Here is a 72,089-nt window from a genome sequence, read left to right as displayed (position 1 = left end):
TGCTCCGCTCTTTGCACTGTCAGCAATGCCTGACATCTGTTGTTTCATATGAGAGGCGGCTAGATGCCTCCGCCAAGCTGTTTCTGATGTACTATGACCAGGGCCAGAATGAAAAAAATTAAGCAAATCTACTGCCATTCGTACATGTTATTTCACTCTCCATGTTTGACTATCAAAGGGTTGTCTAACATTGGTGTCAGATCACTGATGTTGCCTTCTTAGAGTAATGTCTGAACCTGTAGCCTACGGTATGGTACGTACAAAAATTTTGATTGTATTTTGGTCATGGAAAAAGGGTTTTATTTGCAAGTAGAGAACAAGTGGATTCATCAATTTTAGAGATAGGGATGAACTAGTGAAGGCAGCAGTGGATAAAGTAGATAAAAAGACGAGGGCTAGTAGAAATCCTTGGGTAACAGAAGAAATATTGAATATAATTCATGAAAGGAGAAAATATAAAAATGCAGTAAATGAAGCAGGCAAAAATGAATACAAACGTCTAAAAAATGAGATCGACAGGAAGTGCAAAAAGGCTAAACAGGGAGATCTTTGGAGAAAAGAGAACCACTTGTATGAATATCAAGAGCTCAGATGGAAACCCAGTTCTAAGCAAAGAAGGGAAAGCAAAAATGTGGAAGGAGTATATAGAGGGTCTATACAAGGGCGATATACTTGAGGACAATATTATGGAAATGGAAGAGAATGTAGATGAAGATGAAATGGGAGATATGATACTGCGTGAACAGTTTGACAGAGCACTGAAAGCCCTGAGTCGAAACAAGGCCCCGGGAGTAGACAACATTCCATTAGAACTACAGACGGTCTTGGAAGAGCCAGTCCTCACAAAACGCTACTATCTGGTGAGCAAGATGTATGAGACAGGTGAAATACCCTCAGACTTCAAGAAGAATATAATAATTCCAATCCCAAAGAAAGCAGGTGTTGACAGATGTGAAAATTACCGAACTATCAGTTTAATAAGTCACGGATGCAAAATACTAACGCGAATTCTTTACAGACGAATGGAAAAACTGGTAGAAGCCAACACCGGGGAAGATCAGTTTGGATTCCGTAGAAATATTGGAACACGTGAGGCAATACTGACCTTACGTCTTATCTTAGAAGAAAGATTAAGGAAAGGCAAACCTACGTTTCTAGCATCTGTAGACTTAGAGAAAGCTTTTGACAACGCTGACTGGAATACTCTCTTTCAAATTCTGAAGGTGGTAGGGGTAAAATCCAGGGAGCGAAAGTCTATTTACTATTTCTACAGGAACCAGATGGCAGTATTAAGAGTCGAGGGGAAATAAAAACTTGGAGGTTCGCCGATGACATCGTAATTCTGTGAGAGACAGTGAGTCACTTAGAAGAGCAGTTGAACGGAATGGGTAGTGTATTGAAAGGAGGATATAAGGTGAACATCAACAAAAGCAAAACGAGGATAATGGAATGTAGTCGAATTAAGTCGGGTGATGCTGGGGGAATTAGATTAGGAAATGAGACACTTAAACTAGAAAGGAGTTTTGCTATTTGGGGAGCAAAATAACTGATGATGGTCGAAGTAGAGAGGATATAAAATGTATACTGGCAATGGCAAGGAAAACGTTTTTGACGAAGAGAAATTTGTCAACATCGAGTGTAGATTTAAGTGCCAGGAAGTCGTTTCTGAAAGTATACGTATGGAGTGTAGCCATTTATGGAAGTGAAACATGGACGATAACTAATTTGGACAAGAAGCGAATAGAAGCTTTCGAAATGTGGTGCTACAGAAGAATGCTAAAGATTAGATGGGTAAATAATATTACTAATGAGGAGATATTGAATAAGATTGGGGAGAAGAGAGGGTCGTGGCACAATTGGACCAGAAGAAGGGATCGGTCGGCAGGACATCAAGGGATCACCAATTTAGTATTGTAGGGCAGCGTGGAGGATAAAAATCGTAGATGAACTCGCTAAACAGATTCAGAAGGATGTATTCTGCAGTGGGTACTGGGAGATGAAGAAGCTTGCACAGGATAGAGTAGCATGGAGAGCTGCATCAAACCAGTCTCAGGACTGAAGACCACAACAACAACAGATGTAATGGAAGTCAAGATTGGTTAACGCCTGTTAGATGTGCACAGCGTAACTGTGGGGGCCATTCAGCGCCATCTACGGAGTGAGTCCCTTTGAAATATTATAAAAGTAATCGTTGGGGATTTATGGCTAGGCAGTGCCAGGAGTTGAGATGGCTCATGATTAGATGTAAGAATTAAGTTAATATATCTTGTTTTCTGTCTTGTGAGTGTTTTTTCTCAAAGTGAGTGTTGTCAAGGGCGAAGCTTCGGCAGAATCAGAGAGGCAAGATGTGCAGGGCCAGAAGCAGTAGATATATTGTTAGGAAAAGTAGCACAATTAGCAACGGATAATCCAGAACTGCGTGGGTTGGTGGAATCGCTATCGTTACAGCAGGGTGTAGATTTGTCAGTCGCAAGTTTAATCGTTCCATTTTCTGGTAAGGCATTGTGGGAGTCCCTGTAAATCTGGCTGAGATGGAAGGTTGTTCTGATAAGGAATTAGAGAGTCTTGCAAAACAACAGAGGAAGCTAAAACTTCATTCTACACAACATTCTAAGAGTTTAAAGAAGGGTTAATTCAGAGATATGCGAACGAAAGTTTGACGATCTGTAGCTCGGTCGGGCTTTTGTTAATGTTTCGAGAAGATACCTTCACCGAAGAGTCAAGCAGTATATTGCTCCCTCGTAGGTATATCTCGCGAAGAGACCAGGAGGATAAAATCAGAGAGATTAGAGTCCACTCAGAGGCATACCGACAATCCTCCTTTCAACGAACAATACGAGACTGGAATAGAAGGGAGAACCGATAGAGGTACTCAAGGTACCCTCCGCCTCACACCGTCGGGTGGCTTGCGGAGTATGGTTGTAGATGTAGATGGAATAGTGCCTGACACTATAAGGAGCAACTGGGGGTAGTAACTAAGAAGAATGCGGGAACTCTGGAACAATTTGGGGATAGGATAAGGAAAATGAATGAATGTACCTCTGAATTAGGACAGGATGATGCAGTCAATGAAATTATTTTTCAAGAAGCTCAGCAGTGGGCACTCGATGCATTTTTTTAAGAGGATTGCATGCGGAAATTTCAAGACTTGTACGGCGAGGGGGTCCGACAGATTTGGCACAGCAGTGCTGATAGCTGCAGAGTGTGAGGGGATCTATTTGTCGACTGGAATACACGGCAAATATGTAATGTTTGCAGCTGGTATAAAATGTTTCAGGTGTGGACGAACGGGGCATGTAAGGACGCAGTGTCGCCAGCCTCAGGGTCATCTGAATAAAGTAAAAAGAAATAATAGTTTCAGAAGCAGAAGACCAGGGAAGAGTAAGATGTTAATGGAAACAACAGTTCAATCTACAATTATTCCCAGTACGATTGGATGCTACGAAATTTTACGCAGGGCGGATTGTACTGTAATAGGAATAGTAGGAAAACTGGTTGGAGGATATTATTGGACACAGGCGCATGTGTCCGTTGCCAGTAGTGATCGGGTGAAAGGTAAGCAATGGGGTCCACCGCGACATAGATTGCATGTTTTGGGGGATAAAGATGTTACACCACAAGGATTGATGGATATAGACTTTTCTTGGATACAGATCAATTTATGTGTCTGAGCACTATGGGACTTAACATCTATGGTCATCAGTCACAGTTCAATTTAAACAATATGTAGGGATTGTGCTATATGCGAGTGAGGGCTACGCCGTGATCCTCGGATTAGTTTCTTATATCACCATTGTGCCACAATCGATCTTCGGCAACACAGGGTGGAACTTGACGGAAAAATGTTTCAATTAGGTGAAGCCATTGCCATTGTAGCGATGTCGTGAGGGGAGTCCGTCGTGAAAGACAGACCGATGAAAATCCAGACAACCACACTAAGACTTGATTTGCATGCTTCTGTACTAAGCGTACCGGGAAATCACTTGGGGTCAGTGTTGAGCCTAGCTTGCCTGGAGGAATTTCATGTGTGGTGGAACCATTAGAAGAGAATTAAGTATTAAATCAGGCAGGTTGCTTAGTTAAAAGAGGTACTTTTACGCATGCGAGAAATGAAGGGTGAAAAGAAAGTACTTGTTTCTATAGATAATTTAGCCCACAGGAGATGGCATTAACAGAGGGGTCGATAATCGCCAAAATGGATACTCTGGAGGAAGAAGAATGGGACATGAGGGGTGGCAGACATAAACAACTGCTGGATGCAATTGAGCCGCATTACGAGGAAAAGTGAACAGCTAAAGAGAAGCAATAGGGAAAAGATGGAAAAAATACTTTAAGAATGTAAGGATTTATTTTTTTCCAAAAGGGTCATTACCAGCTACACACAATACACAGCACTACATACTAACAGGAAATCAGTCACCGTCTACCACAAACAATACAGAATACCTAGGTACTTATGGATAGTTTTGGAGGAATTTATCGATCAACAGCTGAAAGATTGAACAACTGAAGAATGTAATAGTACATGTGGGGGGGTGGGGGGGGGGGGGTCAGGAATAATCATCATGGAAAAAAATATCAACAGATGGACACGAAAATATTGGTTATGTTGTGATTACAGACATCTAAATGCAAAAACCGTAACGGACGCCTGCCCCTTGCCAAACATCACAGAAATATTGGGTCGTTTAGGACAACGCAAATACTTTTCAACAAAGGATTTGAAGAGTGGTTATCACCAGATAGAGACTGCACCGTAGAATCGACACGAAACAGTGTTTTCGGCACCGATCACATAATCGTCTATGGGAGTGATATCGAACAGTAGATGCGGTGATTAAGGGAAGAATTCCTAAGGTTAAGGACAGTGGAGTTAACACTGAATACAAAAAAGGGTAATTTGCGTTGGAAGAAGTACATACCTATATCATATAAGTAAAGATGGGGTTAAGACAGATCCAAGATTAATTAGAGCTGCAAGTGAATCTCCTGTGCTAGAATCTGTAAAGGAGATGCAATCGTTGTTAGGAAGTGTGAACTATTACCGCCAGTTAGTAAAAGGATTTGCGGATACTGCAAACTGTTAACACAATTATTAAAGAAAAAAAAGGTACTAAATGTTTGTGGTCAGAAGAGAGCCAGTACGCTTTTGAGGAGCTAAAATAAGCTTAAATATCGAGTCCAATATTGGTATTTCCGGATTTTTATAGAGAATTTGTTTTATCATGTGGTGAATCAAACCATGCATATGGCTGAGTGTTGTGACAAGAGGTAAAAGGCATAGAACATTCGGTAACTTATGCATCAAGACAACTAAATTCTGTAGAAAGAAATTATTCCACAATTGAGAAAGTGATGTTAAGCCTCATTTATAGACTCACATATTTCAAATGGTATCTGTACGGTAAAAAAATTAGAGTAATAACAGATCGTGCAGCATAAAAATAGTTATTGGGTTTGAAGGATCGTTGTAGAAGGTTGACGCGAGGACTAAGTAAATGCAATTTTGATGTCACTCATAAACCTGGGAAGAAGCACAGAAACGCTGATGGCTTAAGTGGAATAGGCCAGATTACATACTGGGGGTAATACGCATAAGAAATGGCAAACTGCACAGGGAGCGAATGACGAATGTGAGAAGTATTTAAAGCAGTTACAGTTTTTTTTATGCAGGGTGGGTTGCTAGGCAGAGATACCAAGTTGGGATCGAGGATAGTGGTACCAGCGAAACTAAGGAATAGAGTGCTCTTGATCACATATAGCGGGTCATGGAGGTTGCAGGTATTGTTGAAGGAATAGCCAGAAGAACGTAAACCATCATCTGCGGAATTGCATGCAGTGCGCACAGAAAGGGGATTTGTGTCGAACAAGAGTATCATTGCAGAGGTTACCTGAAGCGTCAGCACTATTCGAATTTCTGGGGATTGATGTTTTACGTCTACTCAGTAAAACACCTGAAGGGAATAAGTGCGTACTCACAATCAAAGATAATTTTTCAAGATGGTCGCTATGCCGAATCATCAGGTGGCAACAGTGCTACAAGCAGTTGTTAATAACTGCACACTGAGGAATGGAGTGCCTAAAACAATAGCAACAGACCAAGGAACGAACTTCATATCAGAACTATTCAAGGAATTGAGTAAGTTATAGAATGTGAAGCCAATTGAAGAACTGAAGAGTGCATAGGACAATCGGGGAGATGCTTGACTCACATAAAACTAATTGGGATGTCTACTTGAAGTACGTCGTCGAGGCTACTACTCAAAACGGCATATGGATACAGAATTATCGCCATATGAGGTAGTATATGATCGTGAAATACCGTCACCGTTCGATGTACTGGAAACGAAGAAAGGGAAGGCAGGAGAGTCTGTTAAGGAATTGGCCAGAGTAATTAGAGAAATCTGGAATAGAGTACGGAGGGAAAATACATGAGCACTGGGGAAACAAGAAGAAACAGTGGGCTGTGTGACACGAATGCCGCAGTATAAGGTTGGTCAGTGGGTGATGCTATCAACTTTGTATACTGTTAGCAGCAGACACAGTGGCTGCGCCAAAGACTGAGACAGCGTGGAATTTTACAATTATTTACTGAACTTTCTTTCCCTGGTCGTCGATGCCCAGCCCTGCGGATCCCTCCGCCTGGATGTTGCTGGGTATGGCCGAGCGGTTCTAGGCGCTTCAGTCTGGAACTGCGCGACCTCTACAGTCGCAGGTTCGAATCCTGCCTCGGGCATAGATGTGTGTGATGTCCTTAGGTTAGTTCTAGGGGACTGATGACCTCAGCTGTTAAGTCCCATAGTGCTCAGAGCCATCTGAACCATTTTTTTTGTTTTTGTTGATGTGTAAGTTCTCCGACAATGCGTGCAACGTGCGCTGCTGATCGCACTCAGGAGCTTCAGGCCACCAGTGCTCCGCTGAAGTCAGGATGCCCCGTGGTTGAGATGTGCTGCACCGGCGGCTGGGAAGCCATCAGTCGCGATGTCCGCGAGGTCCCGTCATGGACGGACCATGCCCTGTGGGTTGCCGTGAAGTCCGGGCGTCGGTCCCCGGTGGCGCCTGTGACCGAGACCGCGCTGCGGCCGGTCCTGTTGGAAGTTCTCGCTGTAGTTAGTCAGCCATGGTGCTGACCGAACTCGGGCCGACCTCCCGAGCTGAAGTTGACATCTGGCGGCGAACGGATGACTCCCACGAGCTGGAACAGACTTCCAGAATCGTCACATACGAAGACTGAACATTCGGACACAGACCACGTCTGTCCTCTGATCCGAACTGCTTCCTAATGGCTTCTGTCTGTTGCTGCCTGTTTTCCACTATTTATATCTGGCAGGAGGACGTTTTTTTACCCTCGGTGGTAGCTTATTGTTATTAGTCCCGCAGTATATTGCAGCGTAACTTAGCGCGCTGGCCTCAATTCTCCTTATTCAGCACTCTCCAGGCTTCGCTCGGCTCTCGGTCTGTGCGCGTCCTAGCGTCAGTCTGTTGGTAGACTGCTGCTGTCAGCAAGGCTATCTGTGCGTGCTTATTTCGCAACGCCTCGGTCGCCGGCGTGACTGTTTTGCCATTCTCCACTGCGTGAAGCAACACTTACTACATGTGGTCGCAACAATACGCAGAAGGAAAAGACAAAGCTTTTTGAAAAGTATCAAAGATCATACCAACTGGTAGAGACTATGTCCAATTTCAAAGGAGCCCGTAAATTATTCCAGGGAGAGGAGATGCGGACCAGAAAGGGAAAGGGGGAGAAGGATATTGGAAGATAAACAAGAGTTTGTGAATGAAACAGTAACAAGGAAGCAGTATGGATTAAGGCCTAGGAGATAGTCATTTTATATTTCTTTTAGGTTAGACAATAGCAATGAATTTAAAGGGAAGGAAAGTAATAGGTTTTCTTGCTCGTAGATGAGGTGCAGAGGAGGCGAGATGATGTGGTTCACAGCGGGAATACTGATCTTCGTCGGGGTGGACACGTTACGGAACCAGCGTCTGGAAAGAGGAGTGCTGTTCGTCAAGCAGGAAGACATAGTGATCAACAGTCATCGCTGGGTGATAGAGGTGGTATTCAATGCGTAACGAGGCGAGAAGACTGGAAGAAGCATTCAACAAATTCCGTCAGGATACGGCAAGGCACGGGATACTCAAATGAAGTTCCAGGGTATGTGAGAGAGTACATGGAGCGAAAGAGAAATTAAGGAGTTAGATGTCCCACGTACTGGGGGTTGTTCCAGATGCGCGAAGGAAGAGGGGTTGGATCGGCGCTGGAGGTCAGCTTATGAAAACAATATTTGGCACTGCCGATAAGAAAGATATTCGAAGTGTGAACGACACTGCGGAAAAGGTGACGCAACGGACAAAAAGGGGACAAAGCCGTGAGTAAGTGCCACGCTACGCGGATTGCAAGTTTAGGGAAGGACAACACACGACTACTAGGACAAGTGCCTCTAGAAGTAATGCGTTATGCCACAGGGGCAGAAGAGGCAGTTAATCAGAATATCAAGGAACTACAAATCGAAGTAGAAGTCTTAGACAGGGAAGCAGTAATGACAAAATGGCTGCAGTCCGTTGAAAGTGTTTGAGAAGCACAAGAGAAAGTAACAAAACTACTGGAGGTTATGCGGCAGGTTGTAAGAAGTCAGCTAGACGGAACTTGTCGCCAGAGCAGTATTTAGAGGGTCCAAGGAAAGTACAGAAGGAACCTACCGCCGGAGTTTAGGATTGGTTTTAGAACCCGAGCACAAAAACTTACCTTTTATTTCAACGTAGCTGCAGCATCAGTAAGAACTGATGGAGAGAAAGTTTGCATTTCCGTTTCTTTACCGGTAACAGGGAAACAAGCACGTAAGAGTGCTACCTAGGACACTAGGTACAAGGAACATTTACTAAGCAAAGGGGATATTAATATTCACGGCTCCATAAAGGATGAACATCTCGTTCAAAGCGGACATTCCCTAGTAATTTGGAAGATACTGTTATTTTGCGTAGAGAGGAGAAGGGATCTAGGTTGGATTTTTTGGAATAACTTCAAATTTTTAAACACAGTTTCAACAATAAGGATTCAATCTTGAATGACCAACTGCAACTGAAAAAATAAACGTTTCTTCGATAGCTTTCGTCCTGTACTCCAATTAACATAATTATTACATCGAGCTACTATAATTTTTTTCTGAATACCAAACTCTTCATAAGATTTCCCAATAAAATGTTGCACATATCTGTGTAATCACGTCAGTTCTCATGTAATTTTTATAAGCCTAGTTGCCCCATTGTAATAATTTTTGATGCCTTCTGTCACTATCTGTCTTCAGAAATTGTGTTACGAAATGTTTCGATTTTAGCATGTGGTAAAGTTAAATCAGATGTTTGCGGCGGCTGTAGACCGCAGGGTGTGTCAGCCTCATCAAGGCGCAGATTTCTTGATTTCTGTTCACATATGGATGTTTCTCCGGCTGTTGCATGTTTATCCGTTACTGACATTTTATGTATGACAAAGCCAGACGGCTGTTTTTACGATTGTCAATGTTATTATGGCTAAGCCTATTGGCGGCACATCATGATCTGCATTTAAAACGTCAGTTGTGGCTTATTTTAGTAATTAATAACGTTCGGCCTTTTTGAAGTGTATCAGTGCCCACGTTAGGCACTTGGCCACTCTGCTGAGTTTTGCATGTGGCCATTCAGCTTGCATTTATGGTAAACAAGTGGTCGTATTTTTATTGCGTATTTCACCAAGTTCCACTGTATGTACGGTCTGTTTTTTTTAAATAAAATCCTAGTTTTTTTTCAACGTTGCATTTATCTATGTATGCTTATTTCTAGGTAATAAGACTTCTGAAGAAGGCCCATTTATATGGTTTGAAAACTAGGTCACTGACTACTACCTTCCGCAATTGGTGCCTGATTTAATTCCATATACAATGAAGAGTCTAAGAAACTGGCACACCTCCCCAATATTGTGTAGTGCCCCAGCGAGCATGCAGAAGTGCCGCAACACGACGTAGCATCCACTCGACTAATGTCTGAAGTAGTGCTGGAGGGAATTGACACTATGAACCCTGCAGGGCTGTCCGTATATCCGTAAGAGTACGAAAGGTGGAGATCTCATCTCAGCAGCACGTTGCAAGGCATCCCAGATATGCCCAATGAAGTTCATGTCTGAGGAGTTTTGTGGCCAGCGGGAGTGTTTAAACTTAGAAGAGTGTTCCTGGAGCCACTCTGTAGCAATTCTGGAAGTGTGGGATGTCGCATTGTCCTGCTGGAATTGCCCAAGTCCAGTACACAGTGGACATAAATAGACGCCGGTGATCAGACAGGATGCTTACGTATGTGTCACTTGTCAGAGTCGTATCTAGACGTATCAGGGGTCCCATATCACACCAACTGCATACGCCCCACACCATTACAGAGCCTCCATCAGCTTGCAGACATGCCTTCGGCTCCGAAAGCCCATATCGATGATGTTTTGTTGAATGGTTCGCAAGCTGACACTTGTTGATGGCCCAGCATTGAATTCTGCATTAATTTTTGGAAGGCTTGCACTTCTGTCACGTTGGACGATTCTCTTCAGTCGTCGTTGCTCCCATTCTCACAGAATCTTTTTCCGGCCTTAGCGATGTCGGAGATTTCATGCTTTACCGGATCCTGAAATTCACGGTACACTCGTGAAGTCCCCACTTCATCGCTACCCCGGAGATGCTGTGTCCCATCGCTCGTATGCCGACTATATCACCATGTTCCAACTCAATTCTTGATAACTTGCCAGTGGAGCAGCAGTAACCAATCTAACAACTGCACCAGACACTTGTTGTCTTACATAGGCGTTGCCGACCGCAGCGCCGTATTCTGCCTGTTTACATATCTCTGTATTGGAATACGCATGCCTATAACGGTTTCTTTGGCCCTTCAGTCATTTGCATAGTTGCCGCTGCAGCCTTTCTAAAGATTCTACATAGTTCAACCATATGTTGTCAAAGGACTATTATTAATTGCAAGAGACAAGGGAAGGTATATGGAAATGTAGAAAGTAAAGTTACAAAAACGTTACCGAGGTGAAATTACAGTCTGTCCGAGTATGGTAATAAGAGAGGGGGCAGGATTCATGTTCACTGAAGTCGCTAATGGGACAAAGGAGGTAAGAGAAAGCAGTGAGGAAGTAATCGAGCCGGAGTTGTACTTTCAACAAGTCGAGGCGCATTCGTTGTAATCTACCTTTGACAAGATGGTAGTGGTGGCTAGTTGTTTCAAACAGGGGAAACTTACCACACCTCAGCAATGAGGCTAGAATTAAACGGAAGTGTTCTGTTATTAAATGGAATAGCGCGCGAGATAAAGGGGCCTACTTTGCATCTGTTCGCTGCGATTTCAAGCATAAGTCATCTGAATATTTCGCAGCCTGGTTTGTATTGGCCAGAGGAGCCCATGGAAGTGGTACCTGCTGCAGATCTAGCCAGCTTAAATCAAACTCAAAAAGCATACTGCAGTATGTTAATTTATTTGGGTAAATCATAACCGGAAGGAGACAACACTGACTATACCAACTACCAGAGCGGCACTTGTTCTGCTGAGAGTAGTCCTCGTTTTGGTACACTGAAGACGAAGCACAAGACAGAGATCGGACACAGCCGTTGTTCAAACTCCAGTGGACTTCATACCCTGACCATAAAAGCAGCATAAGGAAGATGAATGTGCAAGGGGGTAGTATTAAGGATAAATGATTCATTTTAGCTTGTAAGTTTGGAATATAAAGATGTTCAAATGGTTCAAATGGCTCTGAGCACTATGGGACTTAACTACTGTGGTCATCAGTCCCCTAGAACTTAGAACTACTTAAACCTAACTAACCTAAGGACATCACACACATCCATGCCCGAGGCAGGATTGGAACCTGCGACCGTAGCAGTCGCGCGGATCCGGACTGCGCGCCTAGAACCGCTAAACCACCGCGGCCGGCATATAGATGTTACTGTGGAACAAACCTAGTATTGAAATACGAGGGCTAATCACAAAGTCTTTGCCCCAATTTTTTAAAATTGAAATTAAGGCTGCAAATGCAAAATCAACGTATCCATTTCTATCGTTAGACCTTTCTCGGTTCGTGACGGCCTTATCCGCCCGTAGCTCCGCCGCACAGCGCAGCTGTCAGCTGTTAAAGATGGCGGTTGTGCTTCACATAGAGCAAGGGACGAACGCCCATCGAGATCTACAGGGAAATGCAGCCCTCATATGGAGAAAACTGACTCGCTTTGAGAATTGTGAGGTGGCAGTGTTGTGAGTTCGACAAAGCCCGTGAAGTCTTGCATGACAATGAGCAGTCGAGGAGGCGGCGTTCGTCGCTGACTGACGACATTTCCCGCGTGGATGCAGTGGTGAAATCAGATCGGCGTGTGCACGTCATGGCCATTCCCCAAAAGCCTGGTATATCATATATTAGTGCTCATGACACCGTTCACGTACCCTCAGGGGACGGGAAGCTTTCATTTCGGTGGCCGCCTAAGCAGTTGGATAACATGATGAAAGGCAAGCGAATGACGTCTTCAGTGAATCATTTGGAACAGTACTCAAAGTAGGGTGAAGGTTTCCTAGACTGCATTGTTAGGGTTCGCCTACGGCAAAAAGTTCCATTCAGCGCCAATTTTGGACAAGTGATGTTAACGGCCTTCTGGGATAGCGATGGACCACTTCTGCTGGATTTCATGCCACAACTTGCAGCCATCAATGCTGACTGTTGCTGTTGCACACTGTCACGTCTGAGGGCTGTCATCAGACGAAGTCGCCAGGGGATTCTCGTTGTGGACGATGTGATCCTGCTCCAATGCAATGCCAGACCACATGTGGCAATCAGAACTACCGAAAATCTCCAGGCACTTCACTCAGAGATTCTAGACCAGCCACCACGCTGTATAGATCTTGCCCCCTAGCAATTTCCATATTTTCAGACCGCTGAAAAAGTTCCTGGCTGGACAGCAATTGACAAGTAACGATGAAGCCCAGACAGCATAGTCAGCCAGACGAATCCTACCGCAGGGGCATCTCAAATTTAGTGCCGCAATTAGAGAAATGTGTGAACTAGTGTGGGGGCCGGGCAGAGTGGCCGTGCGGTTCTAGGCGCTAAAATCTGAAACCGAGCGACCGCTACGGTCGTAGGTTCGAATCCTGCCTCGGGCATGGATGTGTGTGATGTCCTCAGGTTAGTTAGGTTTAAATAGTTCTTAGTTCTAGGCGACTGATGACCCCAGAAGTTAAGTCGCATAGTGCTTAGAGTCATTTGAGTCATTTGAACTAGTGTGGGGACTATGTGGAAAAATAGTGTGAGGTACATAGATTAGCATGTACTTCTGTCATTACCTGTATTGACTTTACTTTGGCTAATAAAAAAAAAATAGGGGCAAAGACTTTCTGATTCGCCCTTGTAAGTTTCATGATGTTTGAGTTAAGGAGCAGGGCAAGGAACCCTGTAGAAATTTGTATGACTAAGTGTTAGGGATAAGCAAAACAACTGTTGGAATAATGCTTAGGAGGTGAAACAGGGCCAGAAGAGCTGGTCACCAGGAACTATTGTGTAAGCTATAATCTAGTTTGGTCGACTCCAGGGACCAGGTCTCAATAAAAAGGAAGGCAGTACAGCTTATCGACCGTATTTGGTCAAAAAGTACGCCAGGAGTGAGTTGCACAGGCAGACAAGAGTGATATACATTGCAAAGCAAAACACAGCCGACAATCATTTCCACAGCTGGCTGGGTGTGGTATAGAACAGTCTACGCTGACGTATTCTAGCAGAAGAATGGACGATTTTCCTCATTTGGCACCATGGTTTTGTTTAGAGTACGTACCTTAAGCCCAAAATGAACATAGTCTCGTGTAATACTCAGCCATTCGCGTACTAAAATATTCCCATCTCAGTATCACAGCCTACATTATGAGCCTGTGACACCTGGAGTGACATCCTGGAATGCAGTACAGGATCTGCTGTTTGGCCACTGGAGAGGGTAGCCTGCTGTGAACCATGAGAGAGCCACGACGGAGCAGAGCGCCGCCCAACCGCTGGAGGGAGGTCACGGCCACTCCTGTGGTATTGTCAGCTCCACTGCTGTATTGTCATCACAGATGCACCATTCGAGTCACACAATACTCAGTTCTGCTCTTTGCATTGTCAGACATGCTGGATGTCTATTGTTTCGCATGAGAGGCAACTGGATGCCACCACCAAGCTGTTCCTGATGTGCACCGCGCGGGATTAGCTGAGCGGTCTCAGGCACTGCAGTCATGGACTGTGCGGCTGGTCCCGGCGGAGGTTCGAGTCGTCCCTCGGGCATGGGTGTGTGTCCTTATGATAATTTAGGTTAAGTAGTGTGTAAGCTTAGGGACTGATGACCTTAGCAGTTAAGTCCCATAATATTTCACACACATTTGAACATTTTTTTCCTGATGTGCTACAACTAAGGGTCTGAATAAAGAAGTTACTTAAACAAGTCTACTATCAACCTGACGTCTCATTTCACTCTCCATGGGTGACAAAGAATCATTTAACAATAGGTACCAGCGAAGAAACGATTGGTAACAGAAGAAATGCTTCAGTTAGTTGGTTGGTTGGTTTGGGGAAGGAGACCAGAAAGCGTGGTCATCGGTCTCATCGGATTGGGGAAGGAAGGGGAAGCAATTCGGCCGTGCCCTTTCAGAGGAACCATCCCGGCATTTACCTGGAGTGATTTAGGGAAATCACGGAAAGCCTAAATCAGGATGGCCAGACGCGGGATTGAACCGTCGTCCTCCCGAAGCTTCAGTTCAATGACAAAAGAACGATGTACAAAAATGTACAGGGACATCCAGGAATACGGATGAAATAAATCAGAAATGCAGGGAACCTGTGGCAAATGGCTGCATAAAAATTGTAAAGGAATCGAAAAATAAATGATTGTCAAAAGGACTGACCCAGCATACAGAAAAGTCAAATCTATTTTCAATGAAATTAAAAGCAAGGATGTTAACATCAACAGAGCAATGCAACTCCACCATTTAAGTGCAGAGGAGAGAGCACATAGGTGGAAAGAGTATATTGAAGGCCTCTATGAGGGTGAAGACTTGTCTAATGACGTGGTAGTAGAAAAAACAGAAGTCAATGTAGAAGACATAGAGATTCAGTTCTAGAATCAGAATTGAAAAGAGCTTTCGAAAACTTAATATCAAATAAGGCAGGAGGAATAGAAAATATTCCATCAGAATTTCTAAAATCTCTGGGGAAGGTGGCAACAAAATCACTACTCAAGTTGGTGTGTAGGGTATATGAGTCTGGCAATATAATATATATGAGGGTTGCCCAGAAAGTAATGCACCGTTTTTTTTCCTCAGTCGAAAACATGTTACAAATGCGAAACGTTGCGTATGTATTGTTTGAAGTCTCGTGAGTGAGCGGCATCAGGTTTCCGTCACTTCCGGCAGATAGCGTAGCTGCAAGACAGTTTCAAAATGGCGTCTGTAGGTGATGTACATTAAAGCAACGTGCCGCTATTGAATTTCTCGAACAGAGAAAAAAAGTGTGGGGAATATTCACAAGTGCTTGTGCAAAGTGTGTGGAGCATCTACTGTCGACAAAAGTACAGTTACGCACGGTGGGTGAGGTCATCAGAAGGCGGTTCGGCTGAGCTTCACGATTGCAGCGGTCGGAGAGAACATACACGGCTGTCACACCTGACATGTTTCAGCGAGCTGATGTCGTTCGCGAGGACAGAGTGTGAAAATATCATTCTGGAAACATCCCCCAGGTTGTGGCTATACCATGGCTCTTCAATACCCTTTCTTCCAGGAGAGCTAGTTCTGTAAGGTTCGCAGGAGAGCTTCTGCGAAGTCTGGAAGGTAGGAGACGAGGTACTGGCAGAACTAAAGCTGTGAGGACGGGGCGTGAGTCGTGCTTAGGTAGCTCAGATGGTAGAGCACTTGCCTGCGAAAGGCAAAGGTCCAGAGTTCGAGTCTCGGTCCGGCACACAGTTGTAAACTGCCAGGAAGTTTCATAACGGCATACACTCGGCTGCAGAGTGAAAATCTCATTCCGTCATTACAGGATGTCATTCGTGGAAGACATTTTGAGAACAATGAGGAGGTGAATCACACAGTGAAGCAGTGACTTCGCCACCAGGATAAGGGTTTGTACAGACAGGGCGTAAACGCGCTAAAGGGAGCCATAGAACGGGATGGAGATTACATGTAGAAGCAGGATGTGTACATAAAACACCATTCTTTCTTGTGTGTAATTCTCATTATGTTCAATGAAGAATTGTTGGAGAAAAAATGCGGTGTTTTACTTTCTGGGCAACCCTCGTACTATCAGACTTTCGGAAAATAATCATCCGCAAGATACTGAAGACAGCAAGATCCGACAAATGTAAGAATTATCGGACAATCAGCTTAACACTATAATCATCCAAGTTGCTGACAATAATAAAAAAGAAGAATGGACGGGAAAATTGAGGATCTGTTGCAATCAGTTTGCCTTAAGGAAAGGTAAAGGCAGAGGCAGCTGCGACGTTCCTGTTAATAATGGAAACAAGATTGTAGAAAAATCAAAATATCTCCATAGGATTTGTCGACCTTGAAAAGCTTTCGATAATGTAAAATGGGGGGCAAGATGTTCGAAATCCTTAGGGAAATGGGCATAAGGCGAAAGTGTACAAAAACTAAGAGAGAACAATGAGAGTGGAAGATAAAGAACGAAGTACTCTGATTACAGAGGGTGTAAGACAGGTATGTAGTCTTTCGCCCGAGCTGTTCAATCCATGCGCTGAAGAAATAATGGCGAAAATAAAAGGAAGGTTCAAGAGCGAGATTAAAATTCAAGGTGAAAGGATATTAATGATAAGATTCGCTGTCCTCTGTGAAAGTGAAGAAGTGGTACAGGATCTGTTGAATGAAATGAACAGTCTAATGAGTACAGAATATGGTTTGAGAGTAAATCGAAGAACGGTGAAAGTAATGAGAAGTAGCAGAAATGAGAGCAGCGAGAAACTCAACACCAGAATTGAGGATTACGAAGTGTACGAAGTGTATGAAGTTAAGGAAGTCTGCTGCCTAGGCAGCAAAATAACCCATGACGTGTGGAGCAAGGAGGACATAAATAACAGACTGGCACTGACAAAAAGGGCATTCCTGCACAAGAGAAGTCTACTAGTATCAAACATAGGCCTTAATTGTGTACAATCATCCTGTTCTTATTTTACGGCACATCGGCACCTACTTCACTTGAAAATGGTCTGTAAGTCCGAAACTGGTCAATTGTGCAAGACATAATAAATTCAGTACTTGTGAAAAGCAGCTGATTTGAATTACTTCAAAATGTCCTTTCATTAAATTTCAGTTTGAAGTTAATTTATATTTTGAAATTATTACTATGAGCAAAGTAAAATCACTTCATAATTATCAATATCTTATTTAGTTTAATGTTGCCAAATATTTTCTTATAAATGCGATGTGTTCTTTCGTTTGATGGGTCACGTAACGGCATCTTGTTTGTGCAAGATACAAAGGAATCAAAGACTATCTGCCGGTGGGCATTGACTTATATCAATGAGGCAAGTTTAAAAATTGTGCCGGACTGGGAATCGAACCCGGGTCTCCTGCTAAGGGGGAGATGCGCTGACCACTACGCCATCTGGAGACTGTGGTCATCAGAACCTCACGGACTATCCTAGCACACCTCCCGTGAGACCCAAATTCTCAGCTTACACCACACACTACCGATGTGGTACCCCTGCTCATTAGCCTCGTTACGTCTATTACCGTAAGAGATCAAGCCCAGGCGAGCTGTGCATCTGCCGCCATTGCCATCGGGAGGTGTGCTAGGGTAGTCCATGCAGTTGTGATGCTCACTGTGTCGAGACGGCTTAGTGATCAGTACATCTACCTAGTAAACAGGAGACCCGGTTTCGAATCACAATCTGCCACAAATTTTCAACTGCCTTGCTGATATAAACCAATGCCCACTGGCAGCTAATGTTATTAATTCCTTTCCGTTGATCCATGGTGTCTGCGGGATCAAAATGGTTTCTGTTCTTTTGGACGTATCTGAAAGAACAGCCATTACATACATGGCGTTCATTTTAACTGAAGACACTGAAATATCTCGAAAACTACAGATCGGATAAAAAAAAGTTATGATTCCAATTTGTTTGTTTGGGAGGGTAACATCCAATGATACCATACTCGACCCGACCCGACCCGACCCCACCCCATGCGTGGGTGGCTGGGGCAGCTTTGAAATCTTCAGTGGAAATCCCATTTTCTTTTGCATATTACGATTCTATGGTAAAATCTACATACATTTCGTCTGAAGTATTGCTTCGTTTCGCCACAGATGGCGCTGTAATCGCAGGAATAGAAATCTATGCACAATCTTAGTTTACGACTTGCTACTCAGTGGTCCTTGAATTTCCAGTGGCATGTGGGACCCCACCTTCATGCTTACATGCTGCGAGGGTGCGACAGGCCAGTATTTCATAACATCTAATTGGAAATCCCATTCGCAACGTTATATTACTCCGACATATCGAACGGGGGACTACTCTACGTGACACTGTTACCGTGGCTTGAGGCGAAAACTATTATACTTTTTCAAACATACAGCATCAACGTCAGTGCACTTAGTGATCCACTTTTCAAAGGATCGGACACAGAACGGAAGCATATCTGCGGGAATGTCAACACACGCATTTCTGATGCGGTCGACCATGTCTTCATGGCCTGTTGGCACGCCTTATTTTATAAGTATTCCCATATAAATAAATGCGGCAACCTAGTGGGTCAATTAATAGGGACACCTCTGCCGATCCACAAACCAGTGTAAACACGCTCTAATACCTCGTGTGTTTCAACTGCGTAATCTGCTGGGCAAACTGTCTTGCTGAGAAACCACGCAGGTTGTGGAAACGTTCAGGGTGACACGTTGCAGTAGTACCGGTAGTTGCTGTTCCACAGAGTTCGATATTAGCGTCCATTCAAGGTTCCGTCGAAAAAATACAGACCAATGAATTTGTTACTCATTAAGCCATACCATACATTAACCGAACAAGGACACTGATGGTCAACTTTCCGTAACTAGTTGGGATTGTGTGCACTCCAGAAAGGCATGTTATACCGGTTAACGCTACCATGGTTTGTGAATATAGACTCATCAGAAAATAGTACCTCGGCAAAGAACATGGGGGGTCGTCTGCGTCAGTTATGGAAATCAGCACCATGATGTTGCAGTGACACGTGGTATAGATGATAGTTACTATGACGCGGTGTTGTGAAAATACTATCTACGGACACACCGGACTCGCGGTGTAATTGGTTCAAATGGCTCTGAGCACTATGGGACTTAATATCTGAGGTCATCAGTCCCCTAGAACTTAGAACTACTTAAACCTAACTAACCTAAGGACATCACACATATCCATGTCCGACGCCAGGATTCGAACCTGCGACCGTAGCGCCTAGAACCGCTCGTCCACCCTGGCCGGCCGCGGTGTAATTGCCGGGCGCTTACCTTTGCATTGTTGTGCACCCGCCGCTGGTATAGCTACTTCATTAGCTTCTCCTGTAACACGTTTGCTTCCTTTCCTTTTTCCGGTTTGTGCTTTGCCATCACACATAAACCAGTTGACAGCCTTGTAAAAGAACGAACATCACCTAGCTTTCTCCAGAAAACGCTCGGCGTACAAGGCAACAGTAGCCTCAAAATTTCCCCTACATTCCTTGTAAATCAGGATATTTCAATTTTTTTTCTTTTGAGGCTGTTCTCCAAATGAAATATAGGTGTGCAGGCAATAAAAATTGTGCAAATATAGAGTCGCTGTCTGTTCTATGTCTACATTATACGCAAGCTCCGGTCGCAGTGTATTGCCTGTTGCGAGTAGTCCCCTGTTCGACATGTCGGAGGAAGACAACGTTGCGAATGGGGTTTACAATTAGATGTTATGAAATACTGGCCTGTCCTATCCCGGCAGCATGGCAGGGGTGTCCCATGTGCCACTGAATATTCAAAGGCCATTGAGTAGCATGTAGTAAATTACGATTGTGTATCCAATTCTATTCCTGCGATTACAGGGCCACCTGCAGCGAAGCAAGGACAATGCTTCAGACAAAACATATGTAGATTTTTCCGTAGAATCTTAATCTGCAATAAAAAACGGTGTTGCCATTGAAGATTTCAAAGTTACATCCCCCTCCGCCACCCACGCACGGGGTGGGGTATCATTGGATGTCCCCCTCCGAGACAAACAAATTGGAATTATAACTTTTTTTGGAGCCGATGTGTTGTTTTTGAGATATTTCAATGTCTTAAATATTTTTAGTGTGTGAGAAACGTAAGTATTATTCTAACGAGAAAGATATTGAAGTATCATAGCTGTTTGTGCACTTCGTATCGTATTTCATTTCTTCCTAACAGAACAAAACTTTTCCTGAAAACTTATTAGTTCTAATGCCTGCCTGCCTGCCTGCCTGCCTGCCTGCCTGCCAGCCAGCCAGCCAGCCAGCTTCCGTACATTAACACCAGAACGGGAAGGTGGCTTTACTCCCATTCAAGCTAAGCTATGCCCAAATCCAAGCAGGCTAAAGGAAGCTTGCTTGCTTGCTTGCTTGCTTGCTTGCTTGCTTGCTTGCTTGCTTGCTTGCTTGCTTGCTTGCCAGTCATCCGCTGTTCTGCCCTATGTAGCGGTTTATTCTATACGCTTTCATTGTAGTGTTATACGAAGGAGGCTGATAAAAAGTCTTTACCTGAGTATCAAAAGACGAGGCTCAATGAAAGCTATATTTCTTTTGGATTATTGTAGGTCAGAAATTGGTGTATTTCTGGTTTGCTTATTTATTTCCATATGAACCATTTTCTCTGCAAATTCATCCTCTTTGGACTGCTACTGGCTATTCTCAATTCAAATCAGCGTCAGGTCACCTCTAATACGGTTTTTCTAGAGTACTCGGAAGCACTTCTGGAGGCCAAGATATTTCCCACATAAGAACTTTAAGATGCGTATTACTCTGTAACTGAAGTAAAGTTTCTGTAACTTTATTGCGTTTCAGCCAAATATAACTCCAGTTATACGAAAATGAGCTACTTTTCCAGGACCTGCGTTGTGTACTCCTAAATTCCCCAAATGCCTTTTAGCAAAAACGAATTTCGTTTATTTTATGTTAGATAACTACATATCTGAAAGGAGCAACTTTTCTTTCATACTATGTTTTCTTCGCACTACGTTGCACACCACAAGAATGTTTTTTAATATCCACTAAGCCATATTTTTTTCTGTTTCAATCAATGTTTGCCCTAAATTTAGCAACCTTCATACTGCTACTTGCCCTCCAGTCCTTGGCACATATTTCCACATACTTGTCAGCCACCAAATCTTTGTCCTATTTCAAAACGCTTATGGAGTGAGGCATCTGCTTGTCAAAATTACAAACCTGTCTTAATATCCAGAATGAAATTTTCACTCTGCAGCGGAGTGTACACCGGTATGAAACTTCCTGGCAGATTAAAACTGTGTGTCGGACCGAGTCTCGAACTCCCGAGTTCGAGTCTCTGTCCGGCGCACTGCTTTAATTTGCCAGGAAGTTTCATGTCTTAATATATTCGAGGTTCCAATATAAGTGCCTAGTAAGGTTTTACACAACTTACAATGCGAAGTACCAATTTATTTGCAGCTGCCTCATAAACACACTAAAACTTTCCTCGACCATGGGCACTGCTTCGTGACTGGTGTATATATTCCCCTGTTGTTAACGTCTCTTCAATATTCTGTAAGTTTGGTTTGTCCATTTTGCTGCAGTGAAATTGTACCTCGAGTCATCAGTCTTCTGACTGATCGAATGCGGCCCACAACCAATTCTTCTGCTGTGCCAGCCTCTTCATCTCAGATTAGCACTTGCAACCTACGCCCTCAACTATTGCCTGTAAGTATCTGAATCTCTTCATTTGGAATCTTTACCCTTTATAGCACCCTTGGAAGTTATTCTCTGATGTCTTAACACAGTTGTTCCCAACCTTTCTTACACCATGGCCCCTGAGTGCAATAAGACATTAGCTACTGCACTCCCACCTCATATCACCACTCCCACCACATATCACCAACTTTAGAACCTAAACCAAACTGTTGAACGAAAGACTTTTCTCGAAACACTTATTTTTAAAATGATGAAAGATGAATGATACTCAGTAATATATATATATATATATATATATATATATATATATATATATATATATATATATATATATATATATATATATATATGTGTGTGTGTGTGTGTCATCGCAAGTGCTACCTACAACTCCTCAGAAAGGAAAGCTAACTATCCACAGTGAGGGTACATAACTCTTACACAACATGCTTCCTCTGCATCATTACGCCTCTCCATTGCGACATTTGCTTGACCTGCACATTGCAACCCAATTTAAAATCAAACAAGTTAAGGCGTGTGCATTATACTTACTGCTCCTAAATCACTTCATTGCTGCACTCCTGACTTCTGAACTGGCAGAAATTGGACAACTTCAGGGTGTTGATGCATTGTGTCTAATCATACTACTAATAATAATAACAACACTGTGTACAGTATTATAATGGCCATGATGTAGTTACTGCTTTGTTATTGTCTCAATTCATTTATCTGTTTCGAAGCGAGTTATGAAGCAATTTCTAAACTACTGTAGGTACTATCTACAACCTGAAAAGGACATTTTCTTCAGATATTTAGCATTTGTTACGTATATATCTCACTTTTATCATCAGCGATGTACAGGAGAAAGCGCAAAATGTGTGTGTAGTATGTGGACTATATCAGGAACCTGTAATCTCCACCACATTAGTACTTCTAATTGAGAAAAAGTAGTTATTGATAACTTATACAATAAATATCAGAATCTTACAAAATTGTGACATCTTTTGACAATAATTTAGTTTAGTTACAAACAACCAAATAGTGTAGTTTTTACACCTCATAAAATTCCATTAGAACTACTGACAGCCTTGGGAGAGCCAGTCCTGACAAAACTCTACCATCTGGTGAGGAACATGTATGAGACAGGCGAAGTACCCCAAACTTCAAGAAGAATATAATAATTCCTATCCCAAAGAAAGCAGGTGTTGACAGATGTGAAAATTACAGAACTATCAGTTTAATAAGTCACGGATGCAAAATACTAACGCGGATTATTTACAGACGAATGGAAAAACTGGTAGAAGCCAACATCGGGGAAGATCGGTTTGGATTCTGTAGAAATATTTGAACCCGTGAGGCAATACTGACCTTACGACTTATTTTAGAAGAAAGATTAAAGAAAGACAAACCTACGTTTATAGCATTTGGAGACTTATAGAAAGCTTTTGACAATGTTGACTGGAATACTCTTTCAAATTCTGAAGGTGGCAGGGGTAAAATACAGGGAGCGAAGGGCTATTTACAATTTGTACAGAAAACAGATGGCAGTTATAAGAGTCGAGGGTCACGAAAGGGAAGCAGAGGTTGGGAAGGGAGTGAGACAGGGTTTTAGCCTCTCCCCAATGTTATTCAATCTGTATATTGAGCAAGCAGTAAAAGAAACAAAAGAAAAATTCGGAGTAGGAATTAATATCCACGGAGAAGAAATAAAAACTTTGAGGTTCACCGATGACATTGTAATTCTGTCAGAGACAGCAAAGGACTTGGAAGAGCAGTTGAATGGAATGGACAGTGTCTTGAAAGGAGGATATAAGATGAACATCAACAAAAGCAAAACGAGGATAATGGAATGTAGTCGAATTAGGTCGGGTGATGCTGAGGGAATTAGATTAGGAAATGAGACACTTAAAGTAGTAAAGAAGTTTTTGCTATTTGGGGAGCAAAATAACTGATGATTGTCGAAGTAGAGAGGATATAAAATGCAGACTGGCAATGGCAAGGAAAGCATTTCTGAAGAAGAGAAATAGAGTACATATGTAAGTGTCAGGAAGTCGTTTCTGAAAGTATTTGTATGGAATGTAGCCATGTATGGAAGTGAAACATGGACGATAAATAGTTTGGACAAGAAGAGAATAGAAACCTTCGAAATGTGGTGCTACAGAAGAATGCTGAAGATCAGATGGGTAGACCACGTAACTAATGAGGAAGTACTGAATAGGATTGGGGGAGAAAATTTTGTGGCACAACTTGACCAGAAGAAGGGATCGTTTGGTAGGACATGTTCTGAGGCATCAAGGGATCACCAATATAGTATTGGAGGGCAGCGTGGAGAGTAAAAATCTTAGAGGGAGACCAAGAGATGAATACACTAAGCAGATTCAGAAGGATGTAGGTTGCAGTAGGTACTGGGAGATGAAGGAACTTGCAGAGGATAGGGTAGCATGGAGAGCTGCATCAAACCAGTCTCAGGACTGAAGATTACAACAACGAAATTTCATTTTACTTGTCAGGAGGGGGTGGGGTATTTTACCCCCAGGTTGAGAACAACTATCTTAACAGATGTCCTATCACTTCTTCCCTTTCCTTCGTCGGAGTTTTCCATATATTCCTCTCTTAACTATTCTGCAGTGAACCACCTCATTGCAGACCTTATCAGTTCACCTAATTTGCCAACATTCTTCTGAAGCACCATATCTCAAATACTTCGATTTCGATTCTCTTCTGTCCCGGTTTTCCCCCAGTCAATGTTTCACTACCGTATAATACTGTACTCCAAACGTACAGTTAAATGGATTTCTTCCTCAATTTTAAGTCCTCTGATACCAATATACTTCTCTTGGTCAGGAACGTCCTTTTTGCCAGCGATAGTTTGCTTTTTACGTCATCCTTGCTACGATCGTCATTGGTTATTTGGCTGCCAAGATATCAGAATTTTCTAGTCTTTCTCGTTTCTGCTACTTCTCATTACTTTCTTCATTCTTCGGTTTACTCTGCGTCCATACTCTGTACCCACTAGCCTTATTCCATTCAGCAGATCCAGTAATTCTATACCTTCATTGAGGACAGCACTCATCAGCGTATCTTATCGCTGATATCCTTCCATCTTGAATTTTAATTCCACTCTTGAACCTTTGTTACTGATGTCATTGCTCCTTCGGCATATAGACTGAACAATAGTTGTGAAAGACTATATACCAGTCTTACACCCTTTTTAATCCAAACGTTTCATACTTGGTCTTCAACTCCTTATTCCCTCCGGGCTCTTTTACATATTGTGTATTACCCATCTTTCCATATAGCGTACCCCTTTTAATCAGAATTTCGAACATTGTCGACAAATCCTATGAAGTGTCCATTTTCTTTAGTCTTGCTTCCACTATCTTCATGTCTGAATTGCCACCCTGGTACCTTTACCTTTCCTAGTGCGAAACATTGACATCTACACTCCTGGAAATTGAAATAAGAACACCGTGAATTCATTGTCCCAGGAAGAGGAAACTTTATTGACACATTCCTGGGGTCAGATACATCACATGATCACACTGACAGAACCACAGGCACATAGACACAGGCAACACAGCATGCACAATGTCGGCACTAGTACAGTGTATATCCACCTTTCGCAGCAATGCAGGCTGCTATTCTCCCATGGAGACGATCGTAGAAATGCTGGATGTAGTCCTGTGGAACGGCTTGCCATGCCATTTCCACCTGGCGCCTCAGTTGGACCAGCGTTCGTGCTGGACGTGCAGACCGCGTGAGACGACGCTTCATCCAGTCCCAAACATGCTCAATGGGGGACAGATCCGGAGATCTTGCTGGCCAGGGTGGTTGACTTACACCTTCTAGAGCACGTTGGGTGGCACGGGATACATGCGGACGTACATTGTCCTGTTGGAACAGCAAGTTCCCTTGCCGGTCTAGGAATGGTAGAACGATGGGTTCGATGACGGTTTGCTGGTACCGTGCACTATTCAGTGTCCCCTCGACGATCACCAGAGGTGTACGGCCAGTGTAGGAGATCACTTCCCACACCATGATGCCGGGTGTTGGCCCTGTGTGCCTCAGTCGTATGCAGTCATGATTGTGGCGCTCACCTGCACGGCGCCAAACACGCATACGACCATCATTGGCACCAAGGCAGAAGCGACTCTCATCGCTGAAGACGACACGTCTCCATTCGTCCCTCCATTCACGCCTGTCGCGACACCACTGGAGGCGGGCTGCACGATGTTGGGGCGTGAGCGGGAGACGGCCTAACGGTGTGCGGGATCGTAGCCCAGCTTCATGGAGACGGTTGCGAATGGTCCTCGCCGATACCCCAGGAGCAACAGTGTCCCTAATTTGCTGGGAAGTGGCGGTGCGGTCCTCTACGGCACTGCGTGGGATCCTACGGTCTTGGCGTGCATCCGTGCGTCGCTGCGGTCCGGTCCCAGGTCGACGGGCACGTGCACCTTCCGCCGACCACTGGCGACAACATCGATGTACTGTGGAGACCTCACGCCCCACGTGTTGAGCAATTCGGCGGTACGTCCACCCGGCCTCCCGCATGCCCACTATACGCCCTCGCTCAAAGTCCGTCAACTGCACATACGGTTCACGTCCACGCTGTCGCGGCATGCTACCAGTGTTAAAGACTGCGATGGAGCTCCGTATGCCACGGCAAACTGGCTGACACTGACGGCGGCGGTGCACAAATGCTGCGCAGCTAGCGCCATTCGACGGCCAACACCGCGGTCCCTGGTGTGTCCGCTGTGCCGTGCGTGTGATCATTGCTTGTACAGCCCTCTCGCAGTGTCCGGAGCAAGTATGGTGGGTCTGACACACCGGTGTCAATGTGTTCTTTTTTCCATTTCCAGGAGTGTATACGTCATTAGACAAGTCTTCCCCCCAGAGATCTTCAGTATATTCTCTCAACCTATCCGCTCACTCCTCCGCACTTACCAAGGGAATTCTCATTGTTCTCTTAATGTTACTACTCTTTCTTTTAATTTCGCCGAAGGTTGTTTAGATTTTTCAATACGATGAGTCAGTCCTTCCGATAACCTTTTATCGATTTATTCACTTTCTTCATGCAGACATTTCATCTCAGCTTCCCTGTACTTCTGATTTATTTCATTTTTAAGTAGCTCGTATTTCTGAATTGCTGTATTTACCTCGAAATTTTTGTACTTTCTTCCATCGATCGATCGATTTATGTTACCCATGGTTTCTTCGCAATTACCTTGTTTCTGTCTTGTTCTTTCCAGATTATGTGACTCCCCTTTGTACAAAGTCCATTCCTCTTCAACTGAACTGCCTATTAAGCTATTCATTATCACAGTGTTTATAGCCTGTGACAACTTCAAGTGAATCTCTTCATGCCTTAGTATTTCCGTATCCCACTTTGCATACCGATTCTTCCTGACTGATCTCAAACTTTAGATTACTCATCACTACTAAACTGTGATCCAAGTGTGTATCTCCTCCCGGCTACGCCTTACAAACCAACATCTGATTTCGAAATCTCCGTCTGCCCTTGATGTAATCTAACTGAAATCTTCCCGTACCTTCCCACGTAAACCATCTCTTCTTGCGATTCTTTCACAGAGTATTCGCTATTACTAGTTGAAATTTCAGAGCTCTGTCTCATTCCTCATCCAATACGCTCTGCAACCCTTTCTTCTACACTTTCCCTTACAACCGCACTCCAGTTCGCCATGACAGATCTCAACGTACTGTAATATTCGTTCAATATGCACATATACTTTCGCCATCTTCAGCTTAAGACGTCGGCACATATACCTTAACTACTGCTGCTGTTGGTATTAGTTTGGTGTGAGCAACCCCATCACTTACCTTTAATTCACTCTACCATAACTTCCTATACGTAACTAATCCTACTTCTGCTGTAGGATTTTCTGCTGTTGTTGATGTTACTTTATATTCGCCTTATAAATCCCGTTTTTTCCATTTCACTTCACTGCCCATTTTATAATGTATCACTTCCATTTTCAAATTTTCCGCCTTGCACAAAACGTTCAGACTTTTTGCGTTTCACGGACGTGTGCGGGGAAACTGAATTATTTTGGCGAAACTATCAGCTTTAGAAGTACCGTATTGTTTATGTTTTCATTGACACTGATGCAAGGCATTCTGTCAGTATTACTCATTTCATCAATTGTTTAGTCAACAAGCATATTAAACATTACCGTGTTACGACATACATTCACCTAAGTGAAAAGGCAATTCAAAAGCGTTTGGAGGTGTATCATTGTAATGAAGTTTCCCTGTTCAGAATAATTTATTGTTCTAATGGAAATATGTACTTGAGACTTGGCAAAGTAATTACAGCACATTGTTAAGGCATGTGTTAACATTTCAGTTTCGGCGCTCTTTTTAGCCACCAAACATCGCATGATAAAGTATCAGACTTTACAGCAGCACCGATGCGCAACCACGTATCAGCGAAGCGCTCCAAGAGTCGGTAGACTGTTCTACCTCTACGATATCGTGTATCTATGCAAGGTTCCTACCTACTTCTGTTGAGATCCGGGGTAATTTAGCAAAGATTTGCTTTGTGTGTGGGGCTTTGCTGTGGCCACGCGGCAGTCAGAGTGTTATGTGTAATTGCTTATGGCTCACACTAACGAAGTATGTAAAAAAATTAAACAAGTAGTAGACAACGAATGATTAACCTAAAGAATAAAAGCTGTAGTATATCAGGAAATGGATCGAGTCGGGAACGTTCTACTAAATAACCCTTCGAAAACCACTGCCATTGGAAGAAAAATGAGAAGTGTGGCATGCTAACATTTATGGGAAACACTGTCCTAGCAAAGGAGAATAAAATGAAGTTCTGCATCTTAAAGATACTTCAGCTGTCAACTGTTCTAGCCGATGGACGTTTTTGACTACGTCTTTGCTCCCTTATCGTTCTGCTCTGCAAGAGCGTCGCGACGCTAACTAAATGCCTAACCTTGTGTGGCCGCTACAGTCCGTTGCTACAGGTTATGTAATCTTACTTTCGAACTCCAGAGGTCTTTGTTTCACCTCTATTTGTACTGAAATTTAGCAGAAGTAAATCGAAATGCCTCTTACTCCCGCATTCCTTGTACTGACGGTACGAATTTGATAATTCCAGTATCCACCTTAAAAGGGGTGAGTCTACAACACTGGAATCAAGGTAGGTGTCCACACATTTGTCTAGAGAAAGCGGAAGGAATGAGAGGAAGGGGTAGAAGATAATTGGAATGTCGAATGACTAGAATAGAAACATACAAAATGTTTCTGAAGATGCTCAAGACCACGATACGACGGAGAGCTTTCAGTTGAAATGTCCGACACTACAGAAAAAGAGGAATTACATTACTGATACTAATTTATGAAGACTAATAAAGCGGCGAGAGAGAGATAATATATCTCAAATCGAGAATGTGTGTACAGAAATAAAACAGAACGCGGAAACAATTGACCATGTGGGATAGGAAAACTGGAGTTACTTGGTTTAGACAGTGACTAACATTTTTTCTTAAAAAAATCGTTTTAGCTACGATGCTTAGACTGCTCTGAGAAAATCTGTTTGCACCAGGAAGTATATGCCATGCCAATGAGCTTACAGTTATCGGCTGTGCGGCCTGAAATTACTATGAGGAATTACGTTGCAGAAGTAAACGCTACTGAAGATTAAAAAAAACGGTGCTCCATTCTTATGAAAAGTTTTGACACCCCTATGTCATTGTACAAGAAAGATCGAACAACGCTATGACAAGGAGTAAAGAATTCCTATTAATTTTGAAGACTGAACTATTTCCTGTTTGAGCAACGTATATACTTTAACATGTCATGTGCAACCTACAGTCCACAAAGAAAGTAGTCTGAAAAATCTTGCTACCTCGCAGAAAAAATCTGCACGATTGAATACAGGCAGTGAAATGGATCTACTTGGATAAAGGGAAGCAGGATTACCTACGGGGTTGTAGTATCACTAACAAGATTTGCAAGTTCTTGAAGTACCCAGCATTCGTAAGGTGTCATCCATTTACCTGTTTTGCACATTCAAGGTAACTGGGTTTAAACTGGTCTAGCTTTACAGGTTAAAATTATTTTGCCCAAAGTTAGACATTACTTTTGGAGAACCGATACAGATCTGTACGTCATGTTCAGTACATAGGTTTGTTGGGTGGAGTGTTTCACGCATAGAATCAGTAACGTCTGCTGCTCAATTTTGTTTATTAAATATCATTGAAAGTGCCATTTAATTTTATAAATTTCCAGAACCGGATAATCTGCAATTGCTGCTTTAGCACCAAGAGCCATTAAAACGTTAAAACTTCAGTCTATTTGTACTGACAGCACCGTATAGCCTGAAATTCCCAGCAGCGCCTTATCAAGGCGCGCTGACATCAGTCGTATCCTCTGCGACAGTCTCTTCTGCTTGTTCCAGATGAGGGGGGTTGACCACCGTTGGTTCCGCAGGAGGTGCGGAGTCTTCCTTCTGAACTTGTGGGTCAGCTTCTTTTGCCTCCTCCACTGCTCCTGGCTGTGGCTCTACCGCAGTTTCAACTTCCACAGCTGGTGTCTCAGCTGCCTTCTGCTTGACCTCCAGAATCACTTTTCCCAAGTTCTCACGTCTGCATAGTTGCATCATGCCTTCAGCCACCTGCAAGTATCCAAATGTTACACAGGAGACTTTTTCCTAGGAAGTTTATAAATACTTAGCACAGGGTACTCACATCTTCGAAGGGCAGAACAGCATGAATACAGGGCTGTATTTTGCCACTGGAATACAGCTTAAATATTTCATTTAGAGATCGCTGCACTGCCTCCGGATGAAGGTCCAACCACATGCCAATGTTCACTCCTGCTATGCAGTAGTTTTTACTAACTACATCCACAGAGGACACCGATCCGCCATCCCATTTAGGTCGCATTAACCCCCATGATGTATATTTTGAGTATGTGGCTGTGGTGTTCGACCCTGAAAAGATATCAAACTTAAGCACCCAGCATGAATGCTTCCAGCGTAACATTGTGCGCTATTAATTTATCAGGAAGGAGACTAAGCAGGAAACTGACACGGGGCTATAAGCAAATAGCTCCGAACAAATGGACGAAGCAACGGAAACAATTGTGCATGAAGTAACACCACGGATGAAAAGAATGCCAACAGTCTCATTTCGTTTGGTGTTATCGCCCAGTACTGAGAACCTGTTGAGTATAGTCTCAATTTCATGCTCCAAATTATTTTACCTTCCCGATTGGTGTTAATGCTGTTTTTGTACCATTTTTCTTTTAGCCTTCGAGTCCGAACCATACAGAAATTTTTTTCCACGAAGTAACTTTTGGTATCAGTAACACACACAAGAAGAAACTGTCGAACGTAAACACAGTGTTAACCACTGACAACTTTGCGACCCAGTATTTTAATTAATGTATTTCAAAGGAAATCACCGTCGTGCCTAGACAGATCCACATCTCTTTCCGGCCATGAACATCATGCTTTAAACTAATCAATCCTGAATAAGCAAAAATGGATCTAAAATCTGCTTCATGTTTTATCACAACTGCATGATACTCCCTCTTAGTGTACCAGTATGATCACTATAGAAAACGACAGGATCTTCATTACGTAAAATCTTTGCGCCGTTTGGAGCTTTGAACAGTGGAAGTGATTGCTACGATGCAGGAAGTTCGTAGTAGTACCTCGTATCCCTAAACGTGTCAACAGCATCGGCTTTTACACTCAAGGCACATGTATTATTTAAAAATGGCGATCAGGCGGAAACCACCGGTAATCCAAGGATGAAAGAGTCCTTGGGGAAGGGGTTGTAGAGTTCGTAAGTTTACAAAGCCGTAGTCAGACCAAACTGGCCCGTACCTGATAGGACTGGTGGAAGAAAGAAAATCCAAAGTAGCGCGTTTCTCTGCAGATTCATGTAAGACAAAAGCATCAGTTCCGTGGCATGCGCTGCAAGATGCTTACTGTTTAGATTCCAAGAGCGAACGTTCTTAAGAGTTAACACATAGTGCTTCCTTCCTCGTTTATCTCGCTGAAAACGAAATGGAAAATTACGAAGGAGTTCACACGGACTTACAATCTTTCTGCCCACGAATCATTCGCGCCTAGGACAGCAATGGTTTAAATGCAGTACCTCAGCCACACACGGTAAGACTGCTAGCTTAATCTACTGTAGATGTGTCCTTAATACCTCGTTCAACTCTAGGTTTAACCAACGAATGATATCTATTCGCTAATTTTGTCTCCGAAACAGTGGGTTTTTATAGACTGTATAGTAACTTTGAACTAGTCAAAATACAACAGATCCTACAAACGTAACAGAGCCGGAGTATTCTTAGAGAATCAGACCAGAGGGACGACCTTGCCAGTGAAACCATACATTTTTCTTCACAAAAGGCTTGTACGTGTCACGCCAAATATGACAGCTTTGTCATCGGTACCGCTCTAATTTAACGGTACCAGAACTCTCCCCAATTTGGGGAAGTGGGAGCCACATTTGTTGCACAATGGCTCCAGGAAATTGCTGCACTAATCTCAAACGAATGCCGTCGGACATAATAGCAACATCTATCACGTATTTATCGAATTTATAACAGGTTAAGGGAAGGTAACACCGCTTTCCACCATTATTGGACCACCGTTTTTCCTACACTGGTTACACTACTCCATTGTTACCTTCGACTTTAAATTCTCTATTACAGTTTCGACCTATAATCATTTCGTAGAGAAAAATTAGTGAAGATCTAGTGCTTTTGCTGACGCCTGAACAATATCAGAGTATTGTACGTCATCACATGCCCCATGGAGGCTACGTTACCATCGTTACACTTTTGAAGCTCTTCGGCGCTAAATACAACGGCCGTACAAAAGAGTTCACAGTATCTTCTACATCAGTTGGTACACCACGTTATCATAGATGAATTTCTTAAAAAACATTCTCACAATAAATTTTTACAAGCTGATAAGTGCCCTGTTCAGCAGTACAGGACTTCCAATCCGATGTAGTCTGACGGCTCTTAAATGAATCGTCTATTAGACAAGTTTCCCGTGTCGCAGATTTAGTCTGTGGGTCTTTTATATAAATATGGACTATCTGAGTGGATGTAATTTAACAACTCATTGGTCGTGCAATTTTCACGAAAGTTCCGTCATCTAAAACGATTGGTAGTAACAGTGGGGTAATTTTATTTTGCCCTGGGCGGATACATGTTTATGAGAGGTATATCAATCTGTTTAAAATCAGAAATTTTGTACAACTGTACCGTTTAGGAACCCCTTCATCATTGTAGTGTTTACTACATGGTAGTATGCAAACGGAACGGAGCTTCGTAAATTCAGGAAGTAGAAATTCCATGCGTTTGAAATCTAATAACGATGATCACGGGGAGAAGAGACCTTGAGCATCTGAAAGTAAAGATGAAACACTAGTCGACTGCAAAAACCACTACCAGAAGAAAACTAATGTTAATGAGATATGGACTACGGCATCTAAGATCAGTTCACTTGGCGCCCAGAGTAACAATTAAAATTAGGGGAGCTTAATTGTAATGCTAACAGATAGATGTTTAACGTAAGTTATGTGGACATGGGGAGAATGACCGTAGAATTACTCTAGTCTAAAGGGAAACTGTGTCCTCTTGGATTCCGTCTTAAGTTATGGAATTTCAGCTGCTCTTTGCCTGTATTGATGGAGCTTTATCGCTATCACACAAAAGCCAAAGTTATACGACGCATTTTGTCATTCCTGTGACATTTTACCTGTGAACTGTTGACTAGCAACGTGTACTATGAGATTATGTACAATTCAAGGAAGTACTTAAACTATACTGTAAATACTAAATTGTTTAACGGACCTGTAACAAACCAGGAGATTAAAGAAAGCGTTCTGGCATGTGAGCTATTATATTAAGGAAAGGTGTAACTCCTTTTGAATTTTTAAGATCTTATGGCAGGACTAGTTCATAGAATAGCTTCTAAACGTAGCAAGTGGCAACACTATCGCTATGTTTCTCTTTTTGTACTTACCTAGCAGTACCAACTTTCCGACAGGCTGGAGAATTTTTAGGCACTTCTCAAGATCGCTTCCACCATTCGTGTTTACCACGATATCAACACCTTCAGGGTAATCTTCCAATATTTCGGTTTCATAGTTGTCATGACGAAATACCCGCTTCACGCCAAGAGAACGGAGCTTTTCGTGCTTTGATTCTGAAGCTGTTCCTACGATTTCCACATCATCCACTGTCCGAGCAAGCTGGATGAGTGCCGTGCCGACACCGCCTGAAATGAGACGGGAATTTCTATTTGAGTAACGAAGATGCTAAAAACTGACTTCAGCGCCAGTGAGCTTAAGTAAGTATTAAGTAAGTATTAAGTAAGTATTAAGTAAGTATTAAGTAAGTATTAAGTAAGTATTAAGTAAGTATTAAGTAAGTATTAAGTAAGTATTAAGTAAGTATTAAGTAAGTATTAAGTAAGTATTAAGTAAGTATTAAGTAAGTAAGTAAGTATTAAGTAAGTAAGTAAGTATTAAGTAAGTAAGTAAGTATTAAGTAAGTAAGTAAGTATTAAGTAAGTAAGTAAGTATTAAGTAAGTAAGTAGTAAGTAATAAGTAAGTAAGTATTAAGTAAGTAAGTATTAAGTAAGTAAATATTAAGTAAGTAAGTATTAAGTAAGTAAGTATTAAGTAAGTAAGTATTAAGTAAGTAAGTATTAAGTAAGTAAGTATTAAGTAAGTAAGTATTAAGTAAGTAAGTATTAAGTAAGTAAGTAAGTATTAAGTAAGTAAGTAAGTATTAAGTAACAGATGCAGAGTTTGCCAGACTTGGCCACAAGAACTAATACCAGAGGTTCTAATTCTGTTTTGCAGCTGGTTGAGGAATTTTCCATTTGTATGTAATGCTATTTAAATCCAAATACTCTATACCGAAATCGCGAAGCTGATGTCACTTTAATGCTGCACAACAGAGTCCTTTATATCTGCTTTTGGATTTTAAAGCAATGTATTACAGTTCACCACGTCACAGTCCATTAAGCCTATTGTGAATGTTAATCCCCATGTCACCAGCGTTTAAGACCATTTCTAAACAACCATTTAAGTTTTATGAACTCAATGCTACGAACACACATTAACGCAGTCGCCTGCATTTAGATACCTAGTTGTACTTCATCGAAGAATACCGTTAGAATCAGCTCATGAATACTTAGAAAAAGCTCTTACAAATTTTGGCTTAATACTGTGCCCATGGATGGACGCTAATTAGCGATTTAAAACACCTAAATGATTATCCGCAGTCAACCGCACTAAATTTTTAAACAATTATTTTACAGGGGACTCTTGCAGCTTGTCCAAAGGACTTAACCCTAATGCAAAGTTTACTACTTAAAATATTTTATATTTGTCTTACAAAATTAATTTCCATAGTCTCAACCTAATTTATCACGAAGATTATACCATATACACGGTCTCCATTTGCTACTCTTCCTGTTCTAAGGGTCTATAAATATCAATTTTCGTAGTTCGTCAGTAGGATCTATACCTACTCCAGCACCTACCTCTCAACTAACATTTCCACAGCACCAGTCTGTTTCTTTAAATTGTCGCAACCGTCCCAACTGGAGTCTTGACTATTGACTGCTGCAATCTTTGGTAACGACAGGTGGTAGACTGCACTGCCAGTTATAATGGAATGAAAATTTTCGTGGCAGGCTAACGTAATGATGGACAACGTCAAGTTCGCATACAATTTTATTTTGCGCCCTGCCAGTTTAAGTGTGGTTGCTGGTCCAGTGGTCTGATGTTAACGAGAAAATACTAAAAAGAATGCTTTAATCCACTCTTTATCCCATTTAACTTATCCTCGACTTCATACGGGACCATCTCGTTCCACTGTTACGCTACGGCAGGGGTTTGTAAAATCAACTGCGACACCACCACAAATGCTATATGTAAGTGTAGTACGCTTGTCACCTTATGATTATGTCATCGAAAACGCAATAAAAATTTGCACTAGTATACGAGAATGAGCCTAGTGAAGATTGCATCAAAGTTTACCTGCGACCGACTGCATAAATACTTTTTCCGCGTTCGCAAGGCATCCGAATTTATACAGGCAGAAGTGGGCAACAATGAAGTTTAGACCAAGACTGACGGCATCTTTTAGGCTAATATCTTCCGGCAGCGGAAAGCAGTACTTGCGTTGGACGTGGACAACATGCCTAAACAGACCACCTTGCATTTGCAGACACAGCACCTTCTGGCCCTCCTGTAACAGAATATTAGAACATTAGCTTTACTCTCGAAAACTACAGCATTGATGGGAATAAGAAAGCGTGCCTTACCTGCAGATCGGTGACTGCACTGCCCACACGTGTCACGATGCCGGAACATTCGCTGCCCATGATAACCGGGAACAGTCTGTTCCTTATTATACCCAAGCGCAAGTAGTGGTCCGTGAGGTTTAGGCCGCAGTAATGGACTTCAACCTCGACGTGGTCGTCGCAAACATCTTTCTGCAGTGCCGCCTCTGTTACCTGCGACACGAATATGCGACTGTATTTCGAGCCTGTCACGACTGGACATTCGTTGAAACATTTTGCAGGGTAACAAGGTCCCAAATTCAGGTTATTAGCAGAAGTGGACAAGCTTCGTACTACCTCATCTATGAGGAGGCATCAAATATGTTTGTGGAAGAATCACTGAAGAGAATACGCAGGCAAAAGGGTTAATACTGTTACTCCGTGTTTAGTGGGCGGACAAAGTTTCGTGCTTAGCTCCTGGCAGTCATTTTCCATGAAGACACTCGGCAATATTCACTAATTTACTGTGCCAGAACACAAGGCGATTACGGGCAAGCGGCGATGGAAGTTACTGGGTTTGTGCTTCAAGCAGATTAAGCCACGGCTCATTCATCGCAGCAGACAACTATCGCTGTCTCATTCTTACTGTGCAGTTGTAAAGTTTGAAAATTCACGCTGTTGCCCGAATTTCATTTCGATACAGGAGGGTTTTCATTCTGAATGTTAGTGAGAGGCTGCAGTGATGAGGTATGAACAGACAACATTTGAATGAAACTCGGGTAAACAGCATGGCAGCTCGTTGAGAAGGGAAGCTGTATCCTATCCGAGTGTTAAGTCCCCGTAAAAAATAGAAGTTATTACTAATACAACATGTCAATTATGCCACAATTGGAGTTTTGCGTCTGAGGACAAACTATTTTGCTACAGCGCAGTTTTACGCTTTTTCCTATTCGTTTTAAGGAGACAGTAACTCGTTAAGGAGCAGAGTTGAGAGCCCACTTAGTATCTATGGTTCTTGAAAGGCACCTAATTACATCAATTCGTGTGTGGCAGAAGAAACATTCTACCGTTTAAATGAAATACGATACGTTGGTTTACCTTTATTCCGCTGATACTGCCATGCGCTGTTAGTGTGACTGACTGCACCGGACGTGTGAGGTGAGTTGAAGGAATCTGCAAACATTTTTCTTATGTCACTATTTGCAACCAAATATTTAAATACATCACTTTATTCGAACCGCCTGCAACTGAACGAAGGCGGTATTTGTTCTATCAGACGTTTCGCTTCCATTTATTAAGGAATGAGAGGTATGTTCTACACAGCCACTGATGAAAAATAAAACTCAAAATGCGTCGGCAAAGTTAATACTGATTATTCCGTCCGAACCGAAAGACTGAGGTCCATAAACATTTATAAATGTAAGTCACCTTCAACATAGAATCTTAACCGTAGATTATTTCTACATTAGATCTGTTACTGAAGTATGTATGAAACTGCGTACTACCTTGGACACCACACCAATAATGATAATCGTGTTGCAGGCGGCTCGAGAAGCATGTATCACCTGAACAGCAGTTAAATGGCCGTTTAGATTGTCTAGACACGAGGTCTAGATTCTACACTAAGATTTTTGACTAGTACTTCTGCATTACACAACGTTAAGCCATCTAAGACGTGGAGCAGCTAAATTATTCCACAACATTCCGTTGTGGAAACATACTATCAATAAATAACCGATATTAAACTTCTCTGGCATAGTATTTTAAGTGAAAATAGAACATTCTGTAGTGTTACAGCCACGGTGCCTTACCACACTAGGCGCGGTAAACTGCAGAGGTAGCAGATCCATGGCTGGCGGTAACCACCTAGAAAAACAAACCAGACAGCGTAATTAATGGTGAATCTATTACATACTGCGTATGGGCTTTGCAGCTTCATGGTTTGTGGGCATAAATGCTGTGTGTTCCATCAATTACGGTTTTAGATAGTTATGTACCATGGACCCTATCCAAGACAGCGGGTTGAATTTTAGCCAAGCAAAGCCTTGAAGGTGGATTTTGAACAGTCCCTTAATAACAAGAGCATTACCCGCCAAAGGCACACCACGTTTGAATTGTGTATTTGTACATAAATTTGATCCAATACAAGTCACAGTGTGTATCTGTTTAACTAGGTTATTCTTTCAGTTATAGAAATACCTACTTTACTCCTATTTACTTGTTTTCAATCTCTGCGTTTCAGGTATTTGGTACAATCTGATTCTCTACTAATACTAATCGTAAACAAGATAGATATCGCGTCTCATTGCGAAGCATACAGCCATTTCTTCTTCCACTCAACGATGTTTTAATCGTTTGTCAGTAATATTTAGTCAGGACTTGCTAGTGCGAGTCATGACTTTTTAAAGTGGTGCCTGTGAAAAATTCGTTGCCTTCATACTATAAATCATAGCAGCACAATTGCTACAATGACGCATTGGGCTTTTGTATGATGTACTGCTGTAGGATATTTTGTATTATGTCTGGAGACCGTTCTGTACTACTTTAAAATAGTCACACAATCGTAGCAATCTAGTCGCCCAATCAAAGAATAAGGCAGCCTACGGGGACGAAACAGTTTGCTACTTTAGAAGACATGACATGGAGGTTCCGTAATTGTCATGAAAATGAAGCCACGAATAGTGTGGCAAAATTCCGTTATCTGATATGAATACAACCAATTTTTATTTCTCCATCACCGAGATAACTAGATCTCGGAATCTTTCACTGCACAGCTATGATATCGGGAAGCTGCCTAACAGAAAACTGCCAGCAGAGTCTGAAATCAAACCCAGCACCTTGCATTTAACTACCGTAGACCATAAAGAATTTACCCCCAAAAATTTCTTTGCATCATTTGAAAATGTATGAGAATCTGAACAACTTCGTGTTTAAACACTGTATTAACACGATTTCAGAAAGCTGAACAATGTTAATGATGACCCTGAACATTTACCTTTACACCTCAACGCCTACTATTTTGGAGTACTTTAACGATCAACCACGAGTGAACGCTTTCACTAACTTCTTACTGCTGCATTAGGCTTACAATAAAATATAGCCATACTTCGTCAGTGTACGCACTTCCAACCCAAAATACCACTAATCCACTTTCTTAAGTGACCTTAAAATTTCAAGGACTATCCTTTACACTCAGTCAAAAGAGCCCTTCGTAATAAAACCAAGACATTACGGTACATCTTAAATAATACTTACAGTGGAACTGTGCACTAAAACGCAACTGCAGAAAAATGTTTCCGTGTGTACCTTTATATATCGTGCAAAGTGGGCGTGTCCGGGCTACGATGATTGGACGACGGGCAGTCATGTGACGGAAAACTGAGTTTCCTGTCAAAACAAGGCAACTCTCCTCTAGCGCAAAGGAAGTGACCCAGGGTACAGCTGGGTATGTGCTGCCAATGGCCGTGTAGAAGATGACCGATTCCGCTGTGATTGAGCACGGAATTTAGTTCACTAAAACAGTTTATTGAGACTTTGTTCCTACCGTACAGGGCATCATATTAAGCTATATGAGAGAATTTTACATACTTGTGTAGTGCATTGTGTGTTGGGAACTGTGTCTCAATGAGAATATTCTTTATTTGAATAAAAGGTATTGTTCGATTCCTATCTGCCGAATGATGGTATTTGATCTGTTATCCAAATGAAGTTGTCAGTTCAACCAGGTATCCATATAGCTCATATCTTCCTTCAGCGTTTATGTAGGAAATTCAAGTCAGAAACTTGGGACGTAGAATAACAAGATTAGGAAAAAACAGAAACGGCGTTTGATTCTCTATATAAAGACACATCTACGCTTCAGATAATTCGAAGATGCATAGATATGGTGGCGTACTGCTTATTGGGTCTGCCTACGGAGCAGGGGCCCGGGTTCGAATCCCAGACTTGGTACAAATTTCCATTCATCTGCGTATACACATCGTAGATGTTGGAGACTTGAACGTTTCTGGACCCATATATTTTCATGTGAGTATGGCTAATAGTTTCGTGGACCAAATTGGAGTAAAGTACTGTTTATTTCCCGCTTCGGGATATTTCGAGTCTACTGCAATCAGCGACTTGCTGTTGGAACCTATTTTGTCTGAGCTATTTTTTTGAAATTGCCTGTCGCACTTCATAAATTACAGGTGTGTTGCATTTGCTTAGTAGTCTATTAGTTCACTGGCGGTCCCCCTTCGATTATAATCTACTGCAAGAAACAGGTTTCATATGAATAAAAATCATCTCTGCAAAAGAATGGGTTGTAGCGAAGTTAACGATACTAAGATCGACTTCTTCAGCAGGTGACGTCACTAGGCACAGCGCTTTAATAAGTCTATGGAGAGAAGGGATGTTCCCATCCCATAAAAGTATCGATGCCTACTCATATGAGTAGTAAAGTCGTCTTGCACTTGTACTCATGGGAGTTTTCCAGAAGTATACAGATACCGATGTATCGGACAATGGGGTAAGATAAGTTTTAGCCGCTATAAAAAATCTTGCTTCGTTTAGATTTTACGTGCAAAAAAAAAGGAGAAAACAACATTTTTGTGGGAGGTTTTGAAGCGCACCACTCGTATACTTCAAACTCTTACCAATCGGTTCCGACTTAGCACTAAGGTAAATAAAAGAAGAGAGCCAAACGGAATTATTTTATTCAGTTATCTGCGTCTGTCGTCAAGATGCGATGGTTTAAGGTAGAGCTAAATGTAGCACGTGCAACTACTTACGTGAACTGAATGCGTGGAAACGGTTCAAAATTAGTCAAATTAATAAAAATTTCATACTTTGGGTAAAACTGGAATCTCTTTTTCAAAAATACAGTTTCATTCGGATTCACGTGACAAAAAGAAAGGCATTTCATTGGGTTTTTACTCGCGCCATCTTTCTGTTTAATACTCGCGTGAATAGTAATATGAGAAATTGAGTCAGACTTGATGCAAAACACCTTAATATTTGTTTATTTCTTTATTATCCCAAACTAGTTTCGGCGACAAATATCACCATCATCAGTGGTTTTTTTAAATCTTATTTATTCTATGTTACAGCATGTTTTAAGCAATTATTGGCGCTGTTTATGACATATTATCTGTGCTCTTTTTTTCTATTGCCGTATTTTTACTTAGCGAACATCATGTCATGTTCTTTGGATGTTATGTGGCTGCTTTTTCACAGAAAAGCAAAACTTTTGGTGTTCGCGTCTGTCTCGAGAGGGATAGTAAAGAAATAAACGAACAACAAGGTGTTTTGCACCAAGGCGGACTCAATTTCTGATATTACTGGTTTTCTATGCAAACACGGACCAAATGGAAGAGTTGCCAGATAATATCGTGTGAATCGGTTCATATTTTGTAAGAAGATAGACAAAAACATGTAATTAATGGTCGTCCTCTCGTTTTGTGAAAGCTTTACCCGTTGCCACGATACAAGCAACATGGTTCGAAAGACACTAAAGAGACTTATAACGAGTTAGTCGTTGCCTGAGTCAACAACAATCTGCATCGGTTGCTAGGCTATGATAGTTTAATGTCAAAATTATGTTAGAGTAAAGGTTGGGAACCAGAATGAAAAATGCTTCGATGACACACAGAAAAGGCGAATATGTCCGAGGCAGAAGCAAAGATGTAAATGATGGGAAATAGCTATTCAACTTAACTGGCAGCTTCGAAGACATTTAAATCAAAACGTCCTGATACACTCATGCTTTTTTACGAGTTAACTCACATCCTTAGTGGAGTGAGCTTCTTAGCTGAATGGTGTTGATACACCAGCATCTTGTACTTTTGAGATCCAGGATCCTGATCCCGTGCATAAAATCCGGAAGATTCGCCAGTAGCAGTAAACATGTCATTGGCATTTTGAATGTTATACATGACACTGCATATCATGTGATTCTTCAATTTCTCCAAGCATATGAGGAAATAAATCTCATGTGAACAGCCTGCTGTGAGTGTACAATGGACACAATATTTCGACAGTCGACGTTGTTGCCTTAATCAGGTGTGCTAATGTATTGCCAAGGGACGGCAGGCGTGAGGTATATATCAGGTCCCCCCTCCCTCTGGCGCTCCCTCCACCGCCCGGGCGCTCTCTGGGCCATCCATGTCGTGGTTCGACTCCCGGCTTGTGGCCCAGCGACTGGGTGTTCCCTCGTAGGTCCGCGCCCAGGAAGGTTTGCCGTCGGCGCTTCAGAGATTCCCCCCTCTGCCCTAGAAGGCAGTATATTCTGGGATATTTCTATCTTCTCCTTAATCCGGTTAATGGCTGGTTCCCAAGCTTGGTTAAGGGAATAGCTGCTGTCACGATTCATTTCAGGTTTTCTTACTCTGATCTCTACAGCTTCTTTGATAATACAATGTTTCGAAGCCTGTGTTAGGACTTTGGTCTCGTCAAAATCCATGCCGTGAAGTTCTCACAAGCTCGGCTTTTGCAGGCTTATTAAAATGTTGCAATCTCGTGTGCCATTGGTGTTCACGGCATCGGTCTTCATCAGCACACACGATGAGGGCAACAAGGTCGATTGACGAAAAATTGTGTCGTTTCAACACTCACACCAGGTTGTTCACCAGAAATTTATTTCGTCATCGTGTATCATATTACGTGACATGACATGATGCGTTACATTGCGGACTGCTCTGTCGAAAGTGAACGTTGAGCGTGCTAAGTCCAATGTGCTGCTAAACGCTCAGAAATGATGCGACTTGTGCATACGGTACATATTCCCCAACGTGGTACACGCGATCGCAATGCACTCTGGAAGCAGTTTCGGGAACTTTACCAAACGAGCGTAAAATTCCCACGTCAGCTCTATTAAAACGCACATTTTCTCCACTGTCCACGAAAAGGAAAGTACCATGTTCAATCAGTAAGGACAGAGGTTTATAAAAGTTCCATTACAAACAGTGTGATACAAATTTCAAATACTTCTGCACATAAGATAAACATTATTTCATCATTGCCACATTTTAGTAAAACCCCAAGGTCAGTCTTACTTGATCACTGTTCCTACCCAATAGCAGAATCTTTGCAACACGTGAATTACGAAGCGTAAAAGAAAATGGAGCAATATAGCTTTACACAAGTAGCGCAAGGTGTCCTATAGATCAAGCCAATCGAACACCGAAAGAAAGATGAACTAATATTTACATAACATAAAAAATTATAGTATATACTTACATGAAATTAATGATTATGTAACAGAACCTAAAAAAAAGCAATTGTTAGCAAAAAAACTATCTACTGGCGAGTCGCGAACCCCCGCCCAACAATAAAAATTTCACTACTTGATGATGATACTGACTACCCTACGCTAATATTTTATAGGTTATTACCATTTCTAGGCTCCTACCAATCTTAGCACTTCCTGAAAGCGTTAACCGTAGCTATGTTACTAACTGAAATTTAATTATAACAAATTGTACTAAGAACAATGCGTTTTGGTTGCATCCTCAGTGTATTGCTGCCTTCAAATAGCATACTCTCATAATACGCAAGTTAAATAATTCTTTTGCCTCCCTCATGAACCATGGACCTTGCCGTTGGTGGGGAGGCTTGCGTGCCTCAGCGATACAGATAGCCGTACCGTAGGTGCAACCACAACGGAGGGGTATCTGTTGAGAGGCCAGACAAACGCGTGGTTCCTGAAGAGGGGCAGCAGCCTTTTCAGTAGTTGCAGGGGCAACAGTCTGGATGATTGACTGATCTGGCCTTGTAAGAGTAACCAAAACGGCCTTGCTGTGCTGGTACTGCAAACGGCTGAAAGCAAGGGGAAACTACGGCCGTAATTTTTCCCGAGGGCATGTAGCTTTACTGTATGATTAAATGATGATGGCGTCCTCTTGGGTAAAATATTCCGGAGGTAAAACAGTCCCCCATTCGGATCTCCGGGCGGGGACTACTCAAGAGGATGTCGTTATCAGGAGAAAGAAAACTGGTGTTCTACGGATCGGAGCGTGGAATGTCAGATCCCTTAATCGGGCAGGTAGGTTAGAAAATTTAAAAAGGGAAATGGATAGGTTAAAGTCAGATATAGTAGGAATCAGTGACGTTCGGTGGCAGAAGGAACAAGACTTCTGGTCAGGTGACTACAGGGTTATAAACACAAAATCAAATAGTGGTAATGCAGGAGTAGGTTTAATAATGAATAGGAAAATAGGAATGCGGGTAAGCTACTACGAACAGCATAGTGAACGCATTATTGTGGCCAAGATAGATACGAAGCCCACACCTACTACAGTAGTACAAGTTTATATGCCAACTAGCTCTGCAAATGACGAAGACATTGAAGAAATGTATCATGAAATAAAAGAAATTATTCAGATAGTGAAGGGAGATGAAAATTTAATAGTCATGGGTGACTGGAATTCGGTAGTATGAAAAGGGAGAGAAGGAAACGTAGTAAGTGAATATGGATTGGGACTATTAAAAGAAAGAGGAAGCCGCCTGGTAAAGTTTTTCACAGAGCACAACTTAAACATAGCTAACACTGGTTCAAGAATCATAAAAGAAGGCTGTATACATGGAAGAAGCCTGGAGATACTGACAGGTTTCAGATATTTTATATAATGGTAAGACAGAGATTTAGGAACCAGGTTTTAAATTGTAAAACATTTCCGGGGGCAGATGTGGACTCTGACCACAATCTATTGGTTTTGAACTGTAGATTAAAACTGAAGAAACTGAAAAAAAGGTAGGACTTCAAGGAGATGGGACCTGGATAAACTGACATGTTGTACAGAGTCTCAGGGAGAGCATAATGGAACAATTGACAGGAATGGGGGAAAGAAATACAGTAGAAGAAGAATGGGTAGCTTTGAGGGATGAAGTAGTGAAGGTAGCAGAGGATCAAGTAGGTAAAAAGACGAGGGCTAGTAGAAATCCTTGGGTAACAGAAGAAATATTGAATTTAATTGATGAAAGGAGAAAATATAAAAATGCAGTAAATGAAGCAGGCAAAAAGGAATACAAACGTCTCAAAAATGAGATCGGCAGAAAGTGCAAAATGGCTAAGCAGGGATGGCTAGAGGACAAATGTAAGGATGTAGAGGCTTATCTCACTAGGGGTAAGACAGATACTGCGTACAGGAAAATTAGAGAGACCTTTGGAGATAAGAGAACCACTTGTATGAACATCAAGAGCTCAGATGCAAACCCAGTTCTAAGCAAAGAAGGGAAAGCAGAAAGGTGGAAGGAGTATATACAGGGTCTATACAAGGGCAAGGTACTTGAGGACAATATTATGGAAATGGAAGAAGATGTAGATGAAAATGAAATGTGAGATACGATACTGCGTGAAGAGTTTGACAGAGCACTGAAAGACCTGAGTCCAAACAAGGACCCCGGAGAAGACAACATTCCATTGGAACTAGTGATGGCCTTGGGAGAGCCAGTATTGACAAAACTCTACCATCTGGTGAGCACTATGTATGAAACAGGCAAGGAATGCGTTTCTGAAGAAGAGAAATTTGTTAACATCGAGTATAGATTTTTAAGTGTCGGGAGGTCATTTGTATTTGTATGGAGTGTAGCCATGTATGGAAGTGAAACGTGGACGATTAATAGTTTGGACAAGAAGAGAGTAGAAGCTTTCGAAATGCGGTGCTGCAGAAGAATGCTGAAGGTTAGATGGGTAGATCACATAACTAATGAGGAAGTGTTGAATAGGACTGGGGAGAAGAGAAGTTTGTGGCACAACTTGACCAGAAGAAGGGATCGGTTGGTAGGACATGTTCTGAGGCATCAAGGGATCACGAATTTAGTATTGGAGGGCAGCGTGGAGGGTAAAAATCGTAGAGGGAGACCAAGAGATGAATACACTAAGCAGATTCAGAAGGATGTAGGTTGCAGTAGGTACTGGGAGATGAAGAAGCTTCCACAGGATAGAGTAGCATGGAGAGCTTAATCAAACCAGTCTCAGGACTGAAGACCACAACAACAACAACTAATTCTTTTGCCAGGAATATGATGTTTCTCATTATTTTATTGCAACGGATTACACAGTTAACAATGGGTTTTCCAATGACTCTCAATTTGCTGGTGCTCAGAAACGGCATATATACGTATAAGCTTGAAATGAATGCCAATATGGCGCCTCACATCTTTGTGCTGAAGGGAGATGGCGTGCATATGACGTAGGTGGCGTTGTGCCATCTCATTGGTCAACGCTCAGAATATCTGACATGCTAGTTATTGCTCTACACGTCCGGAAAGACTCCCGAAGGAGATATTCCAAGCTATGACGCCAGAAATGCTGCACGTCAACGCTCAACGTTCGGATGCACGGTCCGTGTGCCGACGGCTTAACGCAGGTAGATTTCTCAGAAGTAGCACAAATCTCTTTAACCTCTTTGCCTACTTGACCTCTATGAGATTTGGCTATTCTGTACAACTGCTGCTGAATCTGTGCAACTATCACAGACTTTCTGCAGCAGAGTATGACACAATCTAGCAACGTGATACACAACCACATTCATTCAATCATTAATAAAAAAAAGAGAAACAAGGAAAAGAAAGAGAAATACTAGTAAAAGTAGGCTACCAGACTAATGAAAGATGGCTACAGGACCCTTTCAGTGTTTCCACTATCTATGATGTTTAAGACATTGGCCAAGTTGTGAATGAGTTGAGCAAGAAGCAGAGCGATTGATGCTACTGTAGACAGGACATTGCGCTTGATACTATTTGAGAGACGATGACTCTTCATCTCCACATGACACTTGAATTTGTGCCATAATATCCCTAACGTTTTAATGGCTTGTTCACCAGAAAGATGACACGGCAAAGACGTTACTCTGTCCTGTACAGAGATTTTTTCCATCATCTTGTGACTATTGGTCCACCATTTCCTCAGTGGAAACCCCCAGAAGTGAGTAGCTGAGTCAGCTGAATTGAAGTTCCTGAGCTTCAGCTTCTGTAGCTGATCCACCTAACAAGTCGTCCACATAAAAGCTAGACATCAATGCTTGTGATGCCATTGGAAACCTGTTTTGATTTTCCAAAGCCAACTGTTGAAGACAGCTGGTAGCAAGAAAGCCAGCAGGAGTGGTCCCATAAGTGAGCGTACACAGTCTGTATTCTTGCATCGGTTCAGACAGTGATTTCCGCCACAGAATTCTCTGGAAGTTCCTTCGCGGTACATTTTTGCTATGTCAGCTGACAGAGCCACATGAAAGGAGCGAAATTTTACAATAATGGAAAATAAATCTGGCTGGACAATGGGACCAACCATCAGGATATCATTGAGAGATACTCCATTGGAAGTGGCAGCAGAGCCATCAAATACTACCCTCAACTTAGCAGTGGAGCTGCATTCTTTGAAGGCAGCATGATGTAGAAGGTACCACTTTGGACCAACAATACCTTGAGAATTAGCGATCTCCACGTGTCCCAGTTCGACATATTCATTCATGAGTGCAGCATATTTAATTCCTCCATGATCCCCTATTCAGTGCTAACATTGGTGCCTCTTCTGATGTTAAACCCATTACTTCACAATCATTCTTAACCGAATCCAGGTACCTTCTCCTTGGTCTGCCCCGACTCCTCCTACCCTCTACTGCTGAACCCATGAGTCTCTTGGGTAACCTTGCTTCTCCCATGTGTGTAACATGACCCCACCATCTAAGCCTGTTCATCCTGACTGCTACATTATAGAGTTCATTCCCAGTTTTTCTTTGATTTCCTCATTGTGGACACCCTCCTGCCATTGTTCCCAATTACTAGTACCTGCAATCATCCTAGATACTTTCATATTCGTAACCTCAACCTTGTTGATAAGGTATCCTGAATCCACCCAGCTTTCGCTCCCATACAACAAAGCTGGTCGAAAGATTGAACTGTGCACAGATAACTTAGTCTTGGTACTGACTTCCTTCTTGCAGAAGAGAGTAGATCGTAGCTGAGCGCTCACTGCATTAGCTTTGCTACACCTCGCTTCCAGTTCTTTCACGATGTTTCCATCCTGTGAGAATATGCATCCTAAGTACTTGAAACCTTCCACCTATTCTAACTTTGTTCCTCCTATTTGGCACTCAATCCGTTTATATTTCTTTCTCACTGACATTACTTTCGTTTTGGAGATGCTAATCTTCATACCATAGTCCTTACATTTCTGATCTAGCTCTGAAATATTACTTTACAAACTTTGAATCGAATCTGCCATCACAACTAAGTCATCCGCATATGCAAGACTGCTTATTTTGTGTTCACATATCTTAATCTCACCCAGCCAGTCTATTGTTTTCAACATATGATCCATAAATAATATGAACAACAGTGGAGACAGGTTGCAGCCTTGTCTTACTCCTGAAACTACTTTGAACCATGAACTCAATTGACCGTCAACTCTAACTGCTGCCTGACTATCCATGTAAAGACCTTTAATTGCTTGCAAAAGTTTGCCTCCTACTCCATAATCTCGTAGAACAGACAATAATTTCCTCCTAGGAACCCGGTCAAATGCCTTTTCTAGATCTATAAAGCATAGATACAGTTCCCTGTTCCACTCATAACACTTCTCCATTATTTGTCGTAAACTAAAGATCTGGTCCTGACAACCTCTAAGAGGCCTAAACCCACATTGAATTTCATCCAATTGGTCCTCAACTAGTACTCGCACTTTCCTTTCAACAATACCTGAGAAGATATTACCCCACAACGCTGATTAAAGAGATACCTCTGTAGTTGTTACAATCTTTTCTGTTTCCATGTTTAAAGATTGGTGTGATTACTGCTTCTGTCCAGTCTGATGGAACCTGTACCGACTCCCAGGCCATTTCAATTATCCTGTGTAGCCATTTAAGACCTGAGATTCCACTGTATTTGATGAGTTGCGATTTAATTTCATCCACCCCAGCTGCTTTATTGCACTGCAATCTATTGACCATTTTCTCCACTTCCTCAAATGTGACCCTACTTCCATCATCATTCCTATCCCATTCTACCCCGAAATCTGAAACATTACTCATCGTATTTTCACCTACATTGAGCAACTCTTCAAAATATTCCCTCCATCTGCCCAAAGCATCCACAGAATTCACCAGCAGTTTTCCTGACCTGTCCAAAATACTTGTCATTTCCTTCTTACCTCCCTTTCGAAGACTGCTAATTACACTCCAGAATGGTTTACCAGCAGCTTGACTCAAGGTCTCCAACCTGTTTCCAAAGTCTCCCCAAGATTTCTTCTTGGATGCTGCAATTATCTAATTGCCTTTGTTTCTTTCTTCAACATAACCGTAGACAGGTCCTCTAAATCCCCAAACCTTTGAAGTTTGGAATTTGAATTGTCACCTCTAACAAAGCACGAGGTTACTGTGGAACGAGGCATGTTGTATGTAGCTGAAGGTATCCTACGAGACAAAATCCAACCAAATTTTGTTTCGGTCAGTGGATGATGACTTGGTTTCACCACCCTTTCCTTACAAGCAACATCAAAGAAAACCTCAGAAGCAAGAAATAAATCTACTGTTAAATTCTGGATCAACGTGCGGAAGATTTCATGGGACACGCCAGGACCTCTTTTGCGATATGCAATCAGATCGGCAATATCCGGATATTTACTAGCAGACACTAATATAAGCTACATCTACTGGTATAGTCGGACACCGTTCTTAAAAAGAGGAAAAATAAACGTTACCGCAAACTTGAGGTGTCTGTATGGCGTTTGCGACGCACCAAAAGTGATTCGTTTCTTCGAAATATTGTAGCATAATTCCATCTAGGAATTGAATAAAATCCCGATATTATTTAACGTGTCGCATCTTCTATATACTCAGAAATGGAGACGAATAATGTGATTACAGCATCGTTTGCATCACATGGATGGATGGGGTGAACACTGTGATATACTCCCTCAACACTTCAAAGATACAGCAAATCCATACAAAATAAATCGAATAAGATCTCATAGACCGTACTTGTTTGCCTTCTTCTCTGCTATATCTGCGTGATATAGGATCATTACTAGATAGGATTAACTAATAGTAGATAGAAAGTGTACTGCATTTGCCTGGTATGGACGCATCCCAGCTGACAGTTATTAGAACATCCACATTTGCCAATGCAATGTAGATTCCTCACCGAAGGGAATAAATTCGTCAATACGACGCTTGTAAATACAGGTATCGTGGTTAATTTCCCCGATTTTGTAAGAAGCGCACGTTTCACTGCTATTTGGACTATCGTAGTGATCACATATACAGTGTGACACTTCTAGGTAGAGAGCTTGCTAAGTAATGGAACAGTGCTGTCGCAGTGTGGTGCGATTTCGAGAGAATTATCAGGGCTCTGCGACTTCACTGCGGACGTCTAGATGTAGTCTTACTCGTCAATAACGTAGATTCAAATGCCATATATCCAAGATTGGAAGATACGTGAATGGTGAGAATATGGAGGCCAAGCGAGACTCTGACAAAAGAGGGGCTGAGAGGTGATCTCCATGCCTCTTCTTCTAGGCGTTGTGAGCAAACTTATTGCTACCTCCTACATAGTCTCACGAAGTGACTGCAATGAGAAGTTTTTTATCGAGAGACATTCAGCAACAGAAGATCCGCGTTTTGTTTTTCCAAAAAATATGTTAGGGCGTGATTGGAAGGGGAAAAAAAGCGATATTGTTATTGCGTTGTACATCTGTGTATGAACTGTTGAATTTTTATTGGATGAATTGTTAAAGGGGGGGGGGGGCTAATATGAGAGGAAACGTGGTGTCAACCACGAAGGAGCAGCCCTCATATATTAAGGGTGGTTAGTGACTCACCTATTAAATTGCGGTGTGATTGGATCGAATAAAAGTTAATTTTGCTTAAATATGTCTTCATTATTTCATATAAATTGAGCAACTGATTTAGAACAAGCAGTTTCTAATGAGATGACCAGTCCCTTTTCTCTGTATTTTGAAATAGGACACTGTCTGTGCTAAACCGGAAACACGTCTGTAAGCTCTTCAATTTAGGTGAAATTCAGGCAGCGGGATACAACATTCTCCTGTGAGCTTTGTGTGCCAATAAATAGATGCACTTGCATTTTAATAGGTAGATTAAATTTACGTTGTTGACTCGTAGATAAAGTCCTGTGAATAAAGTTATGGCTTTGCTCTGCAGCTCAAAAATTCTGACCAACAGACAGTCATTATTTCTGCACATTATTCGCAATAAGGTAATTGTATACAATGGAGATACGCTTTGTATTGCTGTTCCAAAATCCGTCCCAACGTGACACACTGCGTCTGTTCAAGTGTTTATTTCTCTTTCGTATGCATTTCATCAAGCCTTTGGCATTCGAAGTTAAAGTTTTCTTATCATTGGAAGGGTTGACTTCTCATTTTGCTTGGGAATTGGAATTTCGCAAATGAAATCGTATATTCATCTTAACTGTACAGAACAAACTTTCTGATACACTGAAATTATTTTGCAGCCCTGCGCATTAGCAAAGGTCAGTGGACCTAGATTCAAGAACAGAAAAATGCAGTTGTACTGTCAATTACAACGAAAACAATAACAAGTAGCATGCCTTTATTTTGCTACAAAACCAACATCAACTTCTCGGTAACATACAATACTGTGTTACTCCACACTGCATCACCGCCACACCGTTAGTACGAACTGCACAGTCGCTTTCCGTAGCTCGCAACGGTGTGTTTCTCTGCCATGAAATCTCAGCCTTAGCATCCGACGACTTACCGCCCGGTGTGAGCCGACGCATCCAACTTTTGTACCGCAGAAGCGCGTCGTATAGGGATGCACATATATCGCTTTTAATCCTCCCATGCTTGCTGATGGCCAGGCCGAACAGCTGGCGCACGATACCAGCAGAATTACCAGGTGCTTTACTCACAACCAAGCTAAGCTTGCCCGACGCAAGCAGGGCAAAGGAGTCTTGTTTACCTGCCCGTTTTCCCTCTGTGCTACCCTACGTAGCGGTTTGTTCTGCGCGCATTCATTAGGACACGGAAATTGATGGATTGTTCTTTTCTACTCTAGTATCACAAAACGAGGCCCACAGTGATATGTATACATTTTGGTCGTTGCAGGCCAGAAAATAGTGGATTTTATCTTTTTTTATGCTTTTTGGGATTTTTCTGGATTATTTATTTTGGCTATGAATGACTATTTGCAACTTCGCCTTCTTTCGACTAGTTCGGGATAAACTCAGTTCGAACCATCATAGCTCACCTCAAGTATGTTTCCTGTAATAAGCAGAACTAACTATCAAAATCGAGATCCTCTGCACCTAAAAACCTAAAGATGATCGTTACATTGCTACGCCAACTAACATAAGGTTTTGGAAGTCTACTTCCTGGAACCTGTGTGTTTCACCCAAATACGAACCCAGTTATACCAATTTTAATTACTTTTTCCAAGACGTGTATTAAAGGCTCCCTCAATTCATTCTACGTGGCCATATTCACCAAATCCATTGTAGCGAACACGAAGATTAGGTTTTGATACTACATTAATCTAAAAAATACATGCCTGAAAGAAGCTTTTCGTTTGTATTATCCTTTCTTCACACTACGTTGCATACCACCTGAACTTTTTTATTATAATTTGAATTAATTTTCCGCCCCATTTTCCAGGCTTTAGGTGTTTTTACAAGTGTTTTAGGCCATTTTTATAAGTATTTTTTAGGAAATGGGTAGGGCTTCAACTTCCGAACCCTAAAGTGGGACTCCCGTTGATACACATCCCCGCTTCAGGTCGAATCTCACATTCCTACTTACATCTGTTTATCCCAATGAACGATGCAGTCAGTGGGAAGTAGTATCAGGAGGACAAGGACGTCAATCATGCAGCAAGGCGTTGGGTTCCACGTCGATACCAGCATACTGTAAGGCAACATATTGCTGCCACACTGAACGGAGACTACGTTGAAAAAAGGTTTGTAGTCAAAAGATTGGGAATAACACGGTGTGTTTGAATCCTGAATAAAACCAACCTGCTTATAGAAAAACTTTGGATTACTTATTGGACGCCCATCTCATATTCGATTTTATTCTCCGATTCAGAATTTTTTCTGGGTGGTTGTTATGTTCCAGCGTAATCTAACCTGACAGCAAAGTATTAAGTGGAATATTTACTTTAAAGCCCATCTGTAACTATGCGATTTAAATTTGTTTTATGAAGATAAGATTTAAAGTCAAAATTAACAATTGACTGACTATTCCATACGCAAAAAGGTAATCTTTTGTAGTCATCAATTTACAAGATCTATGCTTATCCATTGTGGACGCAGCACAGCAATTTGTCAAGTAATTTAACAAGGAAAAACGCCAAACAGGAGAGCAGTTTGAAAAGTTATTTTTTATCACAACCAGTTTCGGAAATACAGTGTGCCATTTTCATGTCGCATATGCACCTCATTTATGCACCAGTTTCTAGCAACCGTGACTTCATATTTCAAATGCTTCCTTGGAAGACCTGAAAACAATTCTTCACAGGTAGCACCTTAAATACAACCTCACGACTTCCAGAAACTGATGTATAAATGTAGTGCATACGGGGCCGGGAGATGGCACGCGGAACCGCCGAAAGTGGTTGCGAATAAAAAAAACTCTATTGTCATGGCTGGTTCGTTATTTCCCTGTTAAATCACTTTGTACAAAAAATTGTAAAAAACGAACTGTACAGAGTCCAATATGTTTAACGTCTTTAAAGAAGCTAAAACAATTTTATACAAGTCCATTGCCACACCACCATGTAGTCGATACAAGAATAACTTACTAAATAGTTACATGAATGCCATTGTGATTGTGTTATCTAAGCGTTACCACCCGTGTGTTGCTTCAGTGGAAGTTTCTGTTGAACACATTCATTTTGGGGAAACGGAAGCAGCTTTTAGAGATACCCTTTTGTATTTTCATTGACAGTTGCCTCTGTCCACTGATGTCAAGGCAGTACTACTTTATCAGACCTATTTAGTCATACAAGCATATTAAATATTACTATACATTAACGGAAATGAAAAGGAAATTCAAAAGCGGTGAGGTGTATCTTTGTAACGAAGTTTCCACGTTAAGAATGGTTGATTATTCTAGTGGAGAATTGTGCTTGAGACTTGTCAAAGTGCAGCTAGGTCACCTGATATCAAAGTATCAGACTTCCTTTGCAGCAGCACCGATCCGCTACCACGTATCCGCACAGCGCTCCAAGACAAACCTGTTCCACCCCACCCCTTTGTAACCAGCTACGAGATCACCTGTATCGATGCACGGTTACTGCAGACATTTGTTGAGATCCGGGTTAGTGGCTGTGGGGGCAGTTGGCGCGTCACATGCGACGGCCGGTGCAGGACACCTCGCATTTACTGTTCGTTGGTTTCGCTGCCGATACTCACCGCAGCCTGGACGGATACGGAAGTCCTGTGGTGATGACGGCTTATTAGTGGAACTGCAACCAATAACCGAATGCTGACTCCAGATACAAGGTTGGTACAATACTCCATTTTCTTAATGCCTTACAGGAGGGACTTGTGGCTCAAACAATAAGAGCGAAACAAATGTTGGCGTGGAGTATTGCATATGCAGATAAGCCGTCTTATCTTCATGGAACATGAAAATATTTTTAATGCATATTTGAGACAACCCAATAAGGTTAACCGTAGATGCATATAAATTTGAAAAGGATACCACTTATTTCGCAAACATATCGCAGATTGAAGATTTCCTGCAAAAATGATACGGAGAGGGAAACGAAGCCTTCAGAACGGACATATGAGGTTTATCATGTGCAAAGTATTAGTAAGAAAGTTAAAGATGTGCTTTGGGTGTGGGGCTTTGCTCTGGCAACGCGGTAGTCAGCGTGTTCTGTGTAGTTCCTTATGGCTCAAAATAATTTCAAGGATGTAAAAAAACTGGATAGGTAGACAGTAACGAATGATGAACGTGAAGAACAAAATAATCTGAAACATATCAAAATGAATTTGGTCGGGCACGTTGTACTGTGTATCCCTTCCAAAACCAGTGTCATTAAAATGTAAAGGAGATGTACGGCATGCTAACATTTATGTGCAAGACTGCCTAGCGAAAGAGAATAAAATGACGTGTTACATATTCAAAGACACTTCAGCCGTCAACTGATCTAGCCGAGACGTTTTTGACTGTCTTCCGACCTCTATCTTTCTGCTCACAAAGAGCGTCACGACGCTAATTGAAGGCCAAACCTCCTGTGGCCACTACACTCCGTTGCTACACGTTATGTAGTCTTGCTTTTGAACTCCAGAGGTCTTGTTTTCCCTTTATTTCTAGTGAAATTAAGCGGAAATAAACCTGAATGCTTTGTACTCCCGCATCGGGCAAACTTCATTGTACGAATTTCATAATGCCAGTGACTCTGCAACATTTGAATCAAGGTAGATGCTCGATATTTCTTATCTATCTAGGGAAAGTGGAAGGAATGAGTAAGAGGTAGGGCGTTAACTGGAATGTTAAATGATTAGACGAGTAACATACAACAGATGAAGGAAGATGCTCAAGAACATGATACGACCGAGAGCCTTCAGTTCAAATGTCTGACACTAAGAAAAAGTGAGACAGCATTACTGATACTACTTTATGAACACGAATAACGCAAGAGGCTTAATACCTCTCAGCTTGAGGATTTGTTTACATAAGTAAAGGTGAAAATTGAGAATTTGAGGTACGAAAACGAAGTTGTTTTAAGCAGTAACGGTAAATATTTTTCGGTTAAAAGTAATCATATTATCTAAGATTCTCAGATTGTCCTCAGATTGTTTAATGAATCTACCAGGAAGTAAGTGCCACTAAAATGGGCTAAGAAATATGCTGCTCTGACTGAAATTCTGAGTAATTACGTAGCAGAATATTACTTTCTTGTCGTTAGTCTAATTGCCAAAATGGTGCTGTAATCTCATATGCTTTGACACCCCTTTATCATTCTACCGGAAAAGCTAAAGGATGCTATGGCAAGTCGTAAAGCATTCTCCTTGATTTTTAAGACTAACTTTTTTTTAAAGCAACGTTATGTGCAACGTAACGTCCAAGAAAGTCATCTGAAAAAATCTTGCGGTATCTCAGAAAAAATGTCTGCAAGATGGAGAACAGACACGGAAATGGATGTAGTTGGACAAAGGAAAGTAGGTTAATTTACATGGTTCTGTCACCACGAACAATATCTGAAAATTATGAAGTACCCAGCACTCGGATGGTGTCATCCATTTACCTGTTTTGCACACTCAAGGTAACTTGGCTGCGTTTACACACTGGTCTAGCTTTACAGGTTAAAATTACTGTGCCTAAAGTTTGACATGTTACCTTCGGAGAACCGGTACAGATCTGTACGTCATGTTCAGTACACGAGGTTTGTGCGGTGGGGTGTTTCACACATTGAGTGACTCGCAGCTTAATTTTTGTTTATTATTTAACTTCATTAAAAATGCTATTTGGCTTTATAAATTTACAGCACCGGATAATATGCAATTGCTGCTGTCGAACGTTTTACGAAGAGCCATTAAAACCATAAAATTTTAGCTGAAGTATTTGTACTGACGGCACCATATAGCCTGAAATTCCCAGCAGCGCCTTATCAAGGCGCGCTGACATCAGTCGTATCCTCTGCGGCAGTCTCTTCTGCTTGTTCCACGTGAGTGGGTTCGACCACCGTTGGTTCCGCAGGAGGCGCGGAGTCTTCCTTCTGAACTTCTGGGTCAGCTTTTGCCTCCTCCACTGCTCCTGGCTGTGGCTCTACCGCAGTTTCAACTTCCACAGCTGGTGTCTCAGCTGTCTTCTGCTTGACCTCCAGAATCACTTTTCCCAAGTTCTCACGTCTGCATAATTGCGTCATGCCTTCAGCCACCTGCAAGTATGCAAATGTTACAGAGGAGACTTTTCCTAGGAAGTTTATAAATACTTAGCACAGGGTACTCACATCTTCGAAGGGCAGAACAACATGAATACAGGGCTGTATTTTGCCACTGGAATACAGCTTAAATATTTCATTTAGAGATCGCTGCACTGCCTCCGGATGAAGGTCTAACCACATGCCAATGTTCACTCCTGCTATGCAGTAGTTTTTACTAACTACATCCGCAGAGGACACCGATCCGCCATCCCATTTAGGTCGCATTAACCCCCATGATGTGTATTTTGAGTATGTAGCTGTGCTGTTCGACCCTGAAAAAAATGCCATCAATAAAGTATGCTAGGAAAGCATACGGCAAAGAGCTGATACAACGGATTCGACTACTAACCCCTCTAAGCCACTGAATATCGGTAAGAGAACCGTGTTTAGCAACTAGTGGAGTACATGATCAGGGCCGTTTATGAATACCTGCACTCTTACTACGCCCAACTTTTAAGTAACAGCGCACGCTTGCAACTTATCAGGCCGGAGAACAAGGAGGTAAGTCAAACACGGGGCTACAAATAACTGGTTCCACCAATCTGCCGAAGCAACGGAAAGAATCCTTGCCATACTCGTAGAAGGAGAGTAGGGATAAAGGGCAGGCCAACAGTTAATCTCGCTTGGTCCTAGCGATCAAGTAGTGAAAGAGAAACTTGCGGAGGATAATCCTATTCAGTATTCCAGTTTATGCTCCAAACTACTACTTGTTTCCCAGTTTACTAGGTTGATCTCGTATGTACGATTTTTCCTCTAACCTTTGGATCTCAACAATACAGAAGAATTTTTTCACTAAGTACCTTTTAGTATAGGTAAAGTCGCATATCAGGATGAACTGCGAAACAGACACTTGGATGAACCACTGAGTGGTCAGTCACCCAGCATTTTACAGGATGTATTTCAAACCAAATCCGCATTTTGCTCACACAATCGTGCATCTCGTTACTGGCGTGGATACGCTTCAACCCTATCACAGTCCTGAATAAGCAGAAATGGATCTAAAATATGTTAGTATTTCATCCAAATCGCTTGCTTCTCCAGAAGTTTCCTTTCAGAATCGAAACAGCACGTACCCAGATTTGCATTACAGCATTGCCTGAAGCGGTTTAGGGAAATGGAGAACCTCAATCAGGTTGGCCGGATGGGGTTTGAACCATCGTCCTGCGCCACTTCGAGCCGAGATCTTGTTGGGAAATTTTGGGAGCAATGTCTATGTCCGAAATAAAAGCTGCAATATACTGCTTCCTAATGCGTATCGCTCGCTGAAAATTATGAACGTAAAATTATATAGTTGCGTCCACATAAGCTTACCAGCTATGTGTCTCACCCATCATTCGCGGCTAGGACAGCCAAACGATAAATTTAGTGGTCTCCGCCACGAACAGTAATACTGCTAGCGGGATATAGGTGTTCCATGAATATGTTACAGTGAGTTACGTAGTCCAACCCAACCTATCTAATAATTGAGCGATTAGTATCTACACATTAGCTTTGCAGGTAGTTTTTCCTAGTTGGAAATCAGTTTGGTGTGGAACACCTAGATCATGCGAAGAGCCTGAACATATAGATCTCAACGGAGCAAAAATATATTCCTCGAGAATCAGGCCAGAAGAACGCACTTGCCAGTTGAACATTTCTGCATTTTTCTTCAGCAAAGGAATCCACGTATCACGCCAAATGTAGATGAGCCTTGTCCTGGATTGTGGCATGATCTGGACACTACATCGTACTGGCACCGTCCTGGTGTATCAGGATCAGAACTCTTCCCCAATTATTGGGGAGTGGGTGCCGCATCTTGGGCACGATGGCTCTACGGTATTATTGCTGCACGCAATGAACGCCAGCGGACACGGTAGCAGCATCTGTCACGTTCTTCACTAATTCAGAAGAGGCTGACGAACGTTCACACTGCTTTCCCCGCCATTGGACCACCATCTTTCTATACTGGTCAGACTACTTTTGTTGCCTTCGGCTATTCACCAGCACACTTTCGACCTGAAGTCGTTTTATGGTTTAACTTAGTAAAATTATCACGCCTCAGCCCACCTTTGAACAATATCAGTTGGGCAAGTCATCACATGCTCCGTGGAGGCTACGTTTCCGTCGTCACACTGTTTTAAAGTTTTTTCGGCGCTATCTGTAACTGTCGTACTGAGGAGTACACAGCACCCTTCTCTAGACGAAGTAGTACGACACGCAATCAAACCAATTTTCGAATGAACATTGTCACATTTGAACTACTTCACAAGGTGGTACGTGCCCTACTCAGTAGGGTAAGACTTCCATTCCTATCTAGTACGAGCGCCCTTAGCAAAACCATCTATTCGACACGTTCCATGTTTCGCATATTTGGTCTACGATCATTTACGTAAATATGGATGTAACTAAACGACTCATTCTGGTATTTCAATTTCCACCCAAGTTTTATTCTAAGGCTATGGGTTGAAACCAAACGTTTATTTTAATTATTTCATCCTGGGCCGACTAAGATCAAAACTGATAGCACATTCTACGGTTTAAAAACCCGTTTACCATGACCGACTAGGTACTAGTCGCCGACTGGCCTATACAAAACTGTTTGTGAAAGCTGTGCATCTAGTTATGCGAGCTTCGTAAGTAGGGATAAAATTTTAGGCGTTTGAAATCTGTTTCTGCCTGAGAATGTTGGCAAGTGGACAGGAAACACGAAGCATTTAACAGCATGGATGTAAGTCCATGGATACACCTTATCAGAAGGAAAGGCAAGGAGTTATCGAACACGACAGAGCCGAAAGGTACGGAATTCGTAAGTCAGGGGCAGTTTAAGAGAAATACGAAAAGGCAATAGTTGATGTACGTTAAGCAGAGATGGAAAGACTAAAATAGTATCAAACCAGTCTAAGGAGAGTGTCCCCGTAGCTTCCGTCCCGATTTATGGAATTTCAGCTGCTCTCTGGCTGCATCGACAGCCCTTTATCGCTATTACAGCACACCCAACGCCATACCAGTGGCAGTTCACTGGCCTCTCAACGATAATAAGGACTAGCGACGTGTCCTATTTATGAAATTGAGACTAATGTAAGGAAGTATTCAACCGATACCGAAAATAAATTTTTCTACACGGGATCCGCACCATACCACGAGATGGAGTAAAGCATTCTGGCATGTGAGCTATTATATTCAGGCAACGTATAATGACAGCCCTACTCGTCATAGAAAAGCTAAGTGTAGTAAGAGCGAACACGATTGTTACTGCACCGTTTCTCTGTTGTACTTACCTAGTAGTACCAACTTCCCGACAGGTCGGAGAATTTTTAGGCACTTCTCAAGATCGCTTCCACCATTGGTGTTTACCACGATATCAACACCTTCAGGGTAATTCTGCAGTATTTCGGTTTCATAGTCGTCATGACGAAATACCCGCTTCACGCCAAGAGAACGGAGCTTTTCGTGCTTTGATTCTGAAGCTGTCCCTACAACTTCCACATCGTCCACGGTCTGAGCAAGCTGGATGAGTGCCGTGCCGACACCACCTGAAATGAGACGGGAATTTGTATCGAATTAATGAAGATTCAGCGCCAGTGAGCTAAAGTAATGCAACTAAGTATTGAGCAGCAAATTCTGAGTCTGCCACACCTGGCCCCAAGAGCACCAGAGGTTCCAATTTTGTTTTGCAGCTGGTTGCAGGATTTTTATTTGTATTATTGCTATTTACATCCGAATATTCCATACTGAAGTCGCTAAGCTGATGAGTGGGTGCAATTCCGGACGAGTGCGAGTCCAGCATACCTGCCTTTGGACGTTCGAGGCATTTATTTCAGCACGTCCTGTCCCTTAGTCCATTAAACAGTGTATGTGCTTAATGTCAATCCCATGTTGCGCCTAAAACCATTTTCAGTGTCATTAACGTTATTTGATTTATCAGAAATCCTAAACACATTACAACCAGTTTCCCCACATCCAGTGCACCTATTTTTACTTCAATCTCACCCAAATTTAGAAACCAAAGCTCTTTCACAATTTTCGCGTAACCGTGCACCCGTGTGTGGATGCTAATAGCTAAAATCCCAGACAACTATACGAGGACAACACCACTAAATTTCTGAGCAGTGTGTTCACATGGTACTTGTGCCTTGTCCGAAGGACTGAGTTATCCCTAATCTCAAATTTAACACTTTCTAAAATGCTCTTGAAACGGTAGTTACAAAACTTTTCAGTAGTCTTTATTCACCACGTAACGGTAAGTACACCAGGAACACTGTCTCCATTTGATATTCCTTTCCTTGTTCTTTCAGTTTCTGTAATTTGGTGGACCTATACGTTTTCAACACGTAAGTGAACTGGTTAACATTTTCGCATTACCAGCCTGTGTGCTCGAATTGATGCGACCGAGCAAATATTGCAGTGCGCCGTCTCTAGTCCTTTTACTTTACGACTGCTGCAGATAATGAATATTTTGTCCGTATAAAATACAGCCGACATTCTCGGTGGCTACAGGAGGTAGGTTTATGACACTACCGGTTATAATGGAATGAAAATTTCGGTGGCAGTCTAACGTAAGGTTGGACAACGTGTCAAATTCCCACATAGAAGTTGTATTTTGTGCTCTGGCAGTTTCATCGTGGTAGCTAGTGCACTTTTCTGTTGTGATGTCAACGAGGACGGAAAAAGAGTACCTGTATGCTCTCATTGTCCCAGTTAATTTATGTTCGACGTCATATGAGAATGTCGCTGTGCTGTTACGCTACGGCAGGTGTGTGTCTATATCCACACGGTTACTCTGCAATTCACACTTCGTGCCTGGCAAAGGGTTCATCAGATCGTTTTCATTCTACTATTATACCACTCCCCTCTCGAATGGCGTGCGGGAACAGCAACACCTAAATCTTTCCGCTCGAGCTCAGATTTCTCTTATTTTATGATCATTTCTCCCTATGTAGGTGGCTGTCAAAATGTTGTTGGTAATTGAAATTTCGCAAATAGATCTCGTCGCAAAGAAAACCGCCTTCGTTGCAGTGACTCCCACCCCAACTCGCCTATCAATGACATTCACCCCTGTTGCGCGATGACATGAAACGGGGTACCCTTCTGTGCAATTTTTATATGTCCTCCGTCAATCCAACCCGTTCAAGATCCCATACCGCGCAGCAATATTCCAACAGAGGGCGGACAAGTTCAGTGTATGCTGTCTCTTGCATCTATGTGTTCTGCTAACATAGCGCCATCTGCTTCACCTACGTGGTTTCTACGTCGTCTTTCCCATTTAAGTTGCTCGTAATTGTAATTCCTAGGTATTTAGTAGAACTGACAGCCCTCAGATTCGTGCGATTTATCGTATACCCTAAATATATCTGATTTCTCTTAGTACCCATGTGGACGACCTCGCACTTTTTATTCAGTGCCAATTGTCGCTTTTCGCACCATACAGATTCTCTAGTTTACCGTCTGATGAGTTTACAAGACGGTGAATTACAGCGTCATCAGCTAAAAGTAGAAGGGGCTGCTCAGAATACGACCTAGATCACTTATTTAAACCAGGAAAAGCAGAGGGCCTATGACACTACCTTACAGAACGCCAGATATCACTTCTGATCTACTGGATTTATCGTCTATCACTACCAACTGTGATCTGAGAGGAAATCACGAATCCAGTCAACTGAGACGATACTCCAATTTTTGTTAATAGTCGCTTGTCGGGAACGATATCAAAAGCTTTCTCGGAGTATCAAATCGATCAGATCCTTTGTCGACAGCAGACATTACTTCATGTGTTGCACAAGAACGGTATTTTCTGAATCTGTTATGTATCAAGTCTTTTCTTCAAGGTATTTCATAATGTACCAGTACAGTATAAGCTCCAAAATCCTACTGCGAATTTTGGTCAGTGATCTGGGTCTGTAATTCAATGGGTTGCACCTATTTCCATTCTTGAACTTCGGTGTAACCCGTGCTACTTTCCAGCCTTTAGGAACAAACCTTTCGTCAAGTGAGCGGTTGTATGCGATTGCTAAGAAAGGCGCTATTCTGTCTGCATACTCAGAAAGGAACCCGACTGGTATACCATCTGGACCGGAAGACTTGCCTTAATTGATTTAAGTTGTTTCGCAACACATAACTTGTTCTGGAATATTTACTTCATCCTCTCTCGTGAAGACACTACGGAAACTATGTAGTAACTCCGTTTTAGCGGCACCATCATCCCAAACATTTCCATCGCTATCGCGCGGTGACGGTAGCGGTTTTTGCCACTGGTATACTTTACATATGACCAGAATCTCTAGGTTTCCTACAATATTTCTAGACTTTCGTTGTGGAAACTATTGAAAGCATCTCGCATTGACGCCCGCTCTGCATTTCGAGCTTCCGTGAAACTCAGCTAGTCTTGGGGTTTGCGTTTTTCTGGATTTGGTATGCTTTTTTCGTTGCTTCTGCAACAGTGTTCTGATGTTTTCAGTACCACGGTGTAACACTCCCGTCGCTTATTAAATTATTTGCTATGGCTATCTATTGCTGTCGATACTGCATCTTCGAATTTGAGCCACATCTGGTCTACGGTTACATAATTAGATTAGACCCACTCATGAAGGAATCAAGCGAATTTTTACCTGCTGTTTTAGATATATTTTGCGCTTCTTTTTAGTGGTTTTGGTTGATATGGTTCATAGACACGCTACAATGACCTTGTGTTCACTAATCCCTGTATCCGTCATGACGCTTTATTAGATCAGGATTATTTGTGGCTAAGAGGTCAAGCGTGTTTTCGCAACCGTTTACAATTCGTGTGGGCCCATGAACTAATTGGACCAAGTCATTCTCAGAGAAAGCATTTAGTACCGTTTCGGAACAAAGTTCCCGTCTACCATCGGATTCGAACATTTATTTTCGCCAACAAATCGAGGGCAGAATGAAGTCTCCATCAATTATAACTTTATTATATTTGTAACGAGATTCAAATTTTCTTTGAACTGTTCAGCTACTATTTATCTGAGCTGGGGGTCGGTAGAAGGAGCCAATTATTTTGGTACAGCTGTTTAGGATATCCTTTCCCCGTAGTAATTCGCAAGAGATACCTACTGCCAAGAGACACAAACACACCACCACCTACTTAATTTAATCCACCCTTCCTGAAGACTGTTAGCGCCAATAAAAATTTCGGCAAAATTTACCTGCGCCTTTCTGTTCCTATGACAATTTAAGCTTCAGTGCTTTCTATCAGCGCTTAAAGGTCTGATACTTTTTCGAACACATGGAAAATGGAACAGAAATATGCACTAGCATACGAGAATGAGCCTAGTGAAAATTGCATCAAAGTTTACCTGCGACCGACTGCATAAATACTTTTTCCGCCTTCGCAAGGCATCCGAATTTATACAGGCAGAAGTGGGCCACAACGAAGTTTAGACCAAGACTGACGGCATCTTTTAGGCTAATATCTTCCGGCAGCGGAAAGCAGTACTTGCGTTCGACGTGGACAACATGCCTAAACAGACCACCTTGCATTTGCAGACACAGCACCTTCTGGCCCTCCTGTAACAGAATATTAGAACATTAGCTTTACTCTCGAAAACTACAGCATTGATGGGAATAAGAAATCGTGCCTTACCTGCAGATCGGTGACTGCACTGCCCACACGTGTCACGATGCCGGAACATTCGCTGCCCATGATAACCGGGAACAGTCTGTTCCTTATTATACCCAAGCGCAAGTAGTGGTCCGTGAGGTTTAGGCCGCAGTAATGGACTTCAACCTCGACGTGGTCGTCGCAAACATCTTTCTGTAGTGCCGCCTCTGTTACCTGCGACACGAATATGCGACTGTATTTCGAGCCTGTCACGACTGGACATTCGTTGAAACATTTTGCAGGGTAACAAGGTCCCAAATTCAGGTTATTAGCAGAAGTGGACAAGCTTCGTACTACCTCATCTATGAAGAGGCATCAAATATGTTTGTGGAAGAATCACTGAAGAGAATAGGCAGGCAAAAGGGTTAATACTGTTACTCCGTGTTCAGTGGGCGGACAAAGTTTCGTGCTTAGCTCCTGGGAGTCATTTTCCATGAAGACACTCGGCAACGTTCAGTAATTTACTGTGCCTGAAGACAAGGCGATTACGGGCAAGTGGCGATGGAAGTTACGGGGTTTGTGCTTCAAGCAGATTAAGCCACGGCTCATTCATTGCAAAAGACAATTATCGCTATCTCATTCTTACTCTGCAGTTGTAAAGTTTGAAAACTCACGCTGTCGCCCGAATTTCATTTCGACACAGGAGGGTTCTCATTCTGAAGGTTAGTGAGAGGCTGCAGTGATGAGGTCTGAATAGACAACATTTGAATAATACTTTCGTAAACAGGATAGCAGCTCCTTGAGAATGGAAGCGGTATTCTGAGTGCAACGACCACGAAAAAAAAATAAATATTGACGTCATTACTAATACAACATGTCGCCAGTTATGCCACAATTGGAGTTTTGCGTCTGAGGACAAACCATTTTGCTACAGCGCTGTTTTACGCTTTTTCCTATTGGTAACTCGCTCAGGAGCAGAGTTTGCGAGTCCAGTTAGTATCTATGGTTCTTGAAAGGCACCTAATTACATCAACTCGTATGTGGCAGAAGAAACATTTTACCATTTAAAAGAAATACGATACGTTGGCTTACCTTTATTCTGCTGATACTGCCATGCGCTGTTAGTGTGACTGACGGTACCGGACGCGTGAGGTCAGTTGAAGGAATCTGCAAACATTTTTCTTACATCACTATTTGCAATCAACTATTTAAATACATTTTATTCGAACCGCCTGCAACTGAACGAAGGCGGTATTTCTTCTATCAGACGTTTCGCTTCCTTTTATTAAGCCACTGATGAACAGTAACACGCAAAATGCGTCGGTATACCTCAGTGATTATTTGGTGCAAACCTGCAGTCTAAGGTCCATAAACATTTAAGAAATTTAAGTCACCCCCGACACAGAATCTTCACCGTAGCCTATTTCTACATTAAATCTATTATGAAAGTTCGTATGAAGCAGTGAACTACCTACGACAGTAGCACACCAACGTGTTGCAGGCGGGTCGAGAAGCATGTAACACCTTAACAGCAGTTAAATGGCCGTTTAGATTGTCTAGACACAAGGTCTAGATTCTATACTAAGACTTTTGACTCGTACGTCAGCATTACACAACGTTAAGCCGTTTAAGACATGTGGAGCTGCTAAATTATTCCACAACATTCCGTTGTGGAAACATATACTATCAATAAATAACCGATATTAAACTTCTCTGGCATAGTATTTCAAGTGAAAATAGAACATTCTGTATTGTTACTGTCACGGTGCCTTACCACACTAGGCGCGGCAAACTGCAGAGGAAGCAGATCCATGGTTGCCGGTACCTACCTAGAAAAACAAACCAGACAGCGTAATTAATGGTGAAGAATCTATTACATACTGCGTATGAGCTTTGCAGCCTCATGGTTTGTGGGCATAAATGCTGTGTGTTCCACCAACTACGGTTTTAGAAAGTACCATGTACCCTATCACAGATAGCGGGTTGAATTTTAGCCATGCAAAGCCTTGAAGGCGGATTTTGAACAGTCCCTTAATAGCAAGAGCATTACCTGCCGAAGGCACAGAACGTTTGCATTGTGTATTTGTACATAAATACTATCCAGAACCATACGTCTACAACTAAAAGTAACGAACGAAATGATGTAAAGCTGACATTGACAAAGCACCTTAAGATGAGCCCTTTGGCTGAAATGCATCTTTCATTTCGTTAATATCACCATTTGTGGCTTAAGGTGGGTGTCCTGTCGAAGCAGTTCCCTATATTTTATTACTATGTTTCAATACACTAGTCACACACAGTGTGTGTATCTGGTTAACTAGGTTATTCTTTCAGTTACAGAAATACCTACTTTATTCCCATTTACTAGTTTTCCATCTCTACGTTTCAGGTTTTTGGTAAAATGTCATTCTCCATAATAGTAAGCGTGAACAAGATCGCGATGACGCAACAATGCGAAACAATGCCATTTCTTTTCTTCGTTTGTCAGTCTCATTTCGTCAAAACTTGCTATTGCGAGTGTCAGTAATTTTTAAAGTGGTGCCTGTGAAAAATTCGTTGCCTTCATACTATAAATCATAGCAGCACACTTGCTACAATGACGCATTGGGCTCTTGCATGATGTACTGCTGTTGGATATTTTGTATTATGCCTGGAGACCGTTCTGTACTACTTTAAAATAGTCACACAATCGTAGCAATCTAGTCGCCCAATCAAAGAATAAGGCAGCCTACGGGGACGAAACAGTTTGCTACTTTAGAAGACATGACATGGAGGTTCGGTAATTGTCATGAAAATGAAGCCACGAATAGTGTGGCAAAATTCCGTTATCTGATATGAATACAACCAATTTTTATTTCTCCATCACCGAGATAACCAGATCTCTGAATCTTTCACTACACAGCTATGATATCGGGAAGCTGCCTAACAGAACACTGCCAGCAGAGTCTGAAATCAAACCCAGCACCTTGCATTTAACTACCGTAGACCATAAAGAATTTCCCCCCAAAAATTTCTCTGCATCATTTTAAAAAGTGTGAGAATCTGAACAACTTCGTGTTTAAACTCCGTATTAACACGATTTCAGAAAGCTAAACAATTTGAATGATGACCCTGAACATTTACCTTTACACCTCAACGCCTACTATTTTGGAGTACTTTCACGATCAACCACGAGTGAACGCTTTCACTAACTTCTTACTGCTGCATTAGGCTTACAATAAAATATAGCCATACTTCGTCAGTGTACGCACTTCCAACCCAAAATACCACTAATCCACTTTCTTAAGTAACCTTAAAATTTCAAGAACTATCCTTTACACTCAGTCAAAAGAGCCCTTCGTAATAAAACCAACACATTACGGTACATCTTAAATAATACTTACAGTGGAACTGTGCACTAAAACGCAACTGCAGAAAAATATTTCCGTGTGTACCTTTATATATCGTGCAACCTGGGCGTGTCCGGGCTACGATGATTCGACGACGGGCAGTCATGTGACGGAAAACTGAGTTCCTGTCAAAACAAAGCAACTGCCCTCTAGCGCAGAGGAAGTGACCCAGGGTACAGCTGGGTATGTGCTGCCAATGGCCGTGTAGAAGATGACCGATTCCGCTGTGATGGAGCACAGAATTCCTACTGTATTTTTGCATCCACCTTCCATAGTGTGCTGGGATGTATCTGTTGCTTTAAAGAGCAGTAATCGTCAAAAATGGATAACATGTGCAATCCTGTAAAGAATATTTTTGTGCTTTTAAGATTGCAGAATTTAACGGGAGCACTACTTTTAGAAATTTAGTGATCATAGAGTGAAAGTTCTACAAGAAATGGCATGGTATATTTCACGTTTTGATACCGATAATTAACGTTAACCTGAATTCGACATTAAGCTGTTAGTTAGTTTCAGTAAATAATCATCTTTTGGCCACACAGATATAAAACAACATATTTTAGTTCACTAAAACAGTTTATTGAGACTTTGTTCCTACCGTACAGGGCATCATATTAAGCTATATGAGAGAATTTTACGTACTTGTGTAGTGCACTGTGTGTTGGGAACTGTGTCTCAATGAGAATATTCTTTATTTGAATAAAAGGTCTTGTTCGATTCCTATCTGCCGAATGATGGTATTTGATCTGTTATCCAAATGAAGTTGTCAGTTCAACCAGGTAGCCATATAGCTCATATCTTCCTTCAGCGTTTATGTAGGAAATTCAAGTCAGAAACTTGGGACGTAGAATAACAAGATTAGGAAAAAACAGAAACGGCGTTTGATTCTCTATATAAAGACATATCTACGCTTCAAATAATTCGAAGATGCATAGATAGGGTGGCGTACTGCTTATTGGATCTGCCTACTGAGCAGGGGACCTGGGTTCGAATCCCAGACTTGGTACAAATTTCCATTCATCGCTTCAGTCTGCATATACACATCGTAGATGTTGGAGACTTGAACGTTTCTGGACTCATATATTTTCATTTGAGTATGGCTAATAGTTTCGTGGACCAAATTGGAGTAAAGCACTGTTTATTTCCCGCTTCGGGATATTTCGAGTCTACTGCAATCAGCGACTTGCTGTTGGAACCTATTTTGTCTGAACTATTTTTTTGAAATTGCCTGTCGCACTTCATAAATTACAGGTGTGTTGCATTTGCTTAGTGGTCTACTATTTCACTGGCGGTCCCCGTTCGATTATAATCTACTGCAAGTAACAGGTTTTATATGCATAAAAATCATCTCTGCAGAAGAATAGGTTGTAGCGAAGTTAACGGTACTATGATCTAATTCTTCGGGTGACGTCACTGTGCACACCGCTTTAATAAGTCTGTGGAGAGAAGGGATGTTCCCATGCCATCAAATTATCGATGCCTACTCATATGAGTAGTAAAGTCGTCTTGCACTTGTACTCATGGGAGTTTTCCAGAAGTATACAGATACCGATGTATCGGACCTTGGGATAAGATAAGTTTTAGCCGCTATAAAAAATCTTGCTTCGTTTAGATTTTACGTGCAAAAAAAAGGAGAAAACAACATTTTTGTGGGAGGTTTTGAAGCGCACCACTCGTATACTTCAAACTCTTACCAATCGGTTCCGACTTAGCACTAAGGTAAATAAAAGAAGAGAGCCAAACGGAATTATTTTATTCAGTTATCTGCGTCTGTTGTCAAGATGCAATGGTTTAAGGTCGAGACAAATGTAGCACTTGCAACTACTTACGTGATCTGAATGCGCGGGAACGGTTTAAAATTAGTCAAATTAATAAAAAGTGCATACTTTGGATAAAACTGGAATCTCGTTTTAAAAAATACAGTTTCATTCGGGCTTCGCATGCCCTAAAAAGGCATTTCATTGGGTTTTCACTCGCGCCAGCTTTGTGTTTAATACTCGTGTGAATAGTAATATGAGAAATTGAGTCAGCCTTGATGCCAAACACCTTAATATTCGTTAATTTCTTTATTATCCCAAACTAGTTTCGGCGACAAATATCGCCATCATCAGTGGATTTTTTTAATCTTATGTTACAGCATGTTTTAAGCAATTATTGGCGCTGTTTATGACATATTATCTGTGCTCTTTTTCTATTGTCGTATTTTTACTTAGCGAATATCATGTCATGTTCTTTGGATGTTATGTGGCAGCTTTTTCACAGAAAAGCAAAACATTTGTTGTTCGCGTCTGTCTCGAGAGGGATAGTAAAGAAATAAACGAATAACAAGGTGTTTTGCACCAAGGCGGACTCAATTTCTGATATTACTGGTTTTCTATGCAAACACGGACCAAATGGAAGAGTTGCCACATAATATCGTGTGAATCGGTTCATATTTTGTAAGAAGATAGGCAGAAACATGTAATTAATGGTCGTCCTCTCGTTTTGTGAAAGCTTTACCCGTTTCCACGATACAAGCAACATGGTTCGAAAGACACTAAAGAGACTTATAACGAGTTAGTCGTTGCCTGAGTCAACAACAATCTGCATCGGTTGCTAGGCTATGATAGTTTAATGTCAAAATTATGTTAGAGTAAAGGTTGGGAACCAGAATGAAAAATGCTTCGATAACACACAGAAAAGGCGAATATGTCCGGGGTAGAAGCAAAGATGTAAATGATGGGAAATAGCTATTCAACCTAACTGGCAGCTTCGAAGACATTTACATCAAAACGTCCTGATACACTCGTGCTTTTTTAACGAGCCTCCTAGCTGAATGGTGTTGATACACGTGCATCTTGCAATTTTGATGATCCAGAAACCTGATCCCGTGCATAAAATCCGGAAGATTCGCCAGCAGTAGTAAACATGCCATTGGCATTTTGCATGTTATTCATGACATTGCATATCATATGATTCTTCAATTTCTCCAGGCGTATCTCATGACGAAATAAATCTCCGGTGAAGAGCCTGGTGTGATTGTAGAAAGGACACAATATTTCTGCAATCGACCTTGTTGCCATCATGAGGTGTGCTGATGTGCTGCCAAGGGACAGCAGGCGTGAGGTATATATCAGGTTACCCCTCCCCCTCCATGTGGCGCTCCCTCCACTGTCCGCTTTCTCGGACATCCACATCGTGGTTCGACTCCTGGCTTGTGGCCCAGCGTGTGGGTGTTCCCTTGTAGGTCCGCGCACAGGAAGTTTTGCAGTCTGGGATATTTCTATCTTCTCCTTAATGCGGGTAATGGCTGGTTCCCAAGCTTGGTTAAGGGAATAGCCGCTGTCACGATTCAGTTCAGGTTTTCTTACTCTGCTCTCTAGAGTTTCTTTGATAATACAGTCCCAATGTTTCGAAGGCTGTGTTAGGACTTTGGTCTCGTCATAATCCATGCCGTGAAGTTCTTACAAGCAATGCTCGGCTTTTGCAGACTTATTAAGCTGTTGCAATCTCGTGTGTCGTTGGTGTTCACAGCGTCGGTCATAATCAGCACACATGATGATGGAAACAAGGTCGATTGACGGAATATTGTGTCCTTTGTACACTCACACCAGGTTGTTCACCCGAAATATATTTCGTCATCGTGTATTATATTACATGACATGACATGATGTGTTACATTGCGGACCACTCTGTCAAAAGGTTTATAAAAGTTACATTACAAACAGTGTGATACAAATTTGCAATACTTCTTCGCATAAGAAAACATTATTTCATCATTGCTACATTTTAGTAAAACCCCTAGGACAGTCTTACTTGATCACCGTCCCTACCCATTAGCAGAATCTTTGCAACACGTGAATTACGAAGCGTAAAAGAAAATGGAGCAAAATAGCTTTACACAAGTAGTGCAAGGTGTCCTGTTGATCAAGCCAATGGAACACCCAAAGAAAGTTGAACTTATATTTACATAACATCAAAAATTATATTATATACTTATATTAAATTAATAATAAAGCAACAGAACCTAATAAAAACGGAAATGTGAAAGCTTTAATCATAGCTATGTTACTAACTGAAATTTAATTAT

At 42.0% G+C, this 72,089-nt stretch overlaps 2 protein-coding genes across 4 annotated transcripts; both read right to left on the bottom strand.

Moving 5' to 3' along the window:
* Window positions 1–30,095: 30,095 nt before the first annotated feature.
* On the bottom strand, window positions 30,096–39,498 carry LOC126267394 (synaptic vesicle membrane protein VAT-1 homolog). Its single transcript, XM_049972592.1, has 8 exons — window positions 39,459–39,498; window positions 38,015–38,069; window positions 37,302–37,376; window positions 36,246–36,437; window positions 35,959–36,169; window positions 33,929–34,183; window positions 30,618–30,862; window positions 30,096–30,544 (listed from the first exon to the last, which is right to left on the bottom strand). The coding sequence occupies exons 2-8, from the start codon at window positions 38,051–38,053 to the stop codon at window positions 30,272–30,274; spliced, it is 1,290 nt and encodes a 429-aa protein (XP_049828549.1). The 5' UTR covers window positions 38,054–38,069; window positions 39,459–39,498; the 3' UTR covers window positions 30,096–30,271.
* A 13,899-nt stretch (window positions 39,499–53,397) lies between these two features.
* LOC126267395 (synaptic vesicle membrane protein VAT-1 homolog) lies at window positions 53,398–68,188 on the bottom strand. 3 transcript variants are annotated; one of them, XM_049972593.1, is made up of 8 exons: window positions 68,015–68,045; window positions 66,406–66,460; window positions 65,724–65,798; window positions 64,674–64,865; window positions 64,387–64,597; window positions 60,349–60,603; window positions 57,119–57,363; window positions 53,398–57,046 (listed from the first exon to the last, which is right to left on the bottom strand). In XM_049972593.1, exons 2-8 carry the CDS (start codon window positions 66,442–66,444, stop codon window positions 56,777–56,779), a joined length of 1,287 nt encoding a protein of 428 aa, XP_049828550.1. In that variant the 5' UTR covers window positions 66,445–66,460; window positions 68,015–68,045; the 3' UTR covers window positions 53,398–56,776. The 3 variants fall into 3 exon arrangements, with proteins under 3 accessions (XP_049828550.1, XP_049828552.1, XP_049828551.1); XM_049972595.1 differs by lacking the exon at window positions 68,015–68,045 and adding an exon at window positions 68,066–68,188 and having other exon boundaries at window positions 56,425–57,363; XM_049972594.1 differs by lacking the exon at window positions 68,015–68,045 and adding an exon at window positions 67,755–68,008 and having other exon boundaries at window positions 56,425–57,363.
* Between the last annotated feature and the right edge of the window lie 3,901 nt (window positions 68,189–72,089).

Source organism: Schistocerca gregaria, chromosome 4 (genome assembly GCF_023897955.1).
Source record: "Schistocerca gregaria isolate iqSchGreg1 chromosome 4, iqSchGreg1.2, whole genome shotgun sequence".
NCBI lineage: Eukaryota > Metazoa > Arthropoda > Insecta > Orthoptera > Acrididae > Schistocerca > Schistocerca gregaria.
This window is presented reverse-complemented; position numbering and strand designations above follow the sequence as displayed.

What these genes read in the sequence shown, in the direction of transcription:
- LOC126267395 (XM_049972593.1), bottom strand. Translation starts at nt 66,444, where the DNA reads ATGGATCTGCTTCCTCTGCAGTTTGCCGCGCCTAGTGTG. An exon ending in GCAGTATCAGCAGAATAAAG is followed by an intron (nt 64,866 to 65,723) that starts GTAAGCCAACGT and finishes TTCGTGTCGCAG; the next exon opens with GTAACAGAGGCGGCACTACA. An exon ending in ATTTATGCAGTCGGTCGCAG is followed by an intron (nt 60,604 to 64,386) that starts GTAAACTTTGAT and finishes GTCTCATTTCAG; the next exon opens with GTGGTGTCGGCACGGCACTC.
- LOC126267394 (XM_049972592.1), bottom strand. Translation starts at nt 38,053, where the DNA reads ATGGATCTGCTACCTCTGCAGTTTACCGCGCCTAGTGTG. An exon ending in GCAGTATCAGCGGAATAAAG is followed by an intron (nt 36,438 to 37,301) that starts GTAAACCAACGT and finishes TTCGTGTCGCAG; the next exon opens with GTAACAGAGGCGGCACTGCA. An exon ending in CTGTTCTGCCCTTCGAAGAT is followed by an intron (nt 30,545 to 30,617) that starts GTGAGTACCCTG and finishes GGATACTTGCAG; the next exon opens with GTGGCTGAAGGCATGATGCA.